The 54,841-nt window shown below is 52.0% G+C and overlaps 1 protein-coding gene across 1 annotated transcript; it reads right to left on the bottom strand.

Moving 5' to 3' along the window:
* Nucleotides 1-791: 791 nt before the first annotated feature.
* ARFGAP3 (ARF GTPase activating protein 3) lies at nucleotides 792-48,976 on the bottom strand. The gene is made up of 16 exons (XM_080659495.1): nucleotides 48,680-48,976; nucleotides 42,599-42,717; nucleotides 37,551-37,623; nucleotides 35,076-35,207; nucleotides 33,804-33,887; nucleotides 31,142-31,226; nucleotides 27,286-27,345; nucleotides 25,880-25,926; nucleotides 25,206-25,345; nucleotides 20,798-20,926; nucleotides 20,000-20,122; nucleotides 13,894-14,025; nucleotides 7,934-8,057; nucleotides 6,642-6,732; nucleotides 3,730-3,851; nucleotides 792-1,840 (listed from the first exon to the last, which is right to left on the bottom strand). The coding sequence occupies exons 1-16, from the start codon at nucleotides 48,746-48,748 to the stop codon at nucleotides 1,823-1,825; spliced, it is 1,548 nt and encodes a 515-aa protein (XP_080515621.1). The 5' UTR covers nucleotides 48,749-48,976; the 3' UTR covers nucleotides 792-1,822.
* Between the last annotated feature and the right edge of the window lie 5,865 nt (nucleotides 48,977-54,841).

Below are 54,841 nucleotides of genomic sequence, written 5' to 3' on the forward strand. Positions count from 1 at the left end.
GGGAGGTGGGGGTGGGCGGCTGCCAGGCCCCCCGTGAGGACTCGGGTGATGGGAAGGGCAGGGCACACTCAGGAGTGGCCTAAGCAGTCTGACCTGCCGTCCCCCTGAAGAAGGGGAAAAGCCGTGCGCAGAGATTTCTGGCCACGGACCGAGCCAGGCGCCCGCCGGGGCAGGACACCCTGTGGGAGGACCCCTCACGGACACTGCTGGACTGAGCTGCCCTCGATTCCCGCGTGGAAGCCCTCACTCCCACGGGGCTGTTTGGAGACAGGGCCTCCCGACGGCACCTTGACCTTGGACCTTTGGCCTCCGGGACTGGGAGACACTTTGTTGCATTCTGCTGTTTAAGCCTCACCTGTGAGGTCTTGTTATGAGAGCCCCTGGGGCTGGAAAGATGCCACTCCGATCACCTCACTTTCAGCAAGGACACCCCACCCCTACTGTGCGCTCCCCGTTAATGACAGCGGGACATCAGGCCCCCAGCACACGTAAAAAACAGACCCGTGGAGCCTGGCCACTGGGCACACGCCTGGGTTGCAGGTTCAACCCCAGCCCTGGTTGGGGCGTGTGTGGGAGGCAAACAATGGATGTGTCTCTCTCACATTGATGACTCTCTTCCTCCCTCCCTCCCTCCCTCCCTCTCTTTAAAAAAAAAAAAAAAGGAAAAAATATCCTCAGATTAACAAAACAAAACACCAAATCCATTGGCAGTTTTATCATCCTTCAAATGTACATCAACGTCAGAGCCCGTGCGCCCTCCCTCACACACGGTAACTCGTCTCACAAACTTTGGTAAAAAAAAGTTGGCAACACACCTGCTGCGACTGTTTATTCAGAGTCTAATGATCGAGCTTTAAGAAAGATTCACAAAACATTCGGCTGAAACCGTGTTTCGGGTTCATCAAATTTCAGATACATTTCACTGTTCTGAACAATATGTTCTGATGCTGTCTAAAACACAGCCAAGTTATTTTTCTTTATTTATACACATTCTGTAATTTTTAAAAAACAAACATTAAGATAAAAAATATTAACAAAACTACCCAATTACAACTACTATTTCCCCACATACTGAAATGTTTTCCGTGAGTGTATCTTCTTCCCTTATTCATTTTTAATTCTGTACACTCTATCGATTTATAAATGCACTTAGGGAGTTCTCGTCTTATATTTCTCATAGATTCAAACAGCCACACCTTTTCAAAAGATTAGTTTCCTTGGCAACGTAGAAACTTAGGTTTGTTAAAAGCACTCACTGAAATTATTTTTGAATTTATAGATCATACAAAATAAACAATTTACAAGGAGACAGGTGACTTTAAACATTATTTTGAAGTCACCTGACTGTGTGCAAATATAATGAAGCAATCCGTCAATGAGACACCATTTTGGTCTTTTGTTTTTATTTTTTGCTCCATTTCTACTGAGATGTCTGTTGTGGATTTCGTTCTCCAGGCCCAGCTGGCACCAGCTGATTCTGAGCCCCTAGCCCACGGGTTGAACACGCTGAGACCCACACAAGGCTCTCTGTTCTCAGGGGGTGGGAGGGGCCATGTCTCCAGGCCCCCCGCTGTCAGAACTAAAGATTCCAAGAAAATAAAGCGAGGATACGCATGGCCTGGCAAAGAGAGGGCATGTGCAGGAAGTAACACAAAACAGAAATGACAATAAGGCTTCTACATCAAAGGAAACGTGAAGTCAGCGTGTCTAGGACTGCGGGACAAGGTAGAGCGCCACCTGCAGAACGGGCCGTCTGCGCTGCAGTCTGCGGTGCGTCGGTCCCCTAAGGAGGAATTTCTCCAGGAAGCACATGACATCAGCATTAAGAACCATAGCGATCCTAGAGAGAGAGAGCCCGGATGAGAGTTGCAAACACTCGACTCACTTCCTCATTCCCGCCGCCTGGCCTCTGCCTGGGGAGCAGTGTGGAGGGCGGGCAGTGCAGGCCAGGCGAGCCCCCAGAGGCAGGTGTGATGGCGACAGAGGAGCACAGGTGGAGTCTGAACCTGACCTCTGGTTCGCTGAGGGGCACACTCCAGCTCTCTGTGCCTCCACTGCTCACCTCCAGGGTGGGCGTGACTAAGGATGGGGTGCTCATCTGTCACCAGGACTGTCACCGACGTGGCAGGACCAATGGGCTCAGCTACCAAGGGATATGAGCGGCTCTGCATCCCAACCAGACACTCACTCCCAGCAGGGCCTCAGCAGGGGCCTCCAGAATTCTCCAGGGGGCCTGCACCCACCTGGGAACCCTGCAGGCACCAGGGCCCCCACTAGGCCCTACTCCCCGGGGCCATGTCTTACATTCATGACAGAATCCCCTGCAATAACCTGACATGAACAGAAGGTTCAGAGATGAGCCTTTCGCCCAATCAGAGGTGGCCTTCGGTTGTTATACAGGGTGGGCAAAAGGAGGTGTACAGGTGTGTGTATGGAAAGTAATACGATAATCTATACTAATAAAAGAGAAAGATGCAAGTTGACCGTACCTTCGCGACGCCCACCAGCCAATCAGGAGTGAGTATGCAAATTAACCCAACAAAGATGGAAGATTAATTTGCATACGCAGGAACAGAGTGGCCAGGGGCGGGGCTGGACACTTGCGTTGTTGCCATGGCGATGACGCAGGCGTTCCACGCCACCCCAGCTACCCAGGGCCTCTGGGCAGTGTGGGAAGGCGGGGCCGGAGCGGAAAGGCATTGCCAGCAGCCAGGGAAAGGAAGGCCCATTCTGCACGAATCTTTGTGCATCGGGCTTCTAGTCTCTATATATAAAAGCCTAAGCGACCCAATGAACAACTGGTCGACCAGTCGCTACGACACACACTAACTACCAGGGGGCAGATGCTCAACGCAGGAGCTGCCCCCTGGTGGTCAGTGTGCTCCCAGAGCCAACCTCCCGCAGCCCCTCCCCCTGGCCGGCTAACCTCCCGCAGCCCCTCCCCCTGGCCGGCTAACCTCCCGCAGCCCCTCCCCCCACCGGCTAACCTCCCGCGGTCCCTCCCCCTGGCCGGCTAACCTCCCGAGGCCCCTCCCCCAGCCAGCTGGCCCTTCCCCCCACCGGCTAACCTCCCGTGGCCCTGATCAGCCCAATTGCCAGCCAGGCCAAGGGACCCCACCTGTGCATGAATCCGTGCACCGGGCTCTAGTTAATAAATAATAAGACAAGAAAGAACTGTGAGCCCACTCTCCCCCCTGTGCACAAGCTGGCCCACCCGGCCTCACTGAAGGTTAGAACACTCTCTCGAGAGCCAACCTGAAGAACTGTTACCTAAATGACAGGTATTTGCATTGGAAGGAATGTGGGCTTTGAAGAATTTTTACTTACATGGAAATGCTCATAACAAAATGTCATCTAAAAACAGGATTACATATACACAATGTAATCTTTTTTAATTTGGAAAAGATAGGCACAGAATACCTTTTTAAAGATAAAAAGAATGCCATTTTTACTGTCTTCTTAGTATTTCTGTTCCAATGTAGGAAAGGAGTGGCTAAGGACCATGATAATTCCTGTAACAATTCCCCTGGGGTCATAAATTAGAAAATGTAAACAAGCAGGAAATGGTAACTTTTGATTTTTATGACGTCCTGGGTTACACTGCAGCAAACATCGAAATCATGACGTAAAACCTAGTTACTTCCTAGCGACTGAAGAGGGGTCCCAGCCTCATTTCCACAACTACGAGCCCACCCTCCTCCTCAGACCCGTCCTCGCAGCCCCGCTGACCTGGATGGAGGACATGACTCCGTTAGCGAAGACAGACAGCTTCCCGGCGACAGACCTCACGCCCTCCTTCAGCTGCGCCATGTCGGGGGCCGAGGGCAGCACGCTCGAGAGGTTGTAGTTTCCTGCACACAGAGCAGCGCGCTGGTCCCTCGGCCCCACGGCAGCCGCCCAGTGACGGGCCCCGATGACCGAGAGTCGGCGGGTCCCGCCCTCCTGCTTCCCAGGAGCAGCAGGTGTGGGCAGGGCCAGGGCGCTGCATGGGGGTCCCAGCACCAGGCGCCCCCCCTTCATGCATCTATGACCAGCTGCACGACCCCACATAGGAGGGGGTGTGGCCTGGTCTGAACCGTTCTGGTTCAAGCTGGCACGGCCACTGCCAGGCTGGTGTCTCTGCCGAGTCCCTCCCCCTCCGGCCCCTCACACACCGGGCAGGCCAGCACTCAGTACATAACTGGTGGGCACTGGTGGCCAGCATCCCCCCCTCCTTGGGGGAAACCCTCCGCCCTTCCTCCGGGTGGCCTCTCCCCTTGACCCCATCCACCCAAAGGGATGGGCACCTGCCGCAGCCGGGCCCATGGGAGCCGGGCCTGGATCAGGAATGTGAGCGCGAGGAGCCCTTTGCTTGCTCTGGGGCTACCGGTGGGGCTGAGGCACCCCCTCCCTCTCGCAGCTCACGCACAGGCGGGGGAGCCTGCCCGGGAGAATGGGCTCACCAGGGAGTGAGCTGGATGGGTGGGTCTGTCTGAGCCAGAGCCACACCCACTGCAGGCCCCCCAGGACGAGGCCGGCCCTCACCTCTGCTGAGGCCGTGACCGCTGGGCGCGGGGCTGAGGCCTGGCTGCCCCACAGAAGCACCGCGTGTCCCACCACACGGTGAGTGCCCCGCGCTGCCACACCGCGAGCCCACACCGGAGCTGGTGGTGACATCCCACAACTGCAGCAGGGGCTGGAGGGGCTCAGGGGCTGTGAACCCACACCCTGCGGGTCCCCCAGGGCCAAGCCCAGCTACCCCTTGGCTCCACACACGACCATCTCCACCGCCTGCCCCTTAAGTGACAGGAGCAAAACGGAAGGGACAGGATTATCCTTCAGGCGGGGCTTGGGGGACAGGGCTTCTCCTCTCAGCCTCCAGAGACTTTAAAACCCTCCAGGCTCTGCCAGCGCCGCAGCCAAGCCCCGCCCCGGGGTGGCACCTGGACTCCAATCGCTACGCTCACTCACGGCACCGTCTCAGGGTCTCACTGCAGACCAGAGGCTGTGTGAGGTCCGAGCATGAGGGCCAGACCCTCAGCCTCTCCATTGCGCAGAGCGGCGCAGAGGTCAGCGGAGGGGTGCAGAGGTCAGCGGGGTGGCCTCAGGGAAGCACCCCCGCTTACCAACCCGAGCACTGCTTAGAGGCGAGCACGGCTGAGGCAGGAGCGAGGGCCCGGGCCGAGTGCTGGGGCACAGTGACCTCACTGACTACCCCCGTCCCGGTGCCCGGAGGTGCTAACAGTGCCGTCAGCCCGCCCCCGGCCCCGGTCTAACCCTCGCAGCAGAGTGTGGCCAAGCACCGAGCTCTGGTCCGTCGGACACAGGAGGAGTGCCTCACAGGCCGGCACGCCCTGGGCCTCGCTCTTCCTCCTTCCTGCCCGCGGGTGCAGACGAGGGGCCCGCGCTGGCAGGAGGTGAGGAGAGGGGAGAGCATGAACCAGGTGGAAGGGGCCGGTCCCGAGGCAGGGAGCACCGTGCACAGCCCCAGCTGCCTGCCAGGCGGCGAGAGGCGGACTCGCACACTGGGCTCTGCCTGGGCCTCTGTCCCGGCCTCTGTCCCGGCCTCCGTCCCGGCCTCCCCTTGCTCCCTGAAGCCTCAGGAAGAGGATCTGCGCCCGGGCCGGCACTCAGCGCTTCTGGAGCTGTGGCAGCCGCAGCGGGAGGCTCCCTCCTCCCGCCCTGAGGGTGCTGCTCCGGCTCCAAACCTGGGAAAAGTGCCTGCAGCCGGGTGTCTCGCAGTCTCCCTCCCCTGGCACCGGGCGCTGTGCCCCATGTTGTGCCCGGGCTCGGGCTGGAGGGGCGGCCCCGTGGGCTCAGCCACACGATGGGCTCCGGGAAAGGACAGTGCAGGCCCCCGCTCCCCTCTGTCCTCAGAGCACCCACAGTGGGCCTGGGCCGAGGACACCACACGAACTGGCCGGCTGGGGGTCTCTGGGCGGCGAGCACCCAGTGCCCCTCCCCAAGACTGCGGTCCCGCAGGCCAGAGTCTGGGGCGCAGACAGGCCAACGCCAGTGGCCTCTGCTCTCTGAAGCGGGAGCGCCCACAGGTTCCCTCCACACTGGACAGCCTGCTCGCGTGGCCAGCAAAGGGTTTGAGCAAGAACGACGTCTCGGGGAAACTCCAGCAGCCTGAGCCAGAGGCGCACGCTGTGGTGACTGCCAGTGCGGGGTTCGGGACTGACCTGCATGCCAGGGCTCCTTCCGGGTGACCCAGCACCGGCCGTGGGGGCAGGGAGGGACTGGGGAGCCCTCCAAAGGCCGAGCACCCCTCTGCCAGGGTGGTCACCAAAGGAAGTGGCCTTGACAAGGGGCCAGCACACCGGGAGTGGAGATGAGAACAGCGCATGAGCCGTACTGCCCTGCCTGCACCCCATCAGCAACCGGTCAGCAACCAGCCCATCCTGTGGGGGGTCAGGGGGCAGAGCACAGGTGCTCCCAGCCCGGAGGCCCCCCGGCGGCGGCCGAGACCCAGCACCCACCTCGGCTCACCAGGCACTGCGGCTGGAACACACCTGCTCACTGCAGCATAGCTGCTCGGCAGTACCCCCGCCCCCCCACACCGCACCGAGGGCCTGCAACACCCGAGCCCCAACGCAGAAGGCCCCTGGCGCTCGCGCCGCAGACACACAGACACACGGAGACCAGCCCTGCCGCCTCACCTGCCACCTGCTTCCTCTGCTCGTCAAACAGGTCGGCCGAGCTGATGGAGGAGCTTCCCGAGAGCCTCTCCAGCCGCGCCCGGGTTTCAAACTGGACAAGAACAGGGAGAGGAACGTTAGGCCCAAACACACACACACGCAGTTTTACAAAGAGAACCCGGATGGGCTGTCTCTGACTGTCCCCAGGCTCTCCCCCAGGCGGGGACAGCGGTGATCCCAGCACTCAGAGCCACAGAGGCCACCCAGTGTGAGGACACCAGAGGCGAGAGACGGCATCTCTGTTGGGGGACTGCTCCCCCGACCCCCCTCCGCCCACAGGGCCACGCCATGAAGCTGTTCTCCGACACCTGTTATGCTGTGACTGAGCCTGGACGCTGTGGACTTTACAGTAAGGAGGGTTCAGGGCTGGGAAAAGCCTAGTGCACGCGAAATCCTCTGAAAATGCGGCGCGAGTGCTACCGCTACAAAGTGCAACCAGGACATTTTGGAGGAATTCTCTGACAGTCCCAGAAGCCTGCGACACACCCACCCCAGAGCTCTGCGCAGGCACCCAGGCTTCCGAACTAGAAGAAAGCGGAAACCCCTCGGATTCCATTTGCGCTTTATGCTTAGCAAGATTCCACTAAGACAAGCAACGGCCTGAACATAAATACATCCACCCTCCCAAACCCACTCCTACACCCTTCAGTTAACTCTGGGTAGAGATGATTAAGTTACAGGTGTATTGAAACGGCCTGCAGTTTATTCAAGAGATTGAATGGCTCTGGCTGGTTTTTCCCAGTGGTTAGCGTGTCGGCCCTCAGGGTTGTGGGTTCAATTCCCGGTCAAGGGCATGTACCTCGGTTGCAGGTTTGAGCCCGGCTCTGGTCAGGGTGCATAGCGGAGACAAACATCTCTCACATCGAAGTTTCTCTCTCTCTCCCCTTCTCTCTCTCTCCCCCCACTCCCACTCCTTCCCTCCCTTTCACTCTCTCTAAAAATCAATGGAAACAGTACCCTCAGGGGACGATTAAAAAGAAGATTGAACGGATGGCTATTCAGAACACCGAGAATGGAGTAAGAGAAACATGAGACGCAGTCCTACCTTCCGGTTGCCCCCCCCCGCCCCCCCCGCCAGGGCAGCAGGGTGTGGCGAGTAGTCAGAAGTACCTGGGTCTGAGTCCTGGCTCCAGCTCCCCGGGGCCAGGGGCTTCTCGCAGCCTGAGCCCATCTCACTCAGCATCCATCACCTGCTCTCCCCACTCCCAGGCCCCTGCCCTATGGGGCCCACGCAGAACCTTCCGGACACTTACATCAGCATGGTCTTGTCTTCCAAAGTACATATCTGAGGAGATGGCTTTGACGTTGCCAAACTTCTTCTGGGCCTCGTCTGTATTTCCAACTGGCTCATAGTCTGGCTTGCGGCGAGTAGTAGGCCTACAGTTAGAAACAGCCGAAATTGGAGTGACATCAGCAAGACGGCAGAATCGGAGCTTCCCGCCATCCTGCTCCTCCGGACACCGATCTCAGTCCCCCTTGGTGGGGTCGAGTCCAGCAGAGGTGCCAGCGCAGCGCGGGGCCAGAAATCCAAGACGGGGCGCATTGAAGAAGGTGAGAGGAGCAGTTTCACTGCGCCCACACCATCCCTCTCCCAAGACGGCACAGCTCGGCGCCAAGAGGGACCCACTTGACCCACAACTTCTCCCGTGGGGGAGGTAAGAGGGCAGTGAGTGGTGCCTGGTCTCCCGCTGTGTGGGGCACGGCCCCGGGCTGGGAGAGGCTGGCAGTACCGGGTCCTACTGAACACTTGGCAGACTCCACGGGGAGGCCGGCCCTCAGCCTGCTGGGCACTTCATCTGTGGAGCTACCAACTGGCCCACAGGTGCCATCCAATGCTCTGCGCGCTTCACCACACAACCCTCTCCCCACCATGGCTGGCACCCTGCACATGCAGGTGGTGGGTGCCTTTGCAGACAGCCGGTGAGCAGGTGCAGAAAGCCACCTGATGCTGTGGGGATGGGAGGAAGCACATGGACCTGAGCATTTCAGGAAAGCAAACCTAGGGAGGCTCTCAGCCCCCGGCCTGGCTTTGTGGGAGAGAGAGATGTGCCATCTTCAGAATCCACCCCGAAAGGGAGGAAGTGTGGAGTGGTGCATCCACACACAGGGTCTGAGAAAGCCTCCGGATGCCCAGCAGGGCCGACTGGTGAAGGTATTTCTCACCCCAACCCAGCCAGTCATTAACCCTGGAGGAGGCGATGCTTCCTCAATGCAAAGTCAGCAACACAAGACTCCAAGGAACACAAAGTCACAGAAATGCGACACCACAGTAACTGTCCCGTAGCTGCCCCCAAAGAATCGCCTGACAAAGTACTCAAAATGTTGTTTTCAGGAAGCTCGGCAACCTACAAGAACGGACAAGATAGACAACACGATGAATCTGGAACATAATACACGAACAACTGCGAAGTTCAACAGAGACACAGAAATCATAAAACAGAAGCAAACAGAAACTCTAGGGCTGAAGAATACAATGAAGAAAACAAAAACTGCAACAGAGAGCATCAACATCAGACTTAAGCAGCAGAAAGAATGTGTGAACTGAAAGATCATTCATTTGAAATGACCCAGTCAGAGGAGAAAAACAGAATGAAAAAGTGAAGAAAGCCTACATGAATTATGGGATGCTCTTAAGAAAATAACACATTATGGGAGACTGAGAAGAGAGGGAGGAAGAGGCAGAAGCATATTTAAAGAAATAATGGCTAAAAACTCCCCCAGTCTGGAGAGAGACAGGGACATCCAGGTAGATGAAGCTCAGAATCCCCAAACAGATCCAACCCAATAAAACTGTCAGAAGTCAAAGACAAGGAGAATTTTGGAAGCAGCAAGAGCAAAGACACTCGGCACAGACAATGGGGCTCCGGAAGGCTGTCAGTGGGCTGCCCAGCAGAACCCTGGAGGCCAGGAGACAGTGGGATGATGTGAAAGCTGCTAAAGGCTCTGGCTGGGGAGCTCAGCTGGTTAGAGCGTCTTCCTGATGTGCCAAGCTTTCAGGTTCAATCCCCAGTCAGGGCACATACAAGAACCAACCAATGAATGCAGAAATAAATGCAATAAATCCATGTTTTTCTCTCTCTAACATCAATCAATAAGTAATTTTAAAAAAGCAAACAACTGCTGGGGACTCTTTCCCCCTCCCACGCGGGAGTCTGTACTGTTCTTCAATAAACCTCCACCTTGCTATACCACCTACTTTCCATGGATTCATTCTTCGACGCCGACGGACACGGCGTGTCCCAGTCCAAAAATCCCGCATCAGAATGAAGTGTGACATATATTCGGATTATTTAAGCAAAACATAAACATAAAGCTCAAAGCATGTCACAGTGAGCCTGTGAGTAACCACTAGGCAGCCAGCAGGTCAAGAATTACAAACTGGCAGCAATCCAGAGCATCCTTCGGACCACTGCCTTTTTTCCTTCTCACCCTTAGAGATGAACATTTCCATTTCCACTTTGGGGATATAAAGAATAACGCTTGCCCTCGCTAGTGTGGCTCAGTGGACAGAGCATCAGCCTGTGGACTGAAGGATCGTGGTTCAATCCAGGTCAAGGGGAATTACCTTGATTACAGGCTTGGTCCCTGGACCCGGTTAGGGTGCATGCAGGAGGCAACCAATCGATGTGTCTCTCTCACATCAATGTTTCTCTCTCTTTTTCTCTCCCCGTCCCTTCCACTATCTCTAAAAGATCCATGGAAAAAGTATCCTCAGCGAGGATTAACAAACAAACAAACCAAATAACGCTATTCTAAACACAGGGTATATACATAATTTTTTGGTTGTGTATATAGATAGGAGTTGAATTGCTGGGTCAGAAAATGATGCCAGTTTTCCAAACTGGTGTTACCAATGTATTCCCCTATTAAAAGTATGAGAGTTTCTGCTCTTTTATATCTTACTAGAAGCCCGGTGCACAAAATTCATGCACTCGGGGGGGGGGGGTGTCCCTCAGCCCGGCCTGCACCCTCTCGCAGTCCAGGAGTCCTCAGGGGATGTCCGGACTATCGGTCAGACATCCTTAGCGCTGCCGCAGAGGTGGGAGAGGCTCCTGCCACCCCGCCGCTCTTGCCAGCCATGAGCCCGGCTTCTGTGGGAGCGCGCTGACCACAGGGGGCAGCTCCTGCATTGAGTGTCTGCCCCCTGGTGGTCAGTGTGCGTCATAGCGACGGGTCATTCCGTCATTTGGTCGATTTGCATATTAGCCTTTTATTATATAGGACTAGAGGCCTGATACACGACATTTGTGCAAGGGGCTTGGCCCTCGCAACCACTGTGGCTGCCTCAGCCCTCGCAGCCACGGCTTGGTCTGGAAGGTCATCTGGAAGGTTGTCCGGATGGTCGTTCTGCTGTTCGGCCCAGTATAATTAGCATATTACGCTTTTATTATTATAGACTAGTAGTTGGTGTTGCTAAATGTCTTAATAATTTTGACTATTTTTGATTCATATAATAGTACTTTGTTTTAATTTGCATTCCCATGATTACTAATGAAGATAAGCACATTTTTATGCAAGCTCATCAATCTATTAAAGAGCAAGTATGTGCTGAAAAACAACAACAACAACAAACAACCGCTGAAAGAGACCTGGCCACGGGGCTCAGCTGGCTGAGCCATCATCGCATGCACCAAAAGGCTGCCCGTTCAACGCTCAGCAGGGCACATGCTCAAGTTCCGGGCTCGATCCCCAGTAGGGGGCGTGCAGGAGGCAGCCGATGGATGTTTCTCTCTCACATCAATGTTCCTCTCTCTCTAAAAAATCAATTAAAATATTTAAAGAAAAAACAAATAAACACAAAACAAGACACAGCTACAGGCTGCCTTCAGTCTTCAGGATACACACAGGCTGGAAGTTAAGAGACCAAAAGAGAGTAGGGACAGCCATGTTTCTATCAGGAAAAACAGACGTTAAGCCAAAACCTGCAACAAGAGACCAAGGTCACATAATGGTAAGGAGGTCAGGTCAACAAGAGTGATAACAACTGTAAATATATGTGCACCTAACAGGGCTGACAGGAGAGACAGACAGTGTGGCAACAATAACAGACTTCAGTGCCCCACTTTCAACAACGGACACGTCACCCAGACCGAAAACCAGTAAGGGAAATTGCACTTGGACTGTATGTTAGGCCAAATGGACCAACAGGCATGTTCAGGGATCCCATCAAACAGCCACAGAGACGCACTCTGAAGTGCACACAGAACACCCTCCAGGATGCGTCATGTTCGGTCACAGAGCAGGTTGAAATCATATGTGAGGTCTTCACAAATGTCAGAAGACTGGAATCATATGAAGTATCTTTTCCAACCACAATGGTTATGAAAGTAGAAATCAACAACAGCAGGAAAACTGGAAAATTCACTAATATGTGGAAACTAACACATTCCTGAACAGCCACAGGGTCAGAGAAGAAATAAAAAATGTCTTGAAACAAGGGAAAATGGAAACACAGCATACCAACACCATGGGCTGAGCAAACGCAGTCTAAGAGGAAAGCTTACAGCCAACACGCATGCACATGAAAAGGAGGTCAACGTCACTAATCACCTGGGAAGTGCAAATCAAACCACAATGGGGTTTCATCATCAAAACGACAAGAGATGAGCCCTGGCCAGCGCGGCCCAGTAGTTAGAGAACTGGTCTTTCCCACTGGAGGGTCGAGGGTTCGATTCCCTGGGTTGCAGGTTCAATCCCAGCTCCATCGGGCTGCCTGTGGGAGGCAACCAGTCAATGTGTCTCTCTCACATGGATGTTTCTCTCTCTCTCTCCCTCCCTCCCTCCTCTGTTTTCTTCTACTCCCTTCCACCCTCTCTAAAAATCAATGGAAAAAATATCCTCCAGTGAGGATTAACAATGAAACAACAACAAAAAGAAGACAAGAGATGAGAATTGGTGAGGATGGGAGAAAAGGGAACCATTGCACGCTGTTGGTGGGAAACAGTATGACAGTTCCTCAAAAATAACAGAAATATCATATGATCTCGTCATCGTACTCCTGGGTGTATATTTAAAGGGGACGAAGTCAACATCCTGAAGAGTCAGCTGCCATTCCATGTTCACAAAAGCCAAGATGTGGAGACGACCTCAGCGTCTGTCGGGGTGAAAGGGCGGGACATGTGGTGTGTCTGGAATGGGACACGATTCTGCCGTAAACAAGGACACCTTGCCTTTTGTGACAACGTGGGTGAATCTGGAGGGCATTGTGTTAAATGAAATAAACCAGACAAAAAGGACAAATACTGTATGATCTCATTTACAATTGGAATAAAAACTTTTTTAAAAAAGGTCAAGCTCAGAGAAACAGAGTAGAATGGTGGGGGAGGGGTTGGGAAACGAGCAGATGTTGGTCAGAGGTACACATTTTCGTTTACAAGATGAGTAAGTTCTGGGGACCGAATGTGCACATGGGGACTAGAGTTAACGATACTGTAGTGAATACTTGACATTTGCTAGAGTAGAGCTTGTGTTCTCAGCACAAACAAACAAACAAAAACCCCAGCAGAATAGGTTAAAGTAATCTGAGGTGAGGCAAATGTGTGTTATTTATAATGTATACACATGCCATTTTGTTTTTAAAGCCAACAGCAATACTTTGGTAAAAGGATTTCAGGCAACTTTTAAAAAGCCTGAAAATTCTAGTAAAAACAATCGTGCACATCCAAACCACACAACACTTGAAGGAATTTTCCATTTAAAACAGGCCTGTCTCCCGCCTTCAGCCCCGCAGATCACTCAGTACACACCGAGCCCTCCACAACGCACGCAGGGCGCTGCTCCACGTCACGCGGACACAGCGTGAGCAGGCCGAGCGCAGCTCCAGTTACCAGGACAGCCCTGGCTTCACCTGCTGTCCAGCGTGTCGGCAGTGTCACCTTGCACTCCCAGCCTTCCCCGGTTCGGACAATAAACTAAATAGTCCTTCACTCATGATCCCCAAGCTGGAGACAGCTCTTCGGCAGGTGCACGGGTAAACAGGCTCCGCAACGAGAGGAAGGAACCTAACGCGAGTGTCTCCAGGCCCTAAGAACACGGAAGCAAACCAGTCTACACAGGCGGTTACCGCACAACCCCGTTCAAACCATGTTCTGGGACAGGTGAGGCCAGAACACCGGGATGCCAAGAATATTCTCGAAATAGAACAAAATCGTTTACCGTCCTAGAGACTTTCCTTAGACTCCCGGGTCACAGTCCCGCTGTTCTGTGCGCATACCTGTCTGAATAGCCGGTGGTTTTCAGAACCGTGTCGGTCTCTTTGATGCTCTTCTTTTTCCAATAGAAATCTGAACTGTCATCCCAACTAGAAAGAGAACTGCTCCGTAACTCCATCGGCTCGTCGAAGTACCTGGTGAGAAAGAGGAGAACAGTGAGGTGGAGGCCTGCCTCACGGCAATGTCGGGGACAGGGGGACTGCGCCTCTGGGCTCCCTTCGAGTGGCGGGCAGCCATGGGGCCTGACCGTGAACAGGAGCAGACACGAGGCGAGTCATTTTCAAGGACTTTGCTCAACTCGCCCAGCCCCTCCTCCCCGGCTGCAGGAGGTGTGTTCCTGGTGCAGGTGTTGAAACCTCTATTCATCTGGACGGTCAAGGTGCCACGTGAGGGACACGCAATCTGGACAGTCACCTGTACCCGCAGCTGACACCAGTGAGAATAAACCGCGGCGTGTTAAGCTGAGGGGATGTTTGTCACTGCAGCATGAGCTAGCCTATCTGGACGGCACGTGACCGCAGGTTACATGTTTCATTTCCGCTGGGTCTAGTTCTGCCAAGTGAGTCGTCACAACTGCTGCTGCTGGGCCTGGAGAACGGACGGCGTTCGGGGAGCCCCCGCCGGCAACGCCCGCCTGGCGGCCACAGGACAAGGCTGAGTCCTCGCAGTAGCGGCCACTCAGTGTCCACGACGCTCACCGCCTCCCTCCGGACTCAGACACAAAGCGAGGGATCGGACCGCGTGCTGCGGGCGCCCTCCAGCCTGAAGTGGGCGTGAACGGGATCTGGAAGCATCGCAGAGGAGATGGCCTCCAGGTCCACTTACACTTCCCTTAGCTGAGCATCACCGAGCAGGGCAGTGCCCAGAGACCCAGCAGGGCAGTGCCCAGAGACCAGGCAGGGCAGTGCCCAGACCCAGCAGGGCAGTGCCCAGAGACCCAGCAGGGCAGTGCCCAGAGACCCAGCAGGGCAGTGCCCAGAGACCAGGCAGGGCAGTGCCCAGACCCAGCAGGGCAGTGCCCAGAGACCCAGCAGGGCAGTGCCCAGACCCAGACCCAGCAGGGCAGTGCCCAGACCCAGACCCAGCAGGGCAGTACCCAGAGACCCAGCAGGGCAGTGCCCAGACCCAGACCCAGCAGGGCAGTGCCCAGACCCAGACCCAGCAGGGCAGTGCCCAGAGACCCAGCAGGGCAGTGCCCAGACCCAGACCCAGCAGGGCAGTGCCCAGACCCAGCAGGGCAGTGCCCAGAGACCCAGCAGGGCAGTGCCCAGACCCAGACCCAGCAGGGCAGTGCCCAGACCCAGACCCAGCAGGGCAGTGCCCAGAGACCCAGCAGGGCAGTGCCCAGACCCAGACCCAGCAGGGCAGTGCCCAGACCCAGCAGGGCAGTGCCCAGAGACCCAGCAGGGCAGTGCCCAGAGACCAGGCAGGGCAGTGCCCAGACCCAGCAGGGCAGTGCCCAGAGACCCAGCAGGGCAGTGCCCAGAGACCGAGCAGGGCAGTGCCCAGAGACCCAGCAGGGCAGTGCCCAGAGACCGAGCAGGGCAGTGCCCAGAGACCAGGCAGGGCAGTGTCCAGACCGAGCAGGGCAGTGCCCAGAGACCCAGCAGGGCAGTGCCCAGAGACCCAGCAGGGCAGTGCCCAGAGACCCAGCAGGGCAGTGCCCAGAGGCCAAGCGCGAGGGCGGCTCAGCTTTGGGTCCTGTGGAGAGTCTGACCGGAGCAGCAGGGTTTGCGGACAGCACGGAGATCGGGGGGGGTGGGTGGGCGGCAGAGCCTTAAGAAAAGGACTGTGATCCCAGGGCCCCTAACAGCTTCGGGTGGAAAAGCGCAGCCAGCTGCCCACGCCCCCCAAAGCTGGAATTCAAGGTCAGGAGGGAGGCCGACTCCGGCTTAGGTCTCAGGAAAGGGAGGGTGAGGGGAGAGAATGTGGCTTCCAGGCTCTCTGCAGGGAGTCGGGACGGAAGCTCGAGGAAACGAGGTGAGCACTGGCTCTCGGGCCACAGGGAGCCGCTCAGACAGAGACAGACAGACAGACAGCCTGGGCTGTGAGAGGGGCCTGCAATCAGAGGTACATAGAAAACAAACAGGCAGGGTCCCCATTGAGCCAGGACTTGGGCGGGGGGAGAGCTGAGAACAAATACACTCTTTTTCCTGACAAACCATAGAAGAGGGGAGGGATAAACCTGCTGTCTGAGCAGAGGTGAGAGGTACGTGGACAACAGGGAGAAGCAGGGTTTCCGATGGGGTCAGCCTCCTCCTCATTAAGAGCGGATGGCGTCCCGCTCGCCTCTCTCAGGCAGGGAACGTGCAACGTTCGAAGCGCTCGGGCTCCCTGGGAGCTGAGCCCTCGCTGTGCTGTCAGTGGGAGCCCCGAAGCCCCGAACGCGGGCCCTGCTGGGAGGAACAGCACCCATCCCCACGCAGGGAAGGGACCAGACGACGGAGTGACCTGACGTCACGTCAGAGAAGAAGGTCTGGAAGACGCGGCTGCCTGCCGGCAGGAGAGCCCTGTGCCCGAGGCCCCTGTCTGAGAGGCCCGGGAAAGAACTGGCCCGTTCAATGAGGAACTGAGCTGTGAGGGAGGATGCAGGGCGAGCAGACAGTCAGTGCCCGCCCCGGGGTGGCTGATCTGAGCTCGGAAACCCAGGGAGATGGAAGTCTGAATGGACTGACGAGGGGGTGCGGCACAGCCCCCGAGGGTGCTGGGTGGCAGGGGCGCTGGGCAGGGGTGGCTGCCATTTCCAGGCTCTTCACAACTCTGAGGTTGTGAACTTGGATTGTGCAGATCTGATATCACTGTAAGGAAAGAACTCATTTACATAAACCAGAGTGCCGCACCATAGGGGCATCAGATGTTAAGAAAATGACTGAATTATTCAAAAACAGGAGAGAGAAGCCACTCTGCTGGGATCCTACTGATGAGCAAGAGCCGCTACACAGCATTCCATGGGCTGGGCGGGGCTCTCCTCCTACACCCCCACCCCCACCCCCACCCCGGCTCTCTAAGCTCTCGCACAATGCAGGGGCGCGCAGCAACTCATTGCGGGACAGACAGACGTCTGGCCAGGCCCCCAGCTGCCCGCTGGAAGGATGGGCGACAGGACTGTGACTGGCCATTCCTCAGAAACACGACCGCCTCCAAATCTCACCTCTACATCATTAGTGATCTCCTGTTTTGATCTCTAGATCCTAGTGTTCAATGCTTCTTACTTTAAAAAAAAAAGTATTTTTATTGATTTCGGAGAGGAAGGGTGAGGGAGAGAGAGAGAGAAACATCCATGATGAGAGAGAATCACGGATCGGCTGCCTCCTGCACGCCCCACACTGGGGATCGAGCCCACAATCTGGGCATGTGCCCTGACTGGGACTTGAACTGTGACCCTCTGGTTCATAGGTCGACGCTCAACCACTGAGTCACGCCAGCGGGGCTCAATGCCTTTTACTTTAATTTTGCCCTCCCACTCGGTCCTTCTCGACCTTGGAAACCTCCCTTAGCCCTCGCTGAGAGCACCCGAGCGTCATATCTGGGTTACGGCTGCAGACACTGCGCCCCCCTGCGGGCCACGCTGACGTTATAAGGCTGAGCAAATGGTTCTCGTCTCCTCCCTTTGTGCTCAGTATATAATTATACTGTCCGTGTCCTGGACATAATGGAACTCAATAAAAACAAAGAGATGGCTGACCTTATTTTTAATAGAAACAGCACTCGTTCATAATTCATCATATTCAAGTTCTAATGGGCTAATGAATAATTTGGAAGCAATGAGCGCTCTTCGTGGAACTAATCTGCTGGCTTTCCGAAAGCCCCTGTGCGGACCTCAGCTGCCAAGGACTGCCTGCCGGCGCCCTGTCCCACCCGGAGGGCTAGGGAAGGCGGCAGCTCCTCACGATCCTCAAGCACCAAGGTCTGTCTGGCAGGAACCCAGCAAGTGTGGGCCCCATAAAAACACCATCTGCTCCCAGGTTTCAAACCATAAATAATTGTGTCCTGGCAACGAGGGCTTCAGGGCTGGCGCTCAGGCCGAGCTTTGGGTGGAGCCTGTGCAGGGCCGGGTTTCTAGGGCCCTGCCCTTTCCCACGCGGCTACCGAGCAGCAGTGCCCACGGGACCTGAAACAGATTCCCCACTTCCCTGCGCTCTGCTCTGGAGGAGCGGCGAGCGAGCAGGGAAGTCATGCAAAGGTGTGGGGAGCCAGAGGCACGTGCAGAGCCGCGTTCCCAGGTCGGCGGAGCCGCCCGCCCGCCCTCATGAACACAGCTGACATGACCTGACTGCACGCGGCTCAAAGCAAGTTAAACACGTCCTTCACCTTGTAGGAAAGGACTTAAATCCTCTTACGAGGCGTGATCGGGGTGTTGCCTCTAAGCAAGTCGAGCCCCGGTGTGATAACCAGGTCACTCACACAGGCCAACAGGAAGCCGCCGGGTCGCTGAGGTTCTGACTGGGGACACCACTGCGCTAGGCACGTCTGTCTGTCTTCTTCCTCTTTTTTTTTTTTTTTTGGTAAAATATCTGGACTTGAAAGAATTTGAAGCGATGGATAGTACTCTCTAGGAGCTTGGACCGGAGCAGAATGAAACAGAACAAGTGCTACATATGTGAAAACGCTCCAAGCCTGCATGACTGCTCCCCAACTCCACTGCCCCCCCGAGATGGCAGTGGCGGGAACCCCCGCACCGTGAGCACCACCGCTAACGACAGGCCCACATTCGATTTCCCCAAACTGCTCACTTGAAAGTGGCCCTCAATGAGGTCTATTTAAGTGTAACCAAACATTTAGACTGAGTCACATGCTTCTTGAATTGAGTTTCTATGCAGTAACAGCAGGTAAAATAACATTCATAACAGACAAGCACCATTCCAAACGCTCTGTTTGTACGAATGCACTTGACCCTCACACTGCCTGTGAGGCAGATATGGCCAGCGTCTGAACTTACAGATGAAGTGCAGCACAGAGAGGCTAAGGAACGGGGCCAAGGTCACACTGTACTAAGTGGCAGAGTCAGGATTCAAATCCAGGCCGCCGGGTTCCTGGGCCTACACTCACCCCCTCGCTGCTCAGCTGGTGCCCCCTCCAGTAACACCCCAAGTTTATGGGTGCCTTTTTAGCAGGACTGTCCCTGTGCTGGTCAGGTTGTTGGAGGACCTTCACAAGTGAGATGATTCAAGTTCAGACCTGCTCCCCACTCCCGTCCCTGCCCCTGCCCTGCCCCTGCCCCTGCCCCTCCCCCTGTAACTGCTCCTCCCCCTCCCCCTCCCCCTGCCCCTCCCCCTGCCCCTGCAGGCCACTGGAACCTGAACCAGGGCCTCTCCAGGGTCAGCTTCACACCAGTTAGGCAACTGGTCTGATCAGATGGTAGCGCTCAGGGGCAGGGAGCGGCTTTCCCTGGGAGCCTTCAGAGTGCAGCAGCAATTTATTAATAAACACGCACACAGAGAACTTGTTTATGCCCTGTAGACTGGAGACCCCTGAGCTGGCATTCTGAAACAAGAGGTTCAGCTGTGAAATGTCCCAGCTCTGGGAATAAGACTATAACTTAATATGCTCCTTCAGGAGTTTGCACATTTCTCCACTTTCCCATTTTCCTTCCTTATTATCAAACATCTTTTTAAAAATATATATTTTTATTGATTTCAGAGAAGAGGGGAGAGGGAGAGAGAGATAGTAACATGAATGATGAGAGATAATCATTGATTGGCTGCCTCCTTCACGACCCATACTGGGGAGCGAGCCCACAACCCGGGCATGTGCCCTGACCAGGAATCAAACCGTGACCTCCTGTTTCATAGGTCCACACTGAGCCATACGGGCTGGGCCAAACATCTTAATATCAGCAAACATTGCCTTCTTACATATGTTTTCCCAGCTTTTTTCAAAGGACCCCTTGACTCCAGCCAAAGCGTTTAAAAACAGAGAAGTAGCCCAGCCAGGTGTGGCTCAGTGATTGAGCGTCAACCCAGGAACCAGGAGGTCACCGGTTCGATTCCCGGTCAAGGCACATGCCTGGGTTGTGAGCTAGATCCCTAGTAGGGGCCATGCAGAAGGCAGCCGATCAGTAATCACTGCTTTTCCAAACGACGCTTGAAGGGTGATTTAACTCACTACCTGGAGCTGGAGGTGAAATATGAATCATCGCTGTCATCGCCGTACTTTTTCCTTGGTTTTGCTGCGACTGGCGTTTCCTGTTCAATGGTCTGCATATCTGAAGTTGCTGAATGTGAAATGCCACTTGAGAAAACAGAGAATAAAATGGAAAAAAGACACCAGTTAGTTCACAGAGACACTATATTCACCAATGAATGTTTTCATCTATGCTCCCAACAAAAATAGATGGATTGGTGGGGTTAAAAACATGAACAATAAAACTGTTTTGTTGGTATAAGCATTGAAAACTGCTGGACCTTAGTGAGGCCTGTAACCAGCTACACAAATACAGTCACATGCATCGGCTCTGCCTGGGGCATCCACTGAGGGACCAGTCAGCCCTACTTCCTCTTTTCTAAGGATCAGGTTTGGGAGTTTTCATGCTATCAACACCAGCATAAAGCAAACAATCAAAGAAAGGAAGGGAGGCCAAAACCGGTTTGGCTCAGTGAATAGAGTGTCGGCCTGCGGACTGAAGGGTCCCGGGTTCGATTCCGGTCGGGGGTACGTGACTTGGTTGCGGGCACATCCCCAGTGGGAGGTGTGCAGGAGGCAGCTGATCGATGTTTCTCTCTCATCGATGTTTCTAGCTCTCTATCCCTCTCCCTTCCTCTCTGTAAAATATCAATAAAATATATTAAAAAAAAAAAAAAAAAAAAAAAAGGAGGGGCGATGAGAAAATGCTGCTGAAGGTGACAGTAACAGGAAACCCCTGCAGGAGGAGCCGCTGCTTGAATTCTGCCCCGAGAAAGCACGTACCTCCTACAGTTTCCGAAGCCCATGCCGAGCCTCTCCGACTCCACCTTCGTTTTCCCACTCACGTTCATCTTTTCATCTTTCTTCATCTGAATCTCAAGATCCTTATAGGCCAGTCGTAAGGACGAGACACTGCCAAAAACCAAGGGTTCCTTAGGTCAGTGCTCGCTCTGCGTTAAGATAAAATACTGAGCAAAGGAAACACGCCTCTTACACGTCTACCTCTGTGCTTCTCTCCACGACTCACAGTTCTGAAGGCAAGCGGCATTTTTTAAAGTAGATGCTCGAGAAAACTTAAATGAGTTTATAGCCAGTTTTTGGTTGCTGCTGAACTGACATTACTGTCCTGGTTTCTATGACCTATTACCACATAATAATAATTTATATTACCTGTTATGCATAACAATGTACACCAAAATTATTTCCATATAGAATAGTAAAAAGCAGAATTTCTTACTTGGACTGATATACTTCCATATTACACATCAAAAGTAAGAGGTTAATCTCATTGGTTTCCTTTGGTTTAAGATAAAAATACATATAACTTGACTTTACAAATAGATAAATTAAGGAAAAGATGCTTCAATTTACAGAAACGTTCCCTGTTCTCTTTATGTAGTCAGGCTTCTGAAAGCATTTCCAACGGAATAGTCCATCCTCTGCCACAGACTTCCCTGCATTACCGTCAGTCAGAACCCGAGCATCTCCTTTCCAAACGCCTGGTACGACTAAGGCGCCAAAAGGGGCAAAAAGACGGACACGAGCACTGCCCTTACTCTGACTTCGAAAGACGCCATAAATACTTAACTTTTCCTAAAGAAAACTATGCCCACATCAGCAATAACAGGAGTCTGCACATTAGCAATAACAAGAGTCTGCACATTAGCAATAACAAGAGTCTGCACATCAGCAATAACAGGAGTCTGCACATTAGCAATAACAAGAGTCTGTACATTAGCAATAACAAGAGTCTGTACATTAGCAATAACAAGAGTCTGTACATTAGCAATAACAGGAGTCTGTACATGAGCAATAACAGGAGTCTGCACATTAGCAATATAACAAGAGTCTGTACATTAGCAATAACAGGAGTCTGCACATGAGCAATAACAAGAGTCTGTACATGAGCAATAACAAGAGTCTGTACATGAGCAATAACAAGAGTCTGCACATCAGCAATAACAAGAGCCTGTATGTTAGCAATAACAAGAGTCTGCACATCAGCAATAACAAGAGCCTGTATGTTAGCAATAACAAGAGTCTGTATGTTAGCAATAACAAGAGCCTGTATGTTAGCAATAACAAGAGTCTGCACATCAGGAAGAGAGCAACACACTCAGGGCCCTGAAAAGCGGTATGTGTGCCACATCGGGTCTCTGCACGCTCAGCCAGCTCACAGACCTGCAGACGTCACGGATCGCTCCTGAGTGAGTGCCGCGCACACTCCACACCGCACGCTCAGCCAGCTCACAGACCTGTACACGTCACGGATCGCTCCTGAGCTAGTGCCGCGCACACTCCACACCGTGCACATGTGTGTCTGTGCAGGCAGAGTTTCTCGCTAAGGAAAAGAAATCTCGCTCTTACTGGTTCCTTCCCTAAGGAGTCAAGCAGGGCTCCGTTTCGTGTGGAGCTGGCAGATTGCGCTCTTTACTATTTATTAGTCCGGCAGCACAGGTTGTGGCAATGTACCCGCTGGGTTACTCAGAAAAGCATCCTCTTTCCAGCGTATTTGGAAGAAAACATGGATCTGTTGGAAATCATGAATGGACGTAACTGGCACAGATTCTGCTGGAGAAGGCGAACGGACGGGGATGAAAGTCGAGTTCTCCTCTGAGGACCCGCCGTGGCAGCTCTGTCACTGCTCACAGGAGCACCCGCACACGGACGCACTGTGCCACGCTCTGCTCCGCGAGCACGAACGGAATTAAGTCAGCCTCGCACTGCTCACAACTGCTGGAGCCCTTCCCAGTGCCAGCTCCAGGGAGGGCCTGCAAGACACTCAGATGGGGTGGCGGGGGCACTCTGCCGCTTCTCACTCTTCCTGCTGACTGACTGTGCACAGACACCTCAGGGCGGGCCGAGAAGCGGCCAGCGGGCGAGGGTGAGGCTGCTGCATGGGCAGTTCAGTGTCACAGCCGGGGGGCACAAGAAACAGCACTGTTCCTGGCAGCTGACTGAACTGAACTTTATTTACTTTAATAAAGTGAGTAACTTCATTAACTGCAGAAGAATAGCAGCCGCACGTCTTAGGGATAACACAGCTGGCACAGGCCTGGACTGAAGCCGGGCAGCGAGGGGCAGCGGCGCACAGTGAGTCGGGCACAGTGGTGCGGCTGCTCCAAACAGGCCAAGGAAGCTGTCAAAACGATGGGCTCCCAATCAAGTTCATAGACATCCCCCACCCGCAGCTTCGCTTTGATCGTCTACGACACAGTCCTGATGGAAGACACAACAGAGGCCGGTGTTGCTCCCATGACCACCCAGGCTCCAGCCCCGGGCCTGCAGGAAGGAGCGTGCTGCCTACCCCGGTGTGCGCCCTCCTGGGCACGGGCTGGCCTCGCTCGGGGAGAGCCCCCCGGAGCCCTGGACGGAGCCCACTCCCAACCACCAAGAGAAGCCCCCCCCCCGCCCCAGGGTCTGAAACCAGCATGTTCACAATGATTACAGTGACGCTGAGCAACTACAATTTACATGAATCTTTTCAAACCACATAACCTAAATGCAGGTTAGTGCTGCCCCCTATGTCCTATGAGTTAAATGACAATTTCAAGTTGTCTGGGTTCACCATACACGTGCCAGTGAGCGGACGGTTAGTATGAACAGTAAGAAACCAGAATGACTGAGCATTTACTATGGCCCAGGCACGGTTTAATGTACTTTAGTGAGCAGTAACTAAGTTGATCCTCAAAATAACCTCATAAAATCACTATTATTGTCATCACCATGCAGTCTGTAACCCCTCACGCTAAACCTGGTAAAATGCATGTGAAAATACCAGAGGACAGGACTAAGCTGCCTTTCCTTCTGGGCTGCGGCCCCCTCGTGACCTGTCACAGTCACCACGTCACTTCCCGGACGCCCGTGTTTCTCCTCTGTTCTCAACACGAAGGAAACAGCCCTCAGTGTTTACTTCTCACCGCTCTCCTGACTGGCCTCCGGTGTCTGGTTTCCTCCCCATTCTGCCCGATGTGCGCATCACTGCCAAACTCGCTGCCCAAAATGCCGCCTGCAGCATGGCCCCCCTCAGACAACATTCATCTACCGCCGACTCCACCGAGCTCCGGCCCTCCCGTCCAGCCGTCCCCACCGCACACGCATCTCGATTCCCTCTTCGTGTCCTCAGACTCTTTCCTGTCCCTCTCATCTGTGCTGGGTGTGACTCACACCGATCCGGCTCAGGACCTCTGGAGACCGCATACCCACAGCCTCCCATCACATATTCAGAACTCAGCCACCACGTTCCGTGGAGCTTCACTTTATAGATACTTTCTCATTGCGGAGGTGTAATTCACACACCATAACGTGCAGCCCTTAAAGTACGTAATCCACGGGGTGCCACCGTCACCATCACCTAATTCCAGAACATTTCATCACCGGCAAAGCCAACCCCACACCTATGAGCAACAAGCCCTTCTCCCTCCCCGGCCCCAACCTGCAAGCATGGTCTGCTTGCCATCGCTACGCGTCTGCCTGTTCTGGACATTTCCTGTCAATGGGTCACACAGGTGTGGTCTTTGCAACTGGCTTCTCAGCACAAACGTTTCAAGGTTTACGCATGCTGTGGTAGCGTGTCAGTCCTTCACTCCTTTTTAGGGCTGAATAACATTCCCGTGTATGGACCCACCATGTCGTCCATCCATCCCGCAGCTGATGGACATCTGGGCCGTTCCTCCCTGTTGGCCATCGGGATTAATGCTGCCATGAACACTCATGTACAAGTTTTTTGTGTGGGCCTATTTTTTAACGTCTCATAGGTGTGGACCTGCTGGTCACACTGTAACTCCAGGTTTAACTTGTTACATGACCACCAGCCGTGTATAAGGGACCTCATTTCTCTCCATTCTCGCCAGACTTGCTGCTGTCTTCTCGATGCAGCCTCCTGGGGAGGGAGGGGGTCTCCTGCGCACTTCCCTCGTGACTGATGGTGTTGAGCATCTTCCCTGGGTGACCACCACCCGACACGGCCTTCCCCTTCCTGCCCTCACTTCCCCGGGACGCGCCGCTGCTCTCCCTCGCCACGGCCTTCCTCCTTCAGGCTACACTTCATTGCCACCCTCGTTCTCAAGAAGCTCAGTTTCGCATCACGCTCCTCACACATGTGAAAAGAAATGGCATCAGCCAAGTATGCCTGGGCGCTAACGAGCGGCTCCATTCACTAAGACCCATCACCGCGCTGACTTAAACTCACATGGAGTCTTCCTTCGGCGCCGTCCCGGTCAGCTCTTCCTGCTCCTTCATTTTATCTACAGCTTGGGCTTGTCTTTCCATCTCATTGAAGCACGTACTCGTCAGTTTCTGGGCTCCCAGGCTTCCTTTTTTGGCCCCAAGCTGGAAGACACACAAGATTACACGCTACCAACCCGTTGACAAGCTTTGTGCCAACAGCTAGCACTTACGGGAGGCACTGTGACAGCCTGGACACCTGTTCTCCTCCTCGGTCCTCACAGCTCTAGGCAGTGGGCACTCTGCTCCCCCGTTTACAGAGGAGGAGCTGAAGCTCGTGCAAGCTGAGTGACATGAGCAGGATCGCAGCCAGTTAGCGCGGTGTCTGCAAGCTCAGCAGGTGACACCCCCACACCCACGAAATGCTACAAAATCAACCAGGACAGACACTCCCAGGGAGCCCGTGCTGGTGTGTTTTTTAAGAATTTCATCATTGACAGAAGAAACGTTAAACACCCATTCCAGAAAACCTTCACCCGGCACAACAGTCACCTCACTGAGCAAAACACGGAGTTCTACCCAGGCGCACCTGTTATACATAACATGGCTCAAAGCAAGTAAAACACAGTGGCAGGGGGCTTTCTCGAGGGCAGAGGCTATTTTAGAACTGAACTATCAGATATTTCACGTCATACTCACGCCTCGTTTAGCTTGACTTGGTTTCTTCTTTATGATGGAGGAAACCTCTGTCAAAAAATACAAAGTAGGAAGTCAGACCAACAGAAACACACACTTTTTCTACTTTAATTGTGTTCTTTAAAAAAACTCTACGGTATTGTATATTATTATATAGAAGACGATAACATTTCCCACATTAGTTTGTCACCCAGAAGACAAGTACAGGGTGGGGCAAAGGTTTACAGCTGTTCGTAAAGAAAATACAATAATTAATGACTAATACTTAATCATTCGCGTACTCACAACGGTAAACCTACTTTTGCCCACCCTGTTATGAGTGCATCGAAGGGGAGGCCTCCGTATGTCCACGTGGGCACCACGGAAGCAAAACGGAGAGCTGGCCCGCCCAGCACTTTCTCAGGAGCACGCCTCAGGTGTACCAGAGCACGCTCTCCCATTAGCTCGGCTCTTCAGAAACTTTCAAAATCCATTTACAACATGAAGCTAGCCAGCATCGTGTACACAGCTCAAGCAGGTCGGCTATGCCTTCCCACCTGCACTTACGTACAGAGTTCGCCATGTTACTCAATAAGAACTGCAAAGCTCCCTGTTATTTTAGCAGCAGCACTTTCTAAATGCACAACAACGTATAATGCTTGTTTAGAAGAGTTTCTAAGAATTGTCTTTTGGGAAAACCTTAACCATGGGCCACATGTTCTGTTTTAGAACCATGTGCCAGAGACCCAGTAAGGATACCACTTTAATTTTTCCTTGCAAAGCTGAGAACCTGCTTTAACGGGGAGCGACAGCAGAAAACCACAAACAACGGCAAATTAAAACGTTCAGCCTCATGAGAGAAGAGCATCGCCCCCTGCAAGTGGGAAGGAGATCCACACACACTCTCTTCCCACCTCTTCTTTCAGGTTTGTGCTCCCAACCTCCTTCAAGCCTATTAATACACCAAGACAAGATCTGGAACGTTTCTAATCGTTTAGTTACTTTTCGCTAAAGCAGTTGCTTTCCTATTAATGCAGTGTGATCTGCACCAACTCAGATTCTACCTGCCTGATAATGAACTACAAGGTTAAGTTCACCTACTGTAAACTCAGAAAGAGGAGAAGATGCTGAGAGCCCCTGAGTGAAAGGAGCGGTGCGGCCGCTCTGACCTCTGCTGATGCCAGAACATCAACCAGCCCAGCACACTCGCCAGTCAAGAGCCCCAGCAGCCACCGAGGCCAGGCCCACAGCTGCGGCTGCGGGTCAGCCTGGAGCCGGCTAACAGAGCAGCATATTGGCTTAAGAAAATCTTGTTAAGAAACTATGGATTAATAGTCCTGGTGCCATAGACTCTATACCTTCTAGGCAGAAGGCAAAGACAGGAGCCATTTCTTTCTTAATGAATCTCATTCTCTAAATCAGAACATTACCTAGAGCTGCCTTGGTTGGTACGTTAAGACCTTCCACACTTGGTCCTTGCTCCGGTCCACCTGCAAGTTAAAAATATTGATGTTAAATCAGAAAATAGACTCACCAAACTTGCTTTTGAATATGTAATATATTTAACTTGTTGAGTACTACATATCTTACCCAATTTCGTCAATGATCTGCTTTCTTTTTAGCTCCATATTCCATTATAAGAATTTTTACTAAGCCCTGGCTGGTGTTTCTCAGTGGTTGGAGCGCTGGCCTACGAACCAAAGGGTCTCGGGTTTGATTCCCGGTCCAGGGCACGACCCTCAGTTGTGGGTTTGCTCCCCACCCCCAGTCAGGGCGAGTGCAGGAGGCAGCCAGTTGATGTGTCTCTCTCACATCGATGTCTCTCTCTCTTCCTCTTCCTTTTTTCCTCCTTTCTTTTTTTTTTTTTTTTAATATATTTTATTGATTTTTTACAGAGAGGAAGGGAGAGGGATAGACAGTTAGAAACATCAATCAGCTGCCTCCTGCACACCCCCCACTGGGGACGTGCCCGCAACCAAGGTACATGCCCCTGACCGGAATCGAACCTGGGACCCTTCAGTCCGCAGGCCGACGTTCTATCCACTGAGCCAAACCGGTTTCGGCTTTTCCTCCCTTCTACTCTCTCTGAAAAGCATTGCAAAAAATATCCCTGGGTGAGGATTAAAAAAAGAAAAAATAATTTTGATTTAAAAAGTACATTAAAATAGAAGTGTGTCTTCTGTCAAGTTGCTTTATAGAATAAGATGGTAGTGGTCGTCCTAATTAATGTCATTCAGAATTCTACCTTATGAGCTGGTGTTCTAAGCTGTTCGAGATACCTAGTACATATGTGGACTATATACCCAACATATGTTAATATTTGGAAATTCTAACACCAATCATATCCATGATAGAAACCTAAATTTTCAGTTGCCAAGAAATCTGCCGTTTTCTAAATGACCTAAAAAATGATCCTGGTTAGGAACTCTTATTAAGTCTTTACTTAAAAACTTTCTGTTACTTTAATTTTATTACTTTACAAACGAGTAAACAACATGCAGTATATCCGTGCAATGGAATGTTACTTGGCCATAAAAACGGAAATATTGGCACACAGAAATACTACAACACGATGCTCCTTTAAAATATTGTGCTAAGCACAAGAATCCAGTCACAAAGGACAACGTATTGCCTGAGCCTACTTCTAGGAAATGCCCAGAATAGTCAAATCCTTAGAGACAGAAAGCAGACTGGTGGTTGCCAGGGGCCGAGGGAGGGTGGGAGAGAAGGGGGAGGGCTATCAGGGGGTACGGGTTTCTTCTGGAGGTGATGGAAATGTTCTGGAATGAGTGGTGATGGTGGCACAACCTTGTGAATATACTAACACCACTGAATTGCCTACTTCAAAGGCTGAATTTTATGGTATGTGAATTATACGTCAATAAAGTTGTTATTTAAAAAGTGGCAGGCCCAACAGAGGAAACGCAACCGTTTTATCTTTATAAATATTTAACAGGTAAACTCTAGTTAAGGCCTTTAAATAGGCAAAGCAGGATGAGTAAGAACAATGCTATTTTGTAGAAAAAGAGCTGATGGCGCGTGCATGGATCACCCAGGACGGCCGGACTGCTGTGGGCGGTGGAGAACAGCAGGGAGTAAGATCGCAGCAGCAGAGTATTCCAGGCCCACTGTTCTAGTGGTTAAAATTCTTTTGTTCTCACCTTTTTTTTTTTTTTTTTTTTTTTTAAATACATTTTATTGATATTTTACAGAGGAAGGGAGAGGGATAGAGTTAGAAACATCGATGAGAGAGAAACATCGATCAGCTGCCTCCTGCACACTCCCTACTGGGGATGTGCCTGCAACCAAGGTACATGCCCTTGACCGGAATCGAACCTGGGACCCTTCAGTCCGCAGGCCGACGCTCTATCCACTGAGCCAAACTGGCTAGAGCTGTTCTCGCCTTTTTATTGTGCAGTCCTTAAATTTACTCAAGACCGCACCTGGTCACCGGCGCCGACAAATGCAGTTCCGGGTGAGGCCTTGAGACTCCCTCCCTACCAGCTGCTGAAGAAAATTCTGGACGGAGAAGAGGCAGGACAGTGCTGCTGCGGATGCAAAAGGAGGGGGATTCTAAACAAGAGAACCTTCTAGGAGAAGCGCTTCAGCGAACAATGTAGTGAAACATATTTACGAGGATAAAATCTTGTTCTGCATTTAGTTACCTTAGTTTCCAGTCAGTGAAAGGAACTGAGACCCAGGACTTGAGAGGCTACGGGGATCTCCCGGAGGCACCCTTCAACCTCAAAGGCCTTTGTGCTGGTAAGTTGTAACGGCAGCGATGTTCACATGATCACTGAATTTCAGAAGGTACAAACCCCGCCTTTTCTCTATGTTAGTCAGGCGAGTGTCGGAATTAGTTTTTCTCCTCTCTCTTATGGCCAATGACAAACCAGGCACTGGCTCAGGTAGGTTTCTTCTCTTCAAAAAGAATTTCTCGCCCTGATCGGTTTGGCTCAGTGGATAGAGCGGACTGAAAGGTCCCAGGTTCGATTCCAGTCAAGGGCATGTACCTGGGTTGCGGGCACATCCCCAGTAGGAGGTGTGCAGGAGGCAGCTGATCGATGTTTCTCTCTCATCGATGTTTCTAACTCTCTGTCCCTCTCCTTTCCTCTCTGTAAAAAATCAATAAAATATATATATATATATAAAAAAGAATTTCTCCCTGGAGTTCACAGCCAGTGGAAGGAACACACAACGGACATGGGAGCTAAGGGACACGTTGGTTCCCAGAACCGAGGCGTGCTGCGCATGAGGAAGACAGTATACGCAGCTGTGGCTGCGGCTGGAGTGCTGGGGGGCTGAGGGGGGAGGGTGCTTCTCTGAGGAGAGGACGTGGAGCTGAGGCTCCAATAAGGAGGTGGCCGCAGGACGACCAGGGTCAGAGTCCCAAAGAGAACGCAAACGCAGGAAAGGCGCGCAGGCCAGCGCGACGGCAGCGCAGTGGAAGGCGAAGAAAGCAAAAAGCTAAATGCCACTCGGGGACGTGTCAATGTCTTCTATGCAGGCATTCAGGGTCATGTGCACACACACACACACACAAATAATCACAGGTTGCAAATCATACAAAACCAGTCCTGTCAGAGGTCTTTGCATGTTAAGGAACCAAGCTTCTGGTCTCTATGTGAATTGCAAATTTTTATCATGTTTTGAAGCACTTCTTCAGACCCCAGTGTTACCTCTCCAGCAGTCAGACTCACTAATCGCTTCCTTTCACGAGGCTTGGATGTGCCCAGAAGGGCTTCTCACTCCAGGGTGGCAGGAAAGCCTCACCCCTGTTTCTCTAGCGCCCTTATATTTTCATTTTTTAAATATATATATATTTTTACTGATTTCACAGAGGAAGGGAAAGGGAGAGAGAGGTACAACCATCAGTGATGATAGAGAAGCATTGATTAGCTGTCTCCTGCACTCCCCACACTGGGGATCGAGCCCGCAACCCAGGCATGTGCCCTGACTGGAAATCGAACCATGACCTCCTGGCTCATAGGTCAACCACTGAGCCATGCCAGCCAGGCCTCATATTTTCATGTTTATTTTTAAATCTTCGGTCCATTTGAATTTAGATTGGTATAAAGAGTAAAGAAGGAATTCTACTTTATTATTTTTTTCCAAAATGTTAGACATTTGTCCCACATTGATGCTTCTCTCTCTCTCTTCCTCTCTCTGAAATAAATAAAAATCATATTTAAAAAAAAGAATCAGCCAATGAATACATAAATAAGTGGAACAACAGATGGATGTTTTTCTCTCTCTAAAAATCAATAAATAAAATTTTAAAATAACCTTCGTTATTTGCTGGGGGGACTTCCACGTTCCTGGGTGTTAAAGACGGTTCTGGGTATGCGGAGGCCCATCCTGTGCCACTCACCTGAAGCAAAGCGAGAAAAGTCATAAAAAACAAATCAAAGCAGGGGAAAACCAAATCATCTAAATAGTCACCTCTTCGTACCTGGATTAGTGGGAAGGAAGGGTAATATTTAAACATGTATAATATTAAGTCTCTGTTTCAATGCTCAAATTCCGTATTTTTCCTTTTAAAAAATATTTTTATTGATTTCAGAGAGGAGGGCAGAGGGAGAGAAAGAGAGAGAAACATCAGTGATGAGAGAGAATCATTGATTGGCTGCCTCCTGCACGCCCCCTACTGGGGAATGAGCCCCTGAGCATGTGCCCTGACTGGGAAATGCTCAACCACTGAACCACACGAGCCGGGCTTTCCTCCTTTTTAAAAATAAAATCTAAAAAAAAAAAAAAATTAATAAAAATAAAATAAAAATAAAATCTAAACTATGCAATAATTTCAGGTTTACAGAGAAGTTGCTAAGACAGTAGAGTTCTTTACTTTTCACCCAGCTTCCTTTAATGTGAAAATACCCATGGTGCATCTGTCAAAATTAAGTTACATGGCACATTCCTAAACTCCAGATTTGACTTGGATTCCACCAGTTTTTCCTCCAGTGCTCCTTTTCTGTCCCAGGATCGGCCCAGGACCCCACGCTGCATGCGTTTCTTCTCCTTGGTCTCCCTGCTCTGTCAGAGTTTCTCAGTCTGTCCTTGTTTTCATGACTTTGAGCCTTTGAAGGGTGCTGACCAGGTATTGTGTAGGATGTGTCTCGATTTGGGTTTCTCTGATGTTTTCTCATGATTAGATTAGAGTTGGGGGAAGAAAACCGTGGAGGTGCGGTGCCTTCTCACCACCTCATGTCAACATGACTGACCTGGCGATGCCAACCCTGAGCGCTTGTCAGGCGGTGCCTGCCAGTCTTTCCTCGGTAAACTTCTGTGTTTCCCTTCCCATCGTCTAGTCTTGGGAAGCTGGTCACGGAGTCTGGCCCACATTCAAGGGGAGGAGGATAGAGCTCTACCTCCTGAGGGGGCAGTATCTATTATACATGACTTGGAATTTTTCTATAAGGAAGACTGTCCCTTGTCCCCATGTATTCAATCATCCATTTATATCAGTATAATTATCAAAAAAGAGGAGAACAGGACCTGGATATCGATTTTATTCTTTGGACTGTAATTCAATACGTTCATTATTTATTTTGTTCAAATTGTTCCAGCTTTGACCACGGGAGCTCTTTCAGGTGGTTCCCGAGTCCTTCAGACCCTGCCCCTCCAGTTCCCGCGCCCGCCCCAGCACTTCCTTCCTCTCTCTCTACAGGGCGCTCCAGGCTCATTGCCCCAGCAGCCCCGTCCTCCAACCTGCCACTTCTCCAAAGGCAGCCCTGGCTCCTTGCAGTGGAGAACGGTATTTAGAAACCAGGACCGGGGTGCTGGGTGCTTGCTGTACCGAAGTGCCACTTCCTCAGGCCCCCTCCGTGGACAGAGCCAGGCAATACTAACCCACTAGTACACACATCTACAATTAGTTCTCCATCGTGTATGTGCGTGTGTGTACGTAGAGACAGTAAAATAAACATGAGTTCATACTAACGTCTCCAACCCTAACCCACACCAAACTAGTCATTTCTCTCCTTTTTAGCCCATCATTTCTGTTCCAAACATTTCTCAGCTACTAATTATGGATATTCTGTATCTAGTTCTAAATTAAATAATAGCAAAGCTCACAATAGAACACATCCTTTTTTTAATTGTTTTCTGTTCTTTTGTTTGATAGTTACTTCTGGTAACTATTGATTGCATCAATGATAATATGTATATGCAAATTATAATAGCAAAAAATCAAGGTTTAGCAATTTATAAAACTCTGCACATTTTCTATTTGAAAATTAAAGAATGTATTGAGCCCTGGCTGGTTTGGCTCAGTGGATAGAGCGTCGGCCTGCAGACTGAAAGGTCCCAGGTTCCATTCTGGTCAGGGCACATGCCCAGGTTTCCGGCTCTATCCCCTGTAGGGGGTGTGCAGGAGGCAGCCGATCAGTGATTCTCGTCATTGATGTTTCTCTCTCTCTCCCGCTCTCCCTTCCTCTCTGAAATCAATAAAAAAATATATTAAAAAAACCAACTGTCTTCATTCTTTGTCAGTCCCGGAGCTCTGAACGGAACGGTGGCGGACGACTGGTCATCACGCTCAGCTTCACTGGCAGCTGGTAAAAGACATGTGACTAAGCCAGCCAACAGGACGGGCAGAGCGCCTGGCACCACCTCCAGGCTGTCCTGTAGAGGACGGGGCACCTGTCTCCTGGGTGTCTGTCCTCTTCCCACTGCTGGGAAAGGCCACGACCTGGGGCAGCCATGTGGACCCTGCGGTGACCCTGCGGTGAGAGCCACACGTGAGAAAAACCAAGTAAACCCCTCTGTCGCCCTGGACAGCTCCTCTGAACTGCGGATGAGAAACTGATTTCTCTCTGGTTAAGCGACTGTATTTCAGGGCTGTCTGTCACAGCAGCTTGGCCTGTACCCTAGCTGGAACATTCTAAATACACACCCTTTCCAAATGTCAGAGTAAGCACACGCACAATCATGTAAGCACAATACTTACCTCAGGAAAAGCATGAGAGGCAAAGAAGTCGTCCTCCTTCGGTGCAGGGGACAAAGGCGGCGTCACACAGCCATCAAGCCACAGCTGGAACAACAGGAGGTGCTCTTTAGCATTCCCCTGGCTGTGAGGGTTCTACTTAATACTCTTCACTCCCTTTCTAGAGACCTGTGTGCCCGAGATTGGTATTTCCATTATTAAAAGTCACAACAGGCCTACGCGGGCCCTGAGCGCATTTCAGTCATGGGTCAGGCCAGTAACTTGTTTCCAGACCCTGAGGATGGCACAGCCACGTCTGAAAAGGAAGATCAGGACCTCAGACCTCAGGGCAGGTCCCAAAGGACAGTCAAGCCTCCTGAGGGCTCCTTTGCAAATCCACACACTCGCCACGATCCGCTTGTCAGCCCCACACCCGCTCTCGCGCTCCTGTCCTTCGGGGACGTGCGCGAAGCAGCCAAGGGCCCCGAGTGGCCCGCGGGGTGGGTTCCCAGCTGCGGGGAACGGCCACACGCTGCCCTTCCCCAGCTCACGCGGTAAACAAGGGTCCTTCCGCGGTTTACTTAGCACCACGTGTCCACATTTTGTGCTTTTGGTTGGTGACGTTGTGGTTTAAGATGGCCCTGCGCAGGGTGAAGTGCTGCCCGTGCCCCCAAGCACACGAGGCTGAGACGTGCCGCTGGAGGAAACAGTTTCATCCGGGCCCGGGGTACAGTGCCGCTGGCCCGGACCAGTGTTCGCCGACAGCACGTGGTAACGAAGGCGCCTCCAAACAGAAACACACGGAAGTGAGGCTCCGTATTGGCCCGGGGCGGACTGGCCTGGGCGGCACCCGCAGCACTAACGCGGGGTTCGCAGAACAGAGAAGCCACGGGACCCGCTCCTCCTACGAGAACCCGCGGGCAGGCTTCCCTGTCTGGGGTAAAAGGCACCTTTCCTTCTGCAACAGCTTGTTGCGCTTACGTCAGTGCGGTGCTTACGTCAGTGCGGTGCTTAAGTCAGTGTCGTGCTTACGTTATGTCACACTTACAGTGGCACATGCTTGCATCAGTGCCGTGCTTACGTCATGCCGCACTTACAGCAGCACTAGGATTATGTCAGTGCCACGCTTACGTCAGTGCCGTGCTTACGTCATGCCGCACTTACAGCGGCACATGCTTGCGTCAGTGCCACACTTACGTCATGCCGCACTTACAGCGGCACCATGCTTACATCAGTGCCGTGCTTACGTCATGCCGCACTTACAGCAGCACCATGCTTACGTCATGCCACACTTACGTCTGTGCCGTGCTTCCGCGCAGCCTGCGAAGCCAGCGACTTGATCTTGTCCCTGTAGAGCTGGGCCGCGCGGCTGTTGTACTTGGCCTTGGTGTCACTGGTGGCGCACCCATGCTGGTCGAAGAAGGATGACTGCAGAGGAAAGCAGCGGGTTACTAGCAATCCTGCCGAAACGGTACTTCTTATGATGAAGGATTTTTGAAAATACTAGTGAAAACCAAAACTACGTAAACCACGAAAAATTTTAAAATAGTCTTATCTTATAAAAAGGGAATACCTTCCACGGATGTAACATTACTATTTTGGTAAAACTGGACAGGAGATGAATTACAAAATGAAATAACTGGCCCTTCATTTCTTCATTAAACACCTCCGTCACTTTGAACCTTACTTGGGGGGACGCTTTCCACTCAGGACTACTTTTAATTCATGAGAAATCCATTTCAGTTCGGATTCCACTAAATCGGAAATTTCACAAAATTGGTTAGGAGCACCGCTAACCTTCACCTTGTTCAGCACTGTTTACTCATTAACAAAATAGCACAAGCAAGGTGATGAAATTAAACAGCAGAAACTGTTTCCAATCACCTTATAAGGGTCCGTGTGTAGACATGAATTAAAGAATTCATATCTAACTAACGCAGGTATTCCAAAAACCTGTATGAGCAATGCTTTTATTAACCCAATTTGACTAATAATGGTATTAGGCACCCACATGTACCGAATCCCGTTCTGGGTTACGTGGGTCCCATCCCATTACATCCTCGTAGCAACACTATGGGAGGTCACTGTTACTAGCTACGCTTTGCAGGTGGAAACTGAACCCAATGTCACACTGGTAAGTGAGAGGCAGAGCCGGCATTCAAACTTGAGCAGGATGGTTCCAACTCCACTGCTGGAGTGGAACGGCCTGACCTTCCCCACCCCCTTCCCCCACCTTGGCCACCTCCGCTGGCTGGAGATGAGAAAGCGGCTCTCGGGAGGTGGCGGGGGACTCTGCCTCCTTGGGAGGGCTTAGAAATAAGGACAGATAAAATCAAACTCTCAGTATTAAGTTTTGGAACAGGTGTGCGAACATCATGATAATGGGCACGGGTTTCTAATAGGATGCTTGAAATATAAGGCATGCATTCTTAACAGGGCAAAATTGTTTCTTGGAAAGTGAAAAGCAAAGTTTTTACAATGGTTTGTGGCCCTCCAATGCTCACCCCTACGCGACAAAAGCATATTCCTTAGTATTTAATTTCTCTCACCAGGGAAATACTAAATCCAATTTAAATTTAAAATAATCTAATTTAAATTTAATTATTCTACTTAAGGAACAATAATGAAAAAAGGTTGAGAAACACTAATCCAGGGAATCTGGTATTTTAAAAACTACTATTTTAGATTTATAATTTTATTTTTAAATACCAAATTGATACGATACAACTTTTATTTGAAATGTATACAGATTTGATTTTTTTATACTTTGAATTTGTAATGGCATGTCCATGGGAATTCTACTTACTAAACCTATACCATTTGGCATAATAAATAAGGTACCAGTGCTTTGGGTGATTTTGCTGGCTAGACTTATAAGGCTGCCAGTTTATTTTATTTACTTGTTTATTTTAATATATTTTTACTGATTTCAGAAAGGAAGGGAGAGAGAGATAGAAACATCATTGATGAGAGAGAATCACTGATTGGCTGCCTCCTGCACGCCCCCCACTGGGGATTGAGCCTGCAACCCGGGCACATGCCCTTGACTAGAATCGAACATGGGACCCTTCAGTCCCCAGGCCGAAGCTTTATCCACTGAGCCAAACCGGCTAGAGCAGGCTGCCAGTTTAGAGTTTGAGAAATCAGATATATTGAATTTGTAAATGAAATAGAAAATGTTTTGAGGATCCTTGTTAGGTTTGAAAGTAGGGTTAAAAAAATCTGCTGGTTTAAATTAAATGACCACTTAATTGGTTATTATTTTTGCATAGAAATTACTAAGTTTATAAATGAATATATGATATTTATATACCGTATTTAAAAATTTGGAGAATAGGTTTTATTAAAACTTTGTGGATTTCATAAATTAAACAAAATTCAGATGTAAGCAGCCGTAATCATTCATTCCATTCTAAGCACGAGTCACCACACATATTAAAAACCTGTATTGTCATAAAGAAGCCTCCCAATCCCTCTCTACCACCTCTTCCTGCTTTAATTTTCTTCCAAAGAACTCTCGCTGCCTGCTAGGTTCTTGTTTATTTGCTTCTTTATTGACTCTGTGTCTGTGCCTCTAAGAGGGGCTCTCGTGTGTCTTGTTCACCATCCCAGCACCTAGCCCAAAGCTTTGCATGTATTAGGTGCTTCTGGATAAACAAGTCAACCGGGTCGTCCAACTCCAAAGCCCCTCGTGACTTTCCGTTACCCAGTAGGGCCCCCAGACAGCAGAGCATGTTTACACAGAAGGAAAACCATCTGAGATGAACTTACCGCGTTAGCATTTCCTCCAACTTGCATGCAGCGCAACTGAAACCAAGACCAGTTAGAGTCCAGCTCTGTAGATCTAAGTGGAAAGAACATTCTTAAATGTTAATACTTTTCTCCCCCAAATCAAGCCACTAAACTTTTGAGAACAAGATTTCCTTGCCATCAGGATCCTGAAGAATTCTGAGTGTGTGTTAACAGTGACCTTCTAGGAGGCTGTGACTCCAAAGTGCAGGACCATTGGTCCAGCAGCTCCTGGCCCCTCTCATCCTTCCTGGAAGCCAAGGCGCTGACGGCCCCAACCACCTGCTCCCCTCCACGCCCGACCACAGACAGGCCACGCACGCCAGGCCACGCCAGGCCAGCAGCACCTGCGCTGCACAAGCTCCAGCCAGCCACGCCCTCTAGGGGACAGAGCATGACCAAGCCTGTGAGCTGCTGGAACACTCGGCCTCTGTGCCTCACATCCTTGGTGGGTCCTGATCTAAAAGGTGGTGATGTGTCTGTACTCAGCACACATGTCCTGTTTGGCGTTTTTCAGGGTCCAGTTTGACACCTAGTAGGGCCCCTGGAGGATGCTCATCATTTCACCATCAAATGGAAAGGACCTACCCGCCATCGCCACCAAGAGGCAAGGAAGAACCCTCAGGATGGAATGCTCCTGAAGCGAAAGCTGCAGGTGCCTCCCACCCCGCCACACCTGTGCCCTGCCGACCTGAACCCTAAGATCACCTCGGAGCAAGGAAAAGGCAATGAGTATTTCCCACCAAGCGACCAGCGTAAAGCAGGACAGGACAGCACTACAATGCCGGAAGTCTTTATAGGAATCAACAGATATGAGCAAGAGCAAGGCTCTCCCATCTCCCACAGCAGCGCATCCTGCACCCACTGGAAAGGACTGTGGACGTGCGAGAACAGGTGCAGGTGGACTATCCTTCACCAAAAGGGCTCTTAACCTTTGTGAATGTTAAGACATTATTTTGAAGCCAATAGCTACCTTAAGGTTAATAATGACGCTAATACATGTCATTATTACATCTACATATATCTACTTCACGATGATATAAAAATAAATAGTAAACCATACTTCATAAGAAACGTATTTCCCAAAGACAAAAGTAAATCTCCTTTTGAATTTAATTACCAAGGAAGGTGATGAAATGACACACATTGTTCTGAAATTCTTTTTCTGAGAGATCTTGCTTAGTCACCACCCCGTGCTGACCTGCCCAGACTGCGTGAGGTGCCATCCCCGCCCCACCTGTCGTTGGGTGGCTGTTAACAGCAGTCTCTGGAGACAGGCTGAGAGGGGTGAACCTCAGCTCTGCCATGACTAGCTGCGTGACCTTGGGGAAGTTGCTTAACCTCTGCGCCTCACTTTCCTCGTTTGTAACAACCATAGGTTATCTATTTCACTCCTGCAGAAAGTAAGGAAGCCAGTATGTGAAAAGTTCTGGGCTCATGGTAAACACCATATGGCTAAAGTTCTCACCATCACTATCACCATCGTCATGGCGACCCTGTCACACTGTGGTATAAACACAAGCTCCAGAGGGCAGGCATAAAATAGGTGCCTGACTTAAACCATGTCCTAAAACTGAAGCTGCAAGTCCTCAGACTTACTAACCTACCTAAAACTTTTAGTCCTAAAGTATCTTTTAAAAAACAAAGCCAAACATTTTTTAGATATTTCTTAGAAATAAAGATAAAAAAACATTGTTCTTTAATCAAGCTGACAGAGATTCTCTCTCACACACTGGAATTTGAAACAAAAGGTGGTGATGACAATGAATAAGTCAACCGTAAGGAGAAACTTGATCTGCTCAGCGGTGCCCGTCCCACGAGGTGACTCACTACAGGTTACTTCCTGTCTTTAATTTAGATGAAGACACGGTGAAAGGTAAGAGGACCTGAGTGAGGAGAAAAAAGTGAGCCGCGCAAGGCAGGAAAGTTGAAGAACCAGTGGCACTTTAACCAGACAGCTCCTGCTAATCAACCATTGTGAAGGAGAAAACAGGTTTCCTCAACCTCCTCAATCTTTATGCGTTAAGATACGACGTTTTCCCCAATACCCCAGTGTCTGTAATTTTTTAATCAGTATACAAATGTTCAAAGAACGGCCTTCCACCTCTTTAAAAACAAAACGCCACTGAGTACCCTTGTCATCCTTGACTTTGCCCAAATCCTAGACTATGCCCTCTGCACAGGAGTTTTAGCGGTTGTTTTGAATCATTTATGAGCACTGTGATGCATGCAGTTATATTTATCTGTAAACAGTTATATTTATCCGGCTGTTGGAAGGCTAGTGATTCAACCTGCAGGAGCCCAAAGAGACACCGCTGTCCAGCATCACCAGGCTCCAGTCGGTCCTCCCTCAACCGAGGGCGCCAGAAAACCACCTCATTTCCGGGAATGGTTCAAACTGCCGGTGCGCTTCAGTGGGGAGGAAAAGGGAGGGCAGATTAGAAGGGCAGGGCTTGGCAGCGAAGCAGAGGAAAAGAACACAGCAGAGAGAGATGACAAACAGCTACGTACTGCCCCGAGTCCAGCCTTCCTGGGCTCTGGGCAGAGCAGGTCCCAGGTTCACTGCTAACAACTGGTCTGGGGTGAGAGGGGAGCACATTAAAGATAAAATCGTGGGGGTTGGTGGGGAGAGAGGACTCGGGGAATTTATATGCATATATGCAGAGCCCATGGACACAGACAACAATGTGGTGAAGGCCTGAGAGGGGCGGGTGCTGGGTGGAGGGGGTCAATGGGGAAAAAGGGGAATATCTGTAATACTTTCAATAATAAAGACAAATTTTAAAAAAGACATGAACAACAAATCCATCATAAAAACAAACAAACAAACTTGTCCTCGCAACTAAATCCCTCAATATTTAAAGAGACAAGGACAGGATGTGAATTCAAAATATTCTGACACCAGCTAAGAAAAAAGAAGACAAGAAACTGATAGGTACTCCAAAACCAATAAGAACACACAAAAGAACGCCCTTTTCAAGATAATGACCTATGGCGTTATATGGCTATACATATTGAGCACATCAGGCTTTTGCAAATCGCTTTCTGAAAAGAGAAGTCGGGAAAGTACATCAGGAAAGTTTTTAAAAAGAAAATTATGTTGCTATTATTACTATTTTTGTGCTATCATATAAAAATCTTGTTCTGAATTATAAGACTTTATCCTTTAGGAACAAATGCTCTTTATAGTAATTGCGTTGTATCAATAGTCCTTAAGTCAACGTAAGATAAAATCGCTTGTCACAAGTCCAAATAGCCTGCCTGCCTCTCTGGTTGCTTCCCTGGGAAAAGACGTGGCAGGGACGCAGGTGACGTGGCGGGAGGCGGCAGTAATCAGAGATGCCCCGTGGCTGCAGACAGTGACTGGCCAAGGCCGAGGGCTGCTGACGCACAGGCCTCCTCGACTTCCAAGCCCTGAGCCCCACTGGAATCTTGTTATTTCTTTTTAAAAAATATATGTGTTTATTGATTTCAGAGAGGAAGGGAGAGGGAGAGACAGAAACATCAATGATGAGAGAGAATCACTGATTGGCTGCCTCCTGCACATCCCTACTGGGGATCAAGCCCACAACCCGGGCATGTGCCCTTGACCGGGATCGAACCTGGGACCCTTCAGTCTGCAGGCCGACGTTCTATTCACTGAGCCAAACCAGCGAGGGCTATTTTTCTTATTTCTTATATTCTGTTTCTTCTACCTCACACCAGGGCACTTGCCACCTCCCACTGGACTGTGGGGCTGTGTGTGTCCAGAGGGGGCGCCGTTCTCTCTTGCACACAAAGGCCCCACCCAGGCTCCGTCCACGCCGTGTGACTGGAAGACAGGAACTTGTCAGAAGGAGCCAATGCGGCCCAAAAGTTCAGATGAAAAGAGAAGAAAGATGTTCGTAGTATAAGCATTTGAAACCGCCAGAAAACTCAACAAAACCATCACTCAGGCTCTGCGGTGTTAGCGCCCTGGGGCCAGAGCTGTACGACTGCTGGAACCTGACATCAGCTCTCCACCTGACGGGGTGCAGGGTGGACCCACAGCACCCGAGTCCCCTTCTACAGGGGGTGCCTCAGCGGGTCCCTCTACCCGAGGCCATTTGGACCCCTCACTCACTCAACGGACAGCTGTGCGTGTACCTGGCGCACACAAAGTGGGCGCGTCCGGAGCCCACAGACTAGCCGTCTAGTGGGCAAGCCAATTAGTTACCAGGTTGAATCCCAGCAAGCAAGGACAGGGTGCAGAAAGTTTCCTGCACAGGGACCAAGAGAAATTGGAGATCTCAAGAAGAGTCTAGAAGGGCCGTCAGTGGCAAAAGCCCGTGCAGGAAATGGCCCTGTGGATGGAGGTGACGACCGAGATGAGGTGTGCACAGCCCAGCAGGCAAGTCTGAGCGCCACCCCGAGGCAGTGAAAGCCGGGCCCCCACCCCGAGCGGTGAAAGCCGGGCCCCCATCCCGAGGCGGTGAAAGCCGGGCCCCCATCCCGAGCGGTGAAAGCCGGGCCCCCATCCAGAGGGGGTCAAAGCCGGGCCCCCACCCCGAGGCGGTCAAAGCCGGGCCCCCACCCCGAGGCGGTGAAAGCCGGGCCCCCACCCCGAGGGGGTCAAAGTCGGGCCCCCACCCCGAGGGGGTCAAAGCCGGGCCCCCACCCCGGGCGGTGAAAGCCAGGCCCCCACCCCGAGGCGGTGAAAGCTGGGCCCCCACCCCGAGGCGGTGAAAGCCGGGCTCCCACCCTGAGCGGTGAAAGCCGGGCTCCGGGGAGAACGGTTTCTAACTGCTGTTATCAGAAGATCATAAGGGAAAGGAAATACTGTCTCAAGCCCTTCATCCCGACAGCCACGCCACGGCCGTCTCGACACAGAGCTCCATGTAACAGAAACTAGCTCACTTGCCCAGTTTACTTAGTACACTATCACTTAAATCTCCGTAACTCATAACCAGCCTCTCGTTTTACTGGATGTCAAAGGAAACATCAAGGACAAAGGGAAGGGGTCCATGTGACACTGCACCCCTCCCACCCCCAGCGGGGACGGACTCACTTACCGAATAAAACTCAAGTGAACTCCAAGTGACCGGTGTGACCCTGAGCAGTCGATGCAAAGAAACACCCCATAGGTTATGCTCGCCCAGCTGGGGTTTTTGGCACCACAATCAAAACACACCTGAAAGAAAATGGGAGAAGTCGACTGTAATTCCTTTATACTGGCCAGTGAGCCCTCCCACAGCACACTATACGATTTAGCTTGGAGGCTGCTTAACTTTTACAGTTTGAACTGGGTAACAGAAACTATCTCACCTGGATTTTTAAAACCTGGAATTTCACCCTGGCCAGGTAGCTACGGTGGTTAGAACCCACTATGCCAAGGTTGCGGGGCCAACCTCCAGGGGCACACACAAGAATCAGCCAATGGACGCACAGCCACGTGGAACAACAAGTCCATCTCTCGCTCTCTCACTACCCGAAGTTAATAAATATATAAAAACCTCAAATTTCAATTTCTTTAATTATTCTATTATTTTAATTATATGTTAATAGAATTATATGACTACAACACATGAATTGTATAGTATATATTATTCTGAATCTATTATGATGCTCTGCAGTGCTGGTAGTGAAGAGAACTCAGGTGTGTATAGCATCGCAAACATCACTTGTCCTTGAGGCAGTCACAGGTCCTACCAAGCACGTAAAGGAACACTAGCAGGGAGGTGCCTGCCGAGGACGCTCAGGCCTGACTGCCCCGGGACAGTGGCCTCTACCAGGTGGCAGGTGTTGAGCACACTTCTCCACCGGAGGAGGAGGAGAGCGTGGGGGCCAGACTCCAAGGTGCCCAACGAGCCGCCCTGCCGGCATTCACACCCTGCGGGAGCCCCCCTCACTGGCCCAGGGTGGTCTGTGCGAGCAGGTTATAAAAGACGCCAGGACTTCCCTTCTCTCTCGTGCCCTCTCTCTCGGATCACTGGCGCTGGGGGAAGCCAGCTGCTGCGTCTTAAGGACCCTCGGGCAGCCCAGTGGCGAGGCTCAAGTCGGTAGGAACTGAGGCTCTGAGTCCAACAGCCAGTGCAGAGTGGCCGGCGGAGTGCTACGTGAGCGCACTTGGGAGTGGAACCCCAGCTTGCGGATGACTGCGGCCGCAGGAGACCCCAGCCTTCCTTCCTCAGCCCTGACCAACGCCAAACATTCATCTGAAACGGCAGGGTAAAAGTGCGTTCACACGTTAAGCGCCCAGCCTGTGTTGTCTTCCGGCCGGAAAGTACAGTGTCAGTCACCGGTGATTGACATGGTGCTTAACGTGTTAAAATATGCAGAGTTTGTCATGGAAATTAACACAAAGTCAGAACAACAGGATGGTAACATTCCACAAATAGAATTGTTTTGAAGTTTTCCCCCAGAAAAAAGCACCCACACTTTAGATACACTTTATAGGCAGAGCCACTATGTAAAGATTGTCCCAACTATCCCATCCTATCTAATAAAAGCCTAATATGCAAATCGAACAGCGGAACGACCAGTCACTATGATGCACACTGACCACCAGGGGGCAGACTCTCGACGCAGGAGCTGCCCCTGGTGGTCAGTGCACTCCCACGGGGAGCGCCGCTCAGCCAGAAACCGGGCTCACAGCTGGTGAGCGCAGCGGAGGTGATGGGTGCCTCTCCCACCCCCGCTGTAGGCGGGTGGTAAGGAGCGAGGGGTCCCAGACTGCGAGAGCCCTGGACTGCGAGAGGGATGTCTGGCTGCTGGCTTAGGCCCAATCCCCTCAGCAGGCGGACATCCCCTGAGGGGTCCCGGACTGCGAGAGCCCTGGACTGCGAGAGGGATGTCTGGCTGCTGGCTTAGGCCCAATCCCCTCAGCAGGCGGGTCCCGGACTGCGAGAGCCCTGGACTGCGAGAGGGATGTCTGGCTGCTGGCTTAGGCCCAATCCCCTCAGCAGGCGGACATCCCCTGAGGGGTCCCGGACTGCGAGAGGGCGCAGGCCAGGCTGAGGAACCCCCACCCCCCAGTGCACAAATCTCTTGCACTGGGCCTCTAACAATCATAAAAAAGGCCTGGCTTCTGGCCTTTTGAGGGCAATACAAGAACAAAAACTTGAGTGGGTTTTCCAAAGCCCCTCGGGGCAGACTCGCATTCAGCATGCATGAATCGTGGGGAGGGGGGCGGGAGGGGTGCAACTGACATAAAAGGTGCCAGGCACTCACTTCAATGGTGCTGGTACCAGACACGGGGGCAGGCACTGGGGTATAAGAAGTAGGTGGCATCACTGATTCCACAAACACTTGCTGAGCTCCTATTCACTGCCAGGCACGTGCTGGCCCTTGGGAGAGGAGGGCATGGAAATTCAGACACCCTGTGGTACCAGCTCTTAGAGCAAGGCCCCCCTTCTGTGGGACTAGTCGTGCCAATGGTGCTGTCCCTCTACGAGAGGCCATTTGTACCCCTCACTCACTCAACGGACAGCTGTGCGTGTACCTGGCGCACACAAAGTGGGCGCGTCCGGAGCCCACAGACTAGCCGTCTAGTGGGCAAGCCAATTAGTTACCAGGTTGAATCTCAGCAAGCAAGGACAGGGTGCAGGAAGTTTCCTGCACAGGGACCAAGAGAAATTGGAGATCTCAAGAAGTCTAGAAGGGCCGTCGGTGGCAAAAGCCCGTGCAGGAAATGGCCCTGTGGACGGAGGTGACGGCCGAGATGAGGTGTGCACAGCCCAGCAGGCAAGTCTGAGCGCCACCCCGGGCGGTGAAAACCGGGCCCCCACCCCGAGGCGGTGAAAGACGGGCCCCCACCCCGAGGCGGTGAAAGCCGGGCCCCCACCCCGAGGCGGTGAAAGCCGGGCCCCCACCCCGAGGCGGTGAAAGCCGGGCCCCCACCCCGAGGCGGTGAAAGCCGGGCCCCCACCCCGAGGCGGTGAAAGCCGGGCCCCCACCCCGAGGCGGTGAAAGCCGGGCCCCCACCCCGAGGCGGTGAAAGCCGGGCCCCCACCCCGAGGCGGTGAAAGCCGGGCCCCCACCCCGAGGCGGTGAAAGCCGGGCCCCCACCCCGAGGCGGTGAAAGCCGGGCCCCCACCCCGAGGCGGTGAAAGCCGGGCCCCCACCCCGAGGCGGTGAAAGCCGGGCCCCCACCCCGAGGCGGTGAAAGCCGGGCTCCGGGGGAGAACGCGTTTCTAACTAGGTGACTTCAGCGTCCTCCTGCCCCCGCCCTCCCACCTGAGACGAGGAATTGCTAGAATGCAGCTCCACGAGGGGGCGCCCAGTCTTGGTCAGCTGAGCCGAGCACCCGGCCTGGCACAAAGTGGCCTTAAATGCAAATACAGGGAGTGGGCCCTTTGGAGGGGTGGAAGGCAAGGAGCTGGGACTGGGACCTGAGGGCCTGGCAGTCGGGAGGTGGCTGGAAATACAAGCCTGGCTCTCACAATGCCGCCTGGTTCCCGGCTGGGGCCCGAGCCTGAGCTTTGAGAACGGGCTGTGCTTGGTTTGGAGAGCAATCCCAAAACAGGGCTGAGACACGCTATCTAAGCAGACCAGCTCCTGTGGTGATGACGAAGAAACAGTTTTGACTAGCCATTTGTTCTGCCTACTGAGGAGAACAGGTGCTACAGAAATAATAACTGATATGGAGTGTTTACTCCTGCCAGGCTCTGCCGTTGGCCAACTGAACTTCACAACAGCAGCTGCTACGGGAAGGTGCAGCTATGACCCCTCGGGCCCCTTCCAGGCGGCTGCCATCGGTGCCGTCCCACAGGCCCCGCAACTAGCTGGCTGTGGGTGGTTAGTGCTCTGCTGTATCGTCTAAAAATTCTTAATACTTTCAAACGAGGGCCCCGCATTCTCATTCTGCATTCCCCAAAATTATGTAGCGTGGTTTTGATCCCCATTTTAGGGAAAACAAAGGAATTATGAAGTATCACAGCTAAGAAATGGCACTCGGGGACTGGGCCCCGGCAGTCTGCACGGACTGTCCACCCCCTGAAGGCCGGAGCCGCTCTGTGCGGGTACACCAAGGCACCCTCCATGCGCGGCACTGCCCAGCACACGCAGGTGCTCAGTGGCTATTTGCTGAATGAGTCACTCAAACAATCAATGTACAGCCCAGGAACAGTTCAGCTTCGAGGAAGGAGTTCACAAACTGGGAAACTGACGCTGGAGCGAAAACCTTGGGTCCACACACGAGAAGAAGAAACTGGACACCACATTCCGAGAGTAAACCGAGTTGTCTTTCTGTCTCGTGTATCTCAGAGCTGCTTTTTAGAACCCGTTTGGAAAATGCTTATTGTCACCCAACTCATCCACATCATGAAGACTGGTTCTCGTTTTTGTCTAGGTAACTGTTTCTCACTACCGATCAGATAAAAAGTCTTCATCGAGAAACGTAGCACGGCGCTGGGGAACATCACCAGAAGATATTTTTGCTCGGTGCTTTCATTAGTCCTATTACAGAATGGACAGTGTCCCACAGGTGTGTTGTTCACAATAAAAAATAACGAGAACAGCTGGCACGTGTTGAAGACGAGTACATGCAGGTACTGCTCCAACCGCCTTCCTGGGATGTTCTCACTTCATCCTCACAATAACCCCGAGTCAGGTCCCGGCCCGTTTTCAGATGAGGAAAATAAAGCACAAGTACGTGTTCAAGCAGCCTGCCCGAGGCGACAGCTAGAAAGCAGCGGGTCTGCGCACCAGCGCCCAGGAGTGGCCAGCTGTGTCCCTCAAAGCGTCTCTTGGTAGAAGTCTTACTTTAAAGGGGCGCCTTCCCTCTGACGAATCCCATCCAAGAGAACACGTGTTACGTTTTTGAGGCACAGCAGGCCAAAAAACACAGCTTCTACCATGCTGACTGCAGGCCCGAATGCTGTCTAGATACACAGGAGCCGCTCTATTCACAGGTGACTCTAAACTGGAACATCAAGGAAAACAGCCAAGAAGCTGGCACTGGCGGGTCCCTGGAGGCTTCCTCCTCCCGACTGCCCTTCATCAGACATCGCTTCCAATACATTGTGTCCTTTCTCGCTCCTGGAAAGGCCGTAAAATTATGGGCTCCCCTCCACCATCCAGATGTAAAACAAAGACATGCAAATTTTGTGAAACTCGGGAACTTTCTATGCCATCGTGTCATGGCTCATGCCCATGCTCCTAACAGCTGTTTACGCTGGAGGGGACCCTGGGGCCCAGGCAGAACTGTCACAGGAGGAGAGGAGAGAGTCCACGCTGACGGGACAGCCCTTTGCACTCTCCAGGTTCCACTCCGACCTGTGATCCGGACCTGTGATCCTCAGAAGAGGGAGTCACCTTAGCCCAATGCGTCATCACACCTCCAGCCAGTTTCCAAAAGTTGTAAAAGGCATGGGGGCCGGGAGGGGGCAGCCTCCAGAGGTGGGAAAAAAGGAAAGCCCCAATCTCCAGAGAGACGCGAAGGGAAGGAAGGGAAGAGGGAAGGGAAAGCGTCTGTGTCGCTTTCTTAGAAAGAGGAAAGAGCTGGAAGCCGTGCACAGACCACTGGGCCGCTCCATCGGACAGGAGCGCGGCAGCTGCCGTCAAGGGGCCCAGGGGAGCAGTGAGGCTCCAACAGGCGCCCCCGAGGAACTTTACGGGTCTGTTCGAGGGTGGGGAGGGGGCGAGCCGAGCTTCCCTAAACGCCCAGGGCTACCAGCTGGAGTTGTGACCCGGTGCACGCTTCCCAGCTGGGTCACAGGTGGCCTGCGGTGCCCGCCCCACTCCCAGGAACCCGGGGTACCCTCCCAGCCCTCTCCCGGGACCCCCAAGCTCGTCCCAGCTCTCGGGAACTCGCAGTGTCCACTCGGCAGCCCCCGTCCCGCTGTAGGCTCCTCCGATCGGTGTCAGGAACCCATGTGTCTGACCCCGGCCCCTAGGACCCCCCCCCACCGGGCCCCCCGCTGCCCGCCCGCCCGCGGCCTCGGTGCCCCTTCCCCGCTCCTCCCTTGCCGAGGCTGGGGGGCGGCGCGCGGTTCGGGGACCCAGGAGAGGCCCAGCTGCCACGGCCTCAAGTGCGACGTGTCACAGGCCGGGCCGGCTCCTCCTCCCGCGGCCGCGGACACTGGCGTCGCAGGGGCCGCCCGCGGGGTCGGGCAGGGATGCCAAGCAAGCCGAACGCGCCCGGCGGCCGTTACCTTGTTGGTGGGCACCGAGCGGAGGCGCTTGAGGACGGTCAGGATGTCCTGCTTGCTGGGGTCCCCCATAGTCACCAGAAAACAGAGGCGCAGCTGCCCCAGCCAAACGGGAAGGGCTGATCTGGAGCGGTTGCCGCCTCCCGGAGCCTGACTACGGCCCAGGGGGCGGGGCTGCGCGTGACGGCCAAGGCCCCGCCCCAGACTCCGCCCACAACCGGAGCGCACGCGCCGCTGTCCTCTAGGCAGGGGCCCGCTTAGCTGTACCGCTTGGTCCCGCCCACCCAGGCCCCGCCCCCTGGCGCTGCGCGCGCATGCGCAGGAGGCCCGCGCGCCTTTTCCAGGTCTTCGTTCGTCATCAGTGCCGGGCCGTGCGGGGGGTGAGCCTGGGCCTGGGTGTGGGTGGGGTTCGCTCTCGGCGCACGGCCTCCGGAACCCCCACCATTCCGGCGCGTGGATTGCCATTTCAGTAACGGACTGCTGCTTTCTTGGCCAAGGTCTTCTCACCTCGTCCCGTGAGTGCGGCAGAGCCATTCACTCCCCGCCATTCACTCCCCGTGGCAAAGGAGGAAACGAGGGGAAAGCCCTGCCCGCCGGTAGAGGGGACTGGAGGCCAGACGCCCGGTTTTTGTTAGTTCCCTAACTTTTTATGCCCTGGGTGGGACGCTTTCTACACGAAAATTGATTTTCTTAAGGTATCGGTTTAGGACTAAGGTCAGGGAGAGAACCGTTCTCGTGAGGCAGAATGTGCTCAGCCGGACGGATGAGAAGAGGCAAGAAGCGTGACGTCGCCGCCCTCTCCCGGGCTGCATCCTACCTTTGGCTGACGTTACCAGCTAGAAAGGCTTGAACTTGGACAAAGCCGCCTCTTTGACACCAGGAAATGTCGCCGGCGATTGGCTGGCGCAGGGAAAGAGAACAGGTTTGGGAGTCGGATGCAATACCTTGGCGCCAAGGGCGATGCAGCGCCTCCCTCCTGGCCCTGCGGCCTGGGCTCGCTCCTCTGTACCCGGGCTGAGCAGCAGGAGAGCGGCTTCCGGGAGAAGCCTGGAGCCGTGGGCTTCTCCTCTTAGGCTGGGGTTGCCCCTTCCCCTGCCTTGTTAGACACCCTCAGGGGACGCTGAGGACGGACCAGGAACAGGGTGGAGCCTTCCCCACGAAGGGGGCGTTATTACCTCTGGAACGGGGTCGCTCTGTGTTTTTGCAGGCAGCTGTGGCTATTTGGAAGTTCTTCTTCAGACTGAGTCAAAATAGATGCCCCTGTAGTTTGTGTCTGCTGACACTAGTTTGGCTTTAAACAGAACACCTGGCATATTCATAAGACACAGTCATGTCCTTTCTGTTGGGCACGATGGGCCCATGTACAGTTTGGAGCTGAAATCTTACCAAGTTATGTATCAGATTAGGGCGCGGTATGTTTGCTCAGCTCTCCAACAAGGGATCCCTGAGAAGGAAGACAGTACAAGGACCGGTAGACAGTGTAGGCAGGCATAAGCGAAGGGGCAAATGCCATTATTGTCTTTTAGCTCATCTGCTTACGTGTACTTCGGAGAACTTATTACCCCCTGACACTATAATATGTAAATATATCTGCCTCCCTTCGGCTGGAATATAGATTTCATGAGCTCAGGTCTGTTTGGTCCACACCCCTATCCCCAGCATCTAGATTCTAGAACAATGCCAGGCGTGTAGTATGCATTCAGTGAAGATTTTTGGTGTGGGCTTAGAATGTATAAATACAAAGGTCGTCAATCATGCCAACATCATAAGGAGAAAGGGCTGGGTAATCTACAAAATCACACCTTCTCGTGAGCCCCTCAGAGAGCTGAGGTTGCAAAGCAACCAAGCAAACAATTCCAAGAGAGACAAGACTCTCCAAAAAGATGGAACATAAGAACCCCCTCACCTTCGGCAGAGCACAGAGAAAGAAGTGGCTGCCATTCAAATGGGCACAAGGAAATCACCTAAAATTTTAATGAATTCTTGAAGGCCACATGTGAGCCAGCGTGTCAGTTTGGAGTAGTCGGGGGCCTCAGATACAAAGGGATTTGCATTCACTCACAAGCTCTTTTCCATAAACCTCCACCAGAATTCTTTCTTCACAAGACAGATGGAGACAGAAAGTGGAGAAAAACCGCTTGTGGGGCAGGCATGCAACTGTTGTGGGGACAGGCACAAACCTCCACCCACTTGCATTCTCTCCTGGAAAGCAAACTCTCCCTCCCTCAGGGTACCGGCAAAGATCCATTTCTGCCAGGAAAGGAAGAGAAACAAACTCCAGTTATACTAAATCCACAAGAGGATAGGAAATCCTCTAACTTTAAAAGGTAAACAAAATGTCATGGCTGCAGGGGGAAGGATAGAAGCGAAATCCCTCTATTGCTGGGGAGGGTATGGGGGGTATGGGGGGTGGGGGAGTCAGGAAACACCTTGGGCTCAGAATTCTAATCCAGACCGAACAGGTTTGCTGCCACTGGAAGAGAGAGGAAAGTCCCAATCGAGATAATCACAGGCACCACGCAGAGGTTTGCTGTCACCAGGAGGGGGGCAGGAATGTTGAGAAAGCTCCCCCTCAAGCCCCAGGCCCACCAGACTAAGACTGAGGCTGAACCAGGTCAACAGAGAACCTCCACCTACACGCCCAGGAGCCTGGCACTAAGTAAGGAGCAGCAGCAGCGGTCCACCACAGAAGGAGGGACAGGCACGGCGGTAGACAGCGCTGGTACCCCAGCCCACCGCTAAGCACAAGGTTACCCGAGCCCACCGCTAAAGGAGCTTTACCCTAAGGTGCACTGCAGATAAAGAGAGCAATGACAAAACCAGACCTGACGGCTGCCTAGGTTGGCTCAATCCCTACACCCGTGAGCTGACAGAAGCATGCCCATTTCCAAGGGTGACAGCTGTTAACTTCAGTCTCTGTTCCTCTGTGTTAGGGGGATGATGGGGCAGTTGTGTGTCTTGACTGTGGTAGTGGTTACACAACTGTCTGCATTAAAACTTGTAGAACTGGCCCTGACCGGTTTGGCTCAGTGGATAGACCAGCCGTGGGCAAACTACGGCCCGCGGGCCGGATCCGGCCCATTCGGCTGTTCTATCCGGCCCGCGGAGCCGAAAGAGCAGAGGGTTCTCTTGCTCTCCCCTCCGCTCCTTCACCAGCAGCAGTGTTAACATGGCAACGTCGGGAAACACGGCCGCAGCTCCTTCTTCTGAGTGGGCGGATTTATATCCCCATTCAGTAGAAGGAACAACCTCTCAATCTTCCAGAGGCTCCTTGTAAGGCCCGCGGACGCGTCCCCCGACATCACCCTGGGAATGCGGAGACACGTTATCGTGGTGATGTAGGGAGACACGCCCCTGGAGAGCACAGTATCAGAGCATTAGCTAAAAAGGAGACCAACAACACTGTTCCCACTGAAGTTGATGTTTTAAAGACCAAAAACCTTTCAACCCAGTCTACATTGCCATCTACATCTACGCCCCGGGCATAATTTGGAAGTTGCACTAAAGAAAATGTTTAATTTACTGTTTACACATTTAGTTCTTTTCTATTTCTTTTAGTTTTAAATTATTTTATTATATTTAAGTTTAATTTGAAAGGCTTTTGTACCTTTCCTTTGTTAGGCAATTTTATTTTGCCTTTGCCATCTTCAATATAAGGTATGTTATTGTGCTATGATTCCTCCATTTTTTGGAAGTTTCAAATTATAATAGTGTTTACATTCTTCTTGTTAAAATGTTTGAAATGAATAAAACTATTGAAATAAAAAAAAAGACTGTACCCTTTTATGTAATGATGTTTACTTTGAATTTATATTAGTTCACACAAACACTCCATCCATGCTTTTGTTCCGGCCCTCCGGTCCAGTTTAAGAACCCATTGTGGCCCTCGAGTCAAAAAGTTTGCCCACCCCTGGGATAGAGCGTCGGCCTGTGGACTGAAAGGTCCCAGGTTCGATTCCGGACAAGGGCATGTACCTGGGTTGCGGGCACATCCCCAGTAGGAGGTGTGCAGGAGGCAGCTGATCGATGTTTCTCTCTCATCGATGTTTCTAGCTCTCTATCCCTCTCCCTTCCTCTCTGTAAAAAATCAATAAAATATATTTAAAAAAACTTGTAGAACTGTACATGCAATGGAGTGCCCTTTGCTGTGTGTAAATTATACTGTACCTTCAGAGATGAGAAAAGAAGTGGGAAGGAAGCAAATGCTCAGCGTCTTTAGGGTCAGGAGAAAATGCTTGTGAGGAAATGTTAAGAGGAGAAGCAGGATCCCAAACTGCAGTTACAACATGACCCCAGTTTTGTAAAACACATACACATTGATGACGACGACCACAAAACGTGTGCCCATGGGTATGAATAGAAAAAAAGACAAGAAAAACCAGTCCCCCAGAATGTCAGCAGTGTTACGCGGAAGGCAGCATCGTGGGTGACTTTAAAGTTTTCTGAACACTTCTGCTTAGTTTCTAGACATTCATCTGGATTTCTGTTCCTTTCACAATCGAGGGGCCTGCCTACTTGACTCGGAAGTGGCCAATGAGCCGCACACAGTTTGCTTGCTGTCCTTGTCGCTTTGGTGACCGAATGCCACTGGGCTCGGGGCTTTTTGCCTTCATGCCTCTTGGCTGGGCACTCAGGTTTCTGGGACTGTGGTCGCGGCATCAGCTGCCAAGCTGTATCCTTCGCTCATGGGAGTTTTAGCCCCTTGGCAGCTGGTGTTAGTTATCCTTTGCTCAAAAGGAGTGATGCTGTCTCTGTAGTTCCTGTGTTCATCTCCTTCCGCTCTCCCTTCATTTCCCAGCCCTTTCCACAACGGATGTGAAGAAACTTAAGCCAATATACCATCAATATATGATGGTTTGACTTAAAAATTTTCAACTTTCTGACTTCAAGATGGTGTGAAAGTGATAGGTACTCAGTAGAAACTGGCTGGGCTAAGCTGTAATGTTCAGTAGATTAGGTGTATGAAATGCATTTTCTTTTTTTAACTTCTATGTAACATTTTTCTTTTACATTCCATGTTTTATATTAGGTTCAGGTGTACAGCATAATGGTTAGACAATCATATAATCTATATATATAAAAGCCTAAGTGACTGTCCGACCATTTGACTGTCCCACTGGTAGCTATGATGCGCAATGACCACCAGGGGGCAGACGCTCAATGCAGGAGCTGCTGAGCTGCAGTGACTTGGCAGCTGTGGTTCTCGGGTGACGTACCCGGAACCAGAGAGGAGGGAGCCCGATTCTTGGGTGCATCACCCAAGAACTGCCCTCTCACAATCCGGGACCCCTCAGGGGATGTCGGAGAGCTGGTTTCGGCCTGATCCCTGCAGGCCAGGCCGAGGGACCCCACTGGTGCATGCCTCTAGTTTACAATAAATGCATTTTTGACTTAGGATATTTTCAACTTGCGATGGGTTTATCAGGACGTAACCCCATCATAAGTCAAGGAGCATATGTAATCTGAGTTTCATTGACTGGTCCGAAATTGATTTCTTTTTAGTTTGGGCTGGAGAGACAAGGTTGCTAGTCAGTTGGGGAGACAGACATACCAGCAGCTGCGAGGGGGCAGGGAGAGTGCTGTGATGAGGTGCCCAGAGCACGGAGGAGGGCTCAGGTCAGGCAGCTCCAGTCCTGGTAGGCATCACTTAAAGAGCACCACTGGGGGCAGGCACCTCCTTGTCCTCTGAGGCCTGTGCCCTCATCGTCCAACAGCACAGCCTAGTGGGCAGACCCTGCACTGCACTGCCCGCCTCTGAATCTAGGCCAGCTGTGTGGTAGCTGTCACACCTACACCTTTGGCAAGTTACCTGACCTCTATAGCTCAGCTTCCCTGTCTAAAATATAGGAATAATAGCCCTGACCTGTAGTTCAGTGGTTAGAGCGTCAACCCAAGCACAGAAGGGTCAAGGGTTTGATTCCTGGTCAAGGGAACGTACCTGGGTTGCAGGTTCCATCCTCAGCCCCGATCAGAATGCCTGTGGGAGGCAACCAATTGATGTGTCTCTCACAGTGATGTTTCTCTCTCCCTACCCCCCCCCTCCCCCCTCCCTCCCACTTTCTCCAAAAATTAAATAAATAAATGGGGGGAAAAGTATCCTTGGATGGGGATTAACAACAACAAAAATAGGAATAATAATATTTACCTGGTTCCGTGGTCGGCAAA

Source organism: Plecotus auritus, assembly GCF_963455305.1.
Source record: "Plecotus auritus genome assembly, chromosome: 3".
Lineage (NCBI taxonomy): Eukaryota > Metazoa > Chordata > Mammalia > Chiroptera > Vespertilionidae > Plecotus > Plecotus auritus.

Bases quoted from the DNA above. Each gene is read 5' to 3' on its own strand.
- ARFGAP3 (XM_080659495.1), bottom strand. From the start codon at position 48,748: ATGGGGGACCCCAGCAAGCAGGACATCCTGACCGTCCTCAAGCGCCTC. The intron at 33,888-35,075 runs GTAAGTGTGGCA...CTGTTGTTCCAG, and splicing joins CGCGGAAGCACGGCACAGAC to CTGTGGCTTGATGGCTGTGT. The intron at 27,346-31,141 runs GTTATTTTAAAA...TTTAACTTGCAG, and splicing joins CCCCCCAGCAAATAACGAAG to GTGGACCGGAGCAAGGACCA.